The following is a 72,089-nucleotide window of genomic DNA, read 5'->3' on the forward strand; positions in this document are numbered from 1 at the left end:
GGCCAACCTGATCACCATCAGAAAGACTCAAACCAAATTATCATATTATGAATGATAATTTCATTAGTCAATAAGCACCAGGCCTTTGGGCCTCCAATGATTATTAAACTAATGGACTCATTATCACTCACTTAATGGGAGGCTATGACTTAGTTATCAATATAACTTAATCATTTTTAGGGACCTAATAATTTTTGAGATTTTATTAAAGGATAGATGAGAAGAAAATATCCAGCCAATTTCAATCCTCCCACTGACTTCACCAAGTCAGATTAAAAAAGATTTAATTAAAGCTAGCATTAGGAGCATCTAAATCAGTCAAACTGATTTACCTAATGACATGGGTGAGCCCTAATCACCAAGTGATCTAATCAAAATCTAATTCACCAGGTTGGCCAGGTAAGTGAGATCAGTGGTGGGGATAAGCCATTAACTCGTCAGAGATCGAATCACTGCGAGTAGCTCCCGCTTAAAAACCACTGGTCAAACTGCCAAACTTACCTTAGACGCCAACCGGTTCATTAGTTTTAATTTGATCAACTTAGTAAATAGGGTCCACCGCATAGCCATGAATTAAGTCCATCTTGGTTTAGTTAAAGACATGGACCCATTCAACTACAACTATTGAAGTTGAGTCTAGAGTATCCTTGACCTAATCTAATTCAACTTTTGATTAGATTTGATCAATTACTCTAATTTAATCTATTTCTTTAAGCTAACCTTAGGTCTAATCCAATTATGGACCTAATCCATCTAACCCATTGACCCACAAGTTTATGCAATTGTCTTAGGTCTTAATTCACAATTCTAGACCTACTAGACAATACTTAATTCTTTTAATTAAGTATTTGGGCTGATGGGTCAGGTTTGGCATTTTGAAAATAATTTTCAAATTTAAAAGATTTTATTTTTTATTCACCAAATATGTTGACTCATTTCACAAATAGATCAGCACATTTCATAAATAGCAATCCTATTGCTAATTATATAACAGAAAATAACTTAATCAAAATAAATCATAAATATTCCTTTAGATCTAATCTAACACATTCATGATAAATTTCATAATTGAACCTTTACATCTTAATTCTTTTCGCTGCTTCATCTGCATAGGATATAATTACAGTGGCACCCCTACCACCATAAGAGACCCCATCGAATGGGAGGAGAGGGCCTTTAAACCCTACTTTTCTCTTATGATCGGACGACCATGGCAACCAACCCAATTTGATTACTTGCTATTTGGATCAAGTATATCTAAATATATCAATTTCAAAATTTAAATTTTAAATTTTAAATTTTAAATTTCAAACAAATTTCAAATTTCAAATTTTTGAATTTTAAATTTTGAATTTTAAATTTTGAATTTCAAATTTGAAATTTCACCTAAATTTTAAATTTTAAATTTTGAATTTCAAATTTTTGAATTTTGAATTTTGAATTACAAATTTCAAAATTCAAAATTTAAAATTTGAATTTCAAATTTTTTGAATTTTAAATTTTGAACAACTTTCAAAATACAAATTTCAAATTTTAAATTTTAAATTTTTGAATTTTGAATTTCGAACAACTTTCAAAATTCAAATTTTAAATTTTAAATTTCAAATTTTAAATTTAAACTTTTAGATTACAACTTAATCTATGCATGCATATATATATATATATCATATCTAAGAACCCGTTCTGATACCATTTTGTGGGAAATTCAGTGCAGGGGTAAAATGGTAATTTTAAAATTTTTCAAAATCACTATTTTACAGTAAAAATTATTAATTAATCTAATTAATTAACATAAATTTACTCTACATTAGGATCTAAATATGATATATAGCTTGCATTCTTTTAAATTTGAAATTCAAATTTGAACAGTAAACACTTTACTGTAATGTGTTCAGAATACCATACCTTTGTGCGGGTAGTAGATCGCCGCAATCTGATCACCGTCGGGAGAGTCTGATCATCGCAACACAGTCACACAGCGTGTCTGGCCTCTGTGGATCATCCACACGAAGCTCCCAGTCTGATCGACTCTCACGAGTGCTAGCTCATTGTAGAGCCCTTTTGACGGCCGATGCTGATCGAACTCCTTCGATCGATGTCTGTCGATTCTTTGGATACTCTGGATCATCAACAGATATGCTTGAGAGGATGTTGAAGATCTCTCTAATATTTTGTGGGCTCACGACACTCGTACCTCACTTTCTCACTTCTCGAACCCCAGGCTAAAACTTTAGGGAACTCACCAGAAACCTTGCACCCACTTTTCTTTCTTTTTCTCTTGGAAGGATATGGACTTCCTTCTCACGCATAAGACTTCTCATGCCCCAGAATTTTTCTTCAAAAATCTTCTTCTTACACACCCCACTCTTCTCTTCCTTTTATAACAACGTCAAACGTCTTATCCAAAAGAAAGGATAAAGATGAGTAATTGCACATTTGAATTCAAATCAAATTTTGAATTCAAATGGACACCAACTCATCCCTTATCCACTAAAGGTGTGAGGCATGGCTTAAATTGTGCATGGAGTGATTTCATGAGAAACTTTTTCTCATGTAATAAATGGGGCATAAAAAAAGAGATAAGGTGCAAAGATTGATTGCCCATTCAAATTCAAACTTTATTTTGAATTTGAATAGCCAACCAATCATCCTTATCCATTCATTTGGCACATTAAAGTGGGGCATGGAGAGGGCTTGGCGTGAGAAAAAAATTCATGAGAAGTTCCTTCTCATGAATTCAAATGGGTGCAATGGAAGTGAGGTGGCACATGGAGATTGGGTCAAGGTGGTTTAATTATTTAAACCAACCTAATTGAACCAAATAAGTTAGGTCCAATTAGACTAATTTAAATCAAACTTAATTAGGCTTAATTAGGCTCAATAAAATCTTAATCAAATTAAGAATTGACTAAGCCCAACCCCTGATCAAATCAGGGACCAAACCATCTCGACGATTAGGTTAACTCTTAACCTAATCAGGTCAAACCCAACTGAATCCAATTCAATTGGACTTGATCCAAAAATAATTACTCAATCAAATTGAGTTAATTAGTGATCAAATCATAAATTAAACCTCTCATAAATACTGAATCCAAATTTGATGGGCAATCAGGCATCAGAATTCATCGATATGTAACCCTGATCGAAAAATCCCAACCAGTGGGACTCTTGACCCCGGTACCCATAATGTGTGAAACTCATGATCAGAGAATCCTGATTCTTATTCACTGAGTCCCAAATATGTAGGATTCTACATCAGCCATCAGATCAGATAGGAACCTCTAATGTGTGTGACCCCACAAGTTCGAACCTAAGCCAGTAGCACAGGAACCAATTCCTATACTAATCGAAGTGACCATCTAGCAATGGTATGCGACGTTCGGATAGGTCGAAGAGTCACAATCGCAACACTCAGAACCTACATGAATATGGTTACTGTATAATTCATCCTTTTGACCCCTGTGTTTAGGATGACTCAGGGTTAAACTGTCAACCCTGATCAGATCATCCAAATCGTGCTCAACTCAAACAGTCCTGTGACTCCTCACAAGAACTATCCTGGCCTAGGTTTTGCTAAATTGAAACATGACTGTACACAGCTCCTAAACTGGAGTGGTCAATCCCATCTTGACACACGCACTGACAAGTCAAGTACTTGACTACACCCAGCAGCCTTCCGTCACTGAATTAAAAATTCAGGTAGTCCAGTGCCTAAGTGCAGTGAGTTGCTTACAAGTCACCGTGGCGGTCTCAGGTCGAAAGGATATTTATACCCATATTCCATCAGAGCAAATCTTGACAGCAGAAATAGCTCCGGAGTCGGTCACGTTCAGTGCAGATGTACCCTTACATCTCACCTGTATGCCATACCAGTGTCTCCACACTTATTGGTTAAGAGGACAACCAATCTATATGGCACACGATGACCTATGCTTGATAAACGTTGTCGTCTTTGGTAACAACATATCATTTGGTCGCGAACAGATTTAAGGACTAAACGATAAATCCTCCTTTATCGAGTCTAAATAGTCCTAAAGACTTCACCACAACATAGGAGTTCATTAGAAGATGAAACATTTTGTGATGAAAAATATCAAAATAATTTTTATTAATTCATAATTCATGTACAAATATAAAAAATAAGCACAACCATCAACAGGCTGACGATTGGCTTTGGGACACTATTCCCAACAGTTCAGCCTTAGGCGTTCTTCGAGTCGATCACCATCTCCACATCTCTGCACTTCTCGGACCAACCTAGGTTAGTTCCAGAACTTCCCTCTTCGCTTTTTCTCTTATTATTCTTCTTCCATTTTTCTTCTGTTACATTCTGCCTGTTCAGTTTTTTGCGAGCGCCCCTTCTCTTATTTTTCCCAATTTTTTCAAAATTTTTAGGGTTTTTGCTTAATTCATAATATCCTCCAGCACTTCCTCCTCTAGCAGTTCTAGGAGTTCGTCCGTCCCATCTCCCCAAAACCTCAGTTTTGTAGATGAATCTCATCCGGTCTTTGTACCAGACACCATCCCCAGCTCTCTGACTCCGGAGAAAATTTTACTGATTAAGATTTAGTACGGAGTTCCTCCAGAGTACGAGCTGGAGCTTCCCGGGCCAACTGGCCGGGCCAGCGCTCCTCCCCCTGGCTGCTTTTGCTTATACCAAGAAGCTTTCCACGTCGAGCTTCGACTTCCGCTCCCATCTTTTGTCATCGCTCTCTTCCGCTTTTTAAATATTTCTTTAGTTTCTGTAGCGTCGAACTCTTTTAGATTTTTGATAGGATTTCTTTCTCTCTGTTGCCTAGCCGAAGTCCAGCCAATCCTTTCTCTGTTCAGGAATTTTTATACTTTCAAGCATCACCCTTCAGCAAAGGACTGGTGGTACTTTTCTCCCCAGTTCGATAGAAAGGGGTTGTTGAAAGGTGCCCCCTCTTCTATCCACAACTGGAAGGAGAGGTTCTTCTACGTCTGATGCCCGACCTTGGAGCTGGGATTACCCCCCTGGGGCTCTCTGAGGGATTCTGTCTGCCAGGCTTCTAGCCTGAAAGGGACGACCTCGAAGCCTCCAATAAGCTCGAGGCCTATCCAGCCCCCCTCCTCTCTGAACTTCTGAAGGAACAACTCTTGTTTAACGTCGGCCTGAGCCCTCTTGACCCTGCCGGTACTATCATTATTATATATATATATATATATATATTGCTTCCCCTTTCTCTTATTCTATTTCTGAGCCGTGTCGATCTTCTTTTATTGCAGACATGGACACAGGCGTGGCTCGAAGGTTAGCCCAGGATCTCAAGACCCACAAGAGAAAAGACGCCGTGACTTCGGGGTCAGCTAAGAGAGCCAGGACAGAAGAGATGAGCTCGATCGCGCCTGCTCAGGTGGCCGTTGCCATCGATGCCCCCTCTGACATCGAGCCCGAAGTCCCCCGAGCCTTTTCACGGAGCCCCGCGATCGAGGTTTCCACTCCAGAGGCTCATCTCGAGGGGGCACCAGGGGCCAAAAGAAGGAGGAGGAAGAAGACCCTGGCCCGCAAGAGCCACAGCCACAAGGTTGCCATCGAGGGGGCCGGCGGCTCTGAGGAAGATCTGGGGGAAAATCCCTTCAACAATAGGGATTTAATAAAGAGGCTAGTCGAAGGGTGCATTCTGCCCGAGATCATCCACAAGATCATCCTTGCTGATCCTGAGCTGCGGGTCTGGGACTCTTTGGGATCTTTTCTCGAGGTAGGTCAATTCACTTTTTCCTTCTTCTTGCTTCTTTACTTAGTTTACTCCTTAGCCTTTATATTGACTCCTCGGCCTCTCTTGCAGATTGGACACCAGCTCATCACCAATGTCGAGGTGATGAAGATCGCCAAGAGGGAGGCAGCCCGAGTGGAGGAAGGTCGCCTGGCTGAGGCCGTCCGCCTCAAGGAGAAGATCACCGAGGTCACAAGTCTCCAGGAGGCACTGAAGAAGGAGGGACAAACCTCATCCGATCTGAGGGCCGCCTTGGAGGAGGAAAGAAAGAAGGCAGAGGCCGAGGTCTCCGAACTGAAGGCGCAGGTCTCCGAGCTGAAGGTGCAGATCCCATTCTTAGTCTCGGAGGCAGGGGCCCGAGAAGTGGAGGAGTTCAAGACCTCCTCCGAGATGGAAGATCTGCAGGTCCAGTTCGGCCAGGATGCCTTCATCAAGGGTTTCGAGCTCTGTCAAGAGAAGGTGGCCGGAAAGTTTTTTGAACTGGACCTCGACTTCCTGGATGAGGTGTCCGATGATGAAGCCGGACCTTCTGAAGCCGCTTCCGGTCCTCCTCCAGTCAGGACCTCTTCGATCGCTGCGGCTGTCGCTACCGACCTTTTGGGGGTGCCGAGCTCCTCCACTTTTGTCCCAAAGGTCCGAAACCTCTAATTTTGTATTTTTTCTTTGTGGTGATTTTTCTTTATTCTCTTGTACTTAAAACTATTTAATCAATAAAATCGGATTCTTCTTTACAGAGAGCTCCTTTTTCTTCTTCTACATTCTTTTCCTTCTCTTTTGTCTTCTTGCACTAATTTGAGTTGTGGTACTCTTGTCTCCCAATAATAGTGCCCTACCGAAGCTCTTCCCCTACCACAGGGGATTCCTCTGAAGTCGATGATCCGGGATCTCAAAAGAAAAGTTCGTCACTTGATGAAGAAATCTCAGAAGCTGGATGACGAACTTCACCGGCTGAGGAAGAGCCATTCGAAAGTCACTGCAGAGGCTACTCGATTTTGGGACCTTCACAAAAAGGGTTTCATGGAATACACCCGGAGGAAGGCCGACTTCATGACGGAGCTTGAGGAACTCCGAAAATGTGCCAGCGATCGATCTTGGACTCAGACTTCCAAGATCAGCTCCCTTGAAGTCGAGCTGGCAGCTACACGGGAGAAGATCGATCAGTTGAAAGGAAGCTCGTCCTGGCTCGCAACTCAGGCCGATCGCGACCGAGACTGATTGAAAAAATTCTCCAACCTTCAGAAGCAGCTGTAGGATGCCGAGGTGAACTACAACACCTATCGAGTCGACTGGTGTGGGCAAGTGGAGGACTACCGAAGGAAGCTTAAAATGGTGACCGACGAAGTTGCCCGCCTTCAGAGGCAGTTGTCTGAGAGAGTCCAGCCTACCTCTGCACAAGGCTCCGACGAGCTCCGCTCCTTGAGGGGGACCATGGCAGAACTGTTTGTGGCCTTTGGGAGGGAGAAGGCCGAACTGCAGTGGCTGAAGATTCAGCTGGCCCACGAGCAGCAGGCGGTCAAGGATGTCGAGGTGGAGTTTGAGGTCCTGAGGAAGAGGCTTCGGGAGTCAGAGGGCGAAAGCCGGCAGTTCCATCAGATGTATCGGGAGATGCTGCTAAGAAAGATGGAACTGGAAGAAGAAGTCGAAAACTTCAAGCAATCCTCGATGATGGCTGGAACCGGGAGTTCGAAGTCTGAAGAAGCCGAGCTTCCTTAGGGCTTCTTTACCTTTTATTCTATGTATTTTTTTCTTTTCTTGTCTCTTTTCTTTTTTGACCTTCAAAGGCTTTGTAATGTACACTTCACTAATGAAATGAAAAAGAAATTCTTCATTACCTTGTCCATTCTTGCATTAGTTATCATTGACCGAACTTCTTTTATCTTTTATCTTATTCGATGTCGATGTTGTTTGAAGGTTTCAGATCATCGTCGTGTTGATTTACCCTTTTTGTTCATGACAGCAGGTATTTTCGAGGCCATTTGAGTTTAACGCTTCCTCCCGGTGCTCAAGCTTGAGGGCTCGAACTTCTCGTTCCCTTAAGGAAGTCAATTTTTCCTCGGCTTGTGTTGAGCTCCCTCTTAGAGACTGAGGGTTTTTGATAAGAGTCTCCTTCCTCGTTGAGACGAGGTCCCTCGTGTCTTTGATTTAGTTTGTTTTGCCCTTATCACTGGTGTAGTTCGTCGCTTTTTCTTTTTATCTTCCCTCTTCTTTTTATTTGGGCGAGGGTTTTCCTCTGCTCTTAGCGGGGTTGTGGGGATGTAAAGGAGCCATTGAGGAGGCTTTTCTCCTCATCCGGTCTTGAACGACCAGGTCTTTATTTGTGTCAGGGCGAGGTTCTCCTCCTATCCCCGATACAGTCAATTTCAGCTCATGTTAGGATGAGGTTCTCCTCCTGTTCCTAATAGGGCTGTGGGGGCATGTAAGGGCCGTTGCAAGGGCCTCTCCCCTCATCCGATCTCTGGATAATTGGACCTTCGACTTTGCTCATGTTAGGATGAGGTTCTCCTTCTGTTCCTAATATGGTTGTGGGGGCACATAAGGGTCGTTGTAAGGGCCTCTCCCTCCATCCAGTCTCTGGATAACTGGGCCTTCGACTTTGCTCATGTTAGGATGAGGTTCTCCTCCTGTTCCTAACATGACTGTGGAGGCACATAAGGGTCATTGTAAGGGCCTCTTTCCCCATCCAGTCTTTAAATAATCGAGCCTTCAACTTTGCTCATGTTAGGACGAGGTTCTCCTCCTGTTCCTAAAATGGCTGTGGGGTCACATAAGGGCCGTTGTAAGGACCTCTCCCCCCATCCGATCTTTAAATAATCGGGCCTTCGACTTTGCTCATGTTAGGATGAGGTTCTCCTCCTGTTCCTAGCATGGCTGTGGGGGCACATAAGGGCCGTTGTAAGAGCCTCTCCCCCCATCCGGTCTTTAAATAATCGGGCCTTTGACTTTGCTCGTATTAAGACGAGGTCCTCCTCCTGTTCCTAACACACTTAATTTCGATTGTCGGAAGGAGCTACTCCTTGTCATTATGAGCTCATGCCAAAATAAAAGATATGCAAATATGAAAAAAACTTTTATTTAAGGCAAAGTTATTGGTAATACATTCGTAGATTTTTTGAATCCTAGCCATGGAAGGTCTGCTCCCCGTCGGGGTCCTCCTGAGATGGAGTTGATAATCTCAATTGGAGGCCGATCTTCAGGCTGCTCCTCCCTCCTTGGCGGCTCCGGTTGCGGCAGGGCCCTCGGTCGATCTTCCCTACCTTCAAGTCGACGTCGAATGAATCTGTCAAGCCGACCTCATCTGATGATCTCCTCGATCTTGTCTCGGAGCTGAATGCACTCCTCCGTGTTGTGGCCGTGGTCATGATGATAGAGGCAAAACTTGTTAGGGTTGCACTTTTCGGGGTGTCTGCGCATCCTTTCCGACCTCGGCAGCTGCTCCCTGACCTCAATCAGCACTTGGATTTTCGATGCGTTGAGAGGGGTGTAGCTGTGGAATCTTCCTGGGGGAGAGCCCCTCCGAACTCTGCGGTCCGGGCTTCTCTGCCTACGAGCCCGGGGAGGAGTCTGGACATGCTTGTATCCAGAGGGAGTTTGAGAACGTGACCGAGCTTCACTCGACCCTTTTTCAACTGCGGGCTTGCTGGGTCTCCTGCCTGCCGCTCTTTCATGGCCTCCTCGTCCTTCATCTTGAAGGCTTCTTCTGCTCGGGCATATCCTTTGGCCCGAGCCAGGAAATCAGCAAAGTTCCTGGGATACTTCTTTTTCAGGGAAAATAGAAGATCGTTCTTTTGAAGACCGCCCTTCAGGGTGACCATCACGACCGATTGGTCCAAGTTTCGGACCTCCAATGCGGCGACGTTAAAATGGTTGACGTAAGCTCGGATGGATTCTCCCTCCTTCTGCTTGATGTTGATGAGGGACTCCGAACCTCTCCGAGGACGCTGGCTGCTGACGAAATGAGCAATGAATTGGTAGCTCATCTGATCAAAGGAGAAGATAGTATCCGACTTCAGTGTCGAGTACCAATTTCTTGCTGCTCTCTTCAAGGTAGACGGGAAAGCTCGACACCGAATGGCGTCTGGCGTTCCATGGAGCAGCATCATTATCCAGAAGGCCTCTAGGTAGTCAATCGGATCCGAGGTCCCGTCGTAGCTCTCAAATTGGGGGAGCTTGAAGTTCGGCAGGATTGGCTCCTGCATGATCATTTGAGAGAAAGGAGGGTCAGTGCAGATGTCCTCACCGTAAGCAGTAGGGGCATGGCAGAGCTCTTTGATCCGTCGATTCATCTCCCAGAATCTTTGATCCAGGAGGTCCTCTCGACTGCAAGTCTCGAGGGTCTTCTGGTGGAACGGAGGTAGAGACTCTCCAGGGGTGGAATCGTGATCGGATGGTGGGCTCTCCACCTTCTGCTTCCCCTTTCCGGGGAAGACGGGGTGACTTGCCCAAGTGGCCCATCCGATCATCAGATTCTGAAACTCCGACGATGCTCTTTTCAGCCGCACTGATGCCTGTGGCTGCTGTGGCTGCTGCTGCATGACCTGCACTGCTTCAGTGAGGTCCCTGACCTATTGAACCAGCAAGTCAAACTGCTCCATGCCGATTGTCGTTGCCGGAGGAGGAGGAGCCTGAAAAACTGGAGACGAGGTCGGAGCTTGCATAGCCCACTGAGATCTGGCCGGGAAGGCCGTGGATCGCCTGGTGGATGCCTTTCAGGGAGGCATCAGGTGAAGATCTAACAGGAGAAGGAGAAGAAGATGTCGGAGAGGATGACCAGAGACAGTCCCGTTGAGCACTTCTTTAAGAACAAGGGTACTACGAAGACACACCCCCTTCCTCTAGCACCAATTCTGTTAGTGCAGAATTCCACCGACGCTGGAGAAGCTGGAGTTGAGATGACCGCAGTCATCGTCGGGACTTGCAAGAGAAGTCTAAATCAGAGTTGGGGGTGTTCCGACGAGACCCTCTGATGCTCAAGTCAGTACTCTGCTTCAACAGAAATAGAGTGCTCAAATGAAATTTTGATAGAGTTTCGAGATAGAGTTTAGAGCTTAGAGAAGAACGTATCTGGGGGTCCCTTTTTATAGACGGAGAGCGTAACTGATTGACAGCGATGTTTGTAACTGTCTGGTAGTGAGCCGTTCAAGGCCACATGGAGTTTGTTACGGAGAGTAGTGGCATCAGGGGGCCGTTCAGGGCCACGTGGAGTTTGTTACGAGGAGTGGAGTGGTGTCCGTTATCGTGACTTGCCAGAGAGTTTGGATCTGTCGGCTGAAGCTCGGTTGAGATGTCTGACGGAGTGGAATGGCTCTCTGTCTCGTCGATCCAAGAGAAGCTCGGATGTTTCTGAGGTTGCTGACGGGTCTACTGTTGTTGGGTGCCTAGAGCGCCGACGCTATAGGTGGGAGTCATCTGTTGTAGAAGCTCGGATGGGGACATTCTGTTGGAGAAGTTTGATTTCATGAGGAATCCGACAGAGGATCGGTCGGCAGTGGACTTCGGATGGCATTGGAGAGGTTCGTTCGCTGGAGGGGTTTGGAGGATCTTGTGGAAGTCCGATTGGCGTTGTTGAAGTCCGACTGACGCTATTGAAGGTTGATGGCTGGGGAGGTACGGCAGATACCGGAGGCAGTCGGTCATTGTAGAAATCCAGCTGCTGGAGCCCGTCTGTTGTAGAAGTTCGTCCGGAATCCATCCGCTATGAAAGTTCAGACGGAGTCTGATTCTTGTAGAAGGCTGAAAGGAGGTCGCTTATTGTAGAAGCTCGATCGAAGATCGATTGTCGAGAAGCTCGAAGTAGTGACCTGACCAGTGGAGCCTGTCCTGTTGTAGAAGCTCGTCTGGGATCCGTCCACTATAGGAGCTCGGCTGAAGTCTGTCTGTAATAGAAGTTCAGAAGAAATTTATTTACAATAGAGGCTCGGATGGAATTTACTTACAGTAGAGATCTGGAGTACACCGCCTGCAATAGGAGTTCGGAGTAGACTGCTTGCGGTAGAAGTTCGGAGTAGAGATCCGACTGGTAGAGTCCTTCCGTTGTCAAAATTCGTTTGGGATCCATCCACTGTAGGAGTTCGGCTGAAATCCGGTTCTCCTAGGAGCTCGGATGGAATCCGAAAGGTGGTCGACCGCTGTAGAAACTTGGATAGAGTCTGGTTACTATAGAAGTCTCGTTGTCAGAGAAGCTCGGATATTGACGAAGTCCGGAAGAAGTTCGGAGTAGAGTCGTCTGTGGCCGGAAGAAGTCTGGAAGGGATTCGAGGAATAGTTGATCACTGTAGAAAATCGGCTGATAGTGAAGCTCAGAGAGCATTTGGAGCAGTCCGGTAGATGAATGGAGAAGCTCATTGGCGGAGAAGTCCGGATGGTATTATGGAAGCTCGGACGGTCGAGGGAGTTCAGAAAGACGCCACACAAGGTCGGAAGTCGGAAAGGCCCTGGAAGGGTCGGCCTTTTACAAACTTCGGTTGGGGGTATTTTATACCCAACTGGTTGATTTGAGATGAATATGCACAACCAATTTCAAACAAAGAGTTCTATGCAACTAAATTATATACATTAAATTAATTAAACTTGAAAGCTTACCTTGTCTCCAGCGATCACTAAAAATAAATATAAGATGATGAATGCTTCTAAATAATTAAGTTTCTATTCTTGTCATGCGCTTTTTATTAGGTTTATATGGATGAATTTTAGGTTAATTTGAAAAAAAATAGTAATTAATACTAAAACAATAGTTAGGGTTCGGGTTAGGATTGATCTCACCAAATTGAAGCATTTTATCCTTCTTTTTTTTTTTGTAAAAGGATAAAAAAAATCAAAAAAGTTAGTAAGCTATATTTATAAGAAAATCAAAAAAATTAAATATTAAAACTGATGCCATCCCCGGCAACAGCGCCAAAAATTGATAAGATCACGATGTTATCGCTAGGACATCGTGCTTATCAAATTAATTCTGACTTCAACAAAAATTAAAAATATGTAGAGAGTAGTGAGTTGGATCGAATCCATGGAGAAGATAAGATTTTGATTTGAAATCTTTGATTTTATAAAAAAATAAAATTTTGAAGAAAGCAAGTTATGTTGGAAAATAAAAATTAAAAGTACAAAAAATAAATTCGATACTAAGATCTACTATTTAGATCCTAGCTTCTACATATAATAAAAATAAATACTAGAAATTTAAAGTGCATAAAATAAATTGGTACTAAGATCTACTAACTAGATCCTAGTATCTATTTGCAATAAAAATAAAAGATAAAAATTTAAAAATATAAGAAAATAAATTTTGCATTAATTGAAAGTTGAAATTCAATTATAAAAAATTTTAAAAAAATAATAAATTAAAAGAAAGCTGTAACAAAGACTCTGAAGTCGATTGGCGCAACTTCTTTGGGAAAATGGTTGACGGCCTCTCCTTCTTCTTTCATACTCCATAAAGCGAACTGGTTTCTCTTTTTCTTTTTTTTTGGATCTAATTTTCGAGATGGTGTAGACATGGAGATAGCATAGAAACAAAACTCAGCTTCTAAGTACCTTCTTCTAAGAAGCCTTTTCTGTAATCCAAAGCTATGCTTGCTGCTCCTTCTCTAAGCCTCTTTCATCTTTGAATATCTTTCTCTTATAGTTTAAACCCTTTTTTTATAACCCTCATAGTTCTCATAATCTCAAACGTATTCAATCTTTTAAATTCTTACGGACTCCTTTCTCATCAAGATCTCTATTTCGTGCATCAGGCGACGTCTCGCGTTATTTCCATGTCTGCGTATCAGACCTTCTTGGTTCTATTGCACCGCGCCACAGGTCCGTTTATGCTCATTTAAACCGCACCGCGTTGTGAAGACCCAGGTGTCTGCTCGCTTGTCCTTGCTCGAATCGCGCATCAATTTAAACAGCTGTGAGCTCCCGCATCTAAATCACTCGGATCCATATTTCCACATGAAACCAGTGCGTTTAAATTTTGTGCACCCACCTGCTGTGAAGACCCAGACTATTTTCAAATTGTGTCTGTTCCTTCCTTTGCTGAGTACCCAGCCATGCACAAAGCCCACGCCAAGCTAGTCTCACTCATTTAATTAAAAGCTATCGGTCCATCCACATTAAATCTCTTCCTTAAAGCTCGTGGATCCCCCCAGCCACACCCTTATTGTCTTGCTTTTCTTTCTTTTTTTTTTTAATTTTTTATTCATTGAATCACTATCAGATGCTAATGAATTATTATATGTCGTGCACCTAAGAGACTTAAATTTGGATATAAGCTTCATCTGTATGTGTTGAAGGACCATTGCTTGTTGATTTATAATTAATTCTTCATAATTAATTATTTTTAAAAAAATATAAAAAATATCAAATTTAAAATAATAAAAATTAAATATAAAAAATTTTAATATTTTTTATGACATATTTGATGTACTGATCAAGAAACCTTGATTAATCTAATTTAATATTTAATTAAACTTAATTAATTTCTCTATATGATCAATCAATTTTTTGATTCTAACTTTAGGTATAACCCAATTAAAGAGAAGGATCTGATTTGAGCTAACCTATGCCCCATATTTTATGCAATATTATTAGATCTCAAATCACAATTCTAGATCCATTTAATCCAACACTTAATTCTTAATTAAGTTTTGCATCAACATGGTTAAGATTTTAAAAATAATTTTTGTGTAAATATTTTACATTAAATCATAAAATTTTTTAAATCAAATCTAAATTTTATGATTTTAAATCAAAATAATTTTGATTAAACAAGATTAGATGTAACTAGTTTCTTTGCAACTTACATTACATACAACAACACCTAGGGTTTCAAGATCTAAGATTTTGTAAGAAAGTAAGTTTTTCCTTTCGCTTTCTTCTTCATTAGATTTCATAGTGGCACCCCTACACGCCATGAAGAGCACTCCATTGAATGGGAGAAGAGAGTCATGAAATCCTACTTGCTCCTATGATCGGACGGCCTAGTGATTACCCAATCCAAGTACTTTGCTACTCAGAATATCTAATATAAACAGATGATAATTAGATCTGAAAATAAACTTATTTAGATCTAATCTAAATCATAAATAATTAGATCTAACATCAAAAATTTAGATCTAAAGTTATATTAATTCATATCAAAACAACCATGCTCTGATACCAATTGAAGAAAATATGCGGTAGTGTAGTACATGCGATTTTAAAATTTTATGCAGTAGAAACGTAAGATCAAATAGTTTAATCCTAATCACATACATAAGATCTAATCTTAGACTACCACATCATGTTCTATGATATGAAAAATATGCACTTTAGATCTGAAAAATAAAAATACACATCGATCTCATCGATGCTGAAATTCTAGATCTAACTATTAGATCTATCAGTATGATCAAAATAAGTTAGAGATTAATACCAAACCAATTTGATGTCAATCTCCTTTGGTCCAACGGTTGGAGAAGGTGCTCTTCAAGTCGCTCACAGCCACATGAAGTCATCTGGCCTCTGCAGAAAAATTCACGTGAAGACTGATGCAGATCAGGGACTTGGAGGTGCTAGCCTACAAGCAACTTCGATAGCTGATCTCTTCCTTCTTCTTCAAGCATCTTGGATACTTCAAAGCAATAGGAGATCTGGAGAAGGAAGAGAGGAGGAGGAAAAGAGCTCTAGAAAACCACAAAACAGCAAGGGAACCAATGATGGGATGTCTGAAAGAGGAGCCCCCATTTTATAGACTAGGAACTAGGATTTCACCAAGAGAAGGGCACCAAGAGTCCATGCCGAAACCACCTTTTGGCATCTCAAAAATTTCCAAAAAAATCACTAAAGAATGGAGAAGGATTCTTGAGTCTCACATGCCAAAGGACTCTCCAAGAAAAATAGAGAATAAATCATTATGGTGCCAACAAATTTCTATGTATAAAAAGATCCTTTTCCTAGTTTACATCTTATTTCTAATCTGGATCGTATTCGAATTAGGCAAGAGATAAGATTATGACTCATCAATCATTGCCATCCATCCTTATTAGGTTTACTACTTTGATGCCAAAAAGGTCAAGCCAAATCCTATTTGGCATAGAGATATGGGCAAGAGTCCAGGTGTGGCGCAAAGAGATAAGGATAGAGTCCAAGTTGACAAGGACTCTTCATTCCTAATCTGATTCAAATCCAAATCAAATTTGGATTGAACCCACTGATAGAAATGAACCTAATCCAATTAAAAATTCAAATATCTCATCAAATTTTTAGTCCAATTAGAAATTAGCCGAGTCTAAATCCTGATCGAATCAGGATCAAATTTTCTTATAATCAGGATTGATCATATCAAACCCAATCTGAGTTGAAGTGAATCTAATTCAATTAGACTTGTTCCAAAGCTCTTTATCCAATCAAATTGAGTTAATTAATAATTTAATTATTAATTAATTTTTCATAAATAATAGAGTCCTAGTCCCAGTGGAACTTTCTCCAAGAGTTCTAGTCCTAGTAGGACTCGTCACCAAAGTCACAACCCAATTGGACTCTTCAGCCATCAGATCTGACTAAATCTTCTAATGCATGTGACCCTATAGGTTCGAATCTAAGCCAGTAGTATAGGAATAACTTTCTATACCAATCGATGTAACCATCTAGCAATAGCAACCCGACGATCGGATAGGTCGAAGTGTTGCAAAGCAACCATCTAGAACCTACTGGCGTATGGTTATTGTATAATTCATTCTTTTGACCCAAATGCTCAAGGTGACCTAGGGTTGCACTGTCACCCTAATTTAGTCGATCACATTATATTTCAACCTTTCAAATCCATCTCATGGATTATCCTGACTAAAATTTTGCTAAATTAAAATACACTGATGCATATCTCCTACTAATTCAGAGGGGTCAATTCCATCTTGACTCACACACTGACTTGATAAGTACTTGACTACACTCAGTATCTTTCTATCACTGAGTTAAAAACTCAGATGATCGGATACTAAAGTACAGTGAGTTGCTTATAAGTCATCGTGGTGGTCTCAGATCTGAGGAATACTTATATCCATACCCTTCACAAGCTACTCTTGACCCACTCACACACACACAACACTACTGCTTCCACACGTACGCACATTGGCCCAGATCAATCTGGTATCAGAGTCATTTTTTATGCTGAGGAGAGGATCTATCGATTTTTTGCCGTATAAAGCGTGATCGAACAGGTAGCGTGGTAAATCCCGTGTTAGCTGTGAGAAAAGGTGTTTAGGGTGGTAAGTCGTAAATTAACTGTTGGTATCGTCTTTATGGCTGGTATCCTTAGATCTCTCATCGAACCTCTGAAATCTGAAATGGATGAAAAATTTTAACTGATTTTAATCTGATGGTTATCTGCATTATAAATAATCCTGTTGTTAAAATATCTCAAAAAGGCAAAATGAATAGAAAAAATTATAACCATTAAAGAGCTAGAAGATAGATTAGATGATTATAGTATAGAATTTAAAATAAAAATATCATTTGATTCTCTAGGTAATATAAAAATAGATGTAAAACAAATAGCTAGATTAGTAGTTAAAGATATATTTGATACATATTTAGATGATAAATACTTAAGAATAGCTAATTTTCAGATAGATAGGGAACTACTCAGTGCAGACTTTAATTCTATTAAAAATCAAAAGAGAAAAATATGATTTTATGGAATGTAAAATAAAAAAAAATGAATTTTCATAAGAGAAGTACGGTCTGCCCAAATGAGGACTGAAGAAAGAAATATTCTTTTTTGTGACTGGTTTATAAAGTATTATCTTAAAAGTTTGAAAAATGTAAACCCTAAATATCAAGAGTTTGAAATTAAGGTTCTTTTCTAAAACTGGGTGATATCTCCATCTAGAAAAGATAGGATACATATTCAGCTAATGAGATGCCAAAAGCTTGCTCAAATTCCTACTGAAGATCTAAAAGATACCCCAAACCCCAGTAAGTCAGTGACTGCTTCAAAGAAAATAAGCAATAATCTGCTGAAAGAAATCACTAAGGATCATAAAGAAACTCATTCTGATAAAATCTTTGAGTATTTAGATCAGGATAAAGAACGACAGAATTGTATGAATCATTCTCTCAACCTTGAAGAAATTGAAAAGAAATCTGAACTTGATTGGAATTATTCAGACCATTCATTAGTAAAGGTTGGTGACTTTTCTATAAAGATCAATACTATACCCAATCTGATTGGTGACTCTTCCATAAAGATTGATACTAAACCCAATCTCTTAGAAGTCAAAACTGAATCATATGAAGAATTTGACAAAACATTGATTAAAGAGAACTTTTCTGATGAAATTACTAAAACTATTTATGATCCTGATACTGAAGCTAATCTGAACTCTATATATTTATCTAATGAGTCAAGTCTAGGCATCAATCAATTAAAGGTACCTATTGAAAATAAAATTGTTGGGTATAAAACACCCTCGGCCGAAGTTCTTGGCGGGATTGACCCTCGCAAGTCTCTTCCGACTTTCGACTGCTATTGGTGAACTCCCATTGCTCCGCCCGGACTCCTACGAGAGCCGGGCTCCGTCCTCGACTCCAACGGCTGCAGACAGACTTCGTCCGGACTCCTACGGGAGTCAGACTCCAACCGCAAGTAGACTTCGTTCGGACTCCTACGGGAGCCGGGCTCCGTCCTCAACTTCAACTGCTGGTAAGCCTTGTCTGGACTCCTACAGGAGCCGGACTTCGCCTTCGATTTTAGTTGTAGGAAGACTCTACCCAGATTCCTACAGGAGCCGGGCTCCGTCCTTGACTCCAACGGCTGCAGACAGACTTCGTCCGGACTCCTACAAGAGCCGGACTCCGCCCACGACTTCAACCGCAAGTAGACTCCGCCCAGACTCCTACGGGAGCCGGGCTCCATCCTCAACTTCAACTGCTGGTAAGCCTTGTCCGGACTCCTACGGGAGCCGGACTTCACCTTTGACTTTAATTGCAGGAAGACTCCACCCGGACTCCTACGGGAGCCGGACCTCATCCTCGACTCCAACGGCTGCAGACAGACTTCGTCCGGACTCCTACGGGAGCCGGACTCCACCCACGACTTCAACCGCAAGTAGACTTCGCCCGGACTCCTATAGGAGTCGGGCTCCGTCCTCAACTTCAACTGCTGGTAAGCCTTGTTCGGACTCCTACGGGAGCCAGATTTTGCCTTTGACTTTAATTACAGGAAGACTCCACCCGGACTCCTACGGGAGCCGGACCTTGTCCTTGACTCCAACGACTGCAGACAGACTTTGTCCGGACTCTTACGGGAGCCGGACTCCACCCATGACTTCAACTGCAAGTAGACTTCGCATGGACTCCTACAAGAGCCGGGCTCCATCCTCAACTTCAACTGCTGGTAAGCCTTGTTCGGACTCCTACGGGAGCCGAATTTCGCCTTTGACTTTAATTGCAGGGAGACTCCACTAGGACTCCTACGGGAGCCGGACCTCGTCCTCGACTCCAACGGCTGCAGACAGACTTCATCCGGACTCCTACGGGAGCCGGACTCCGCCCATGACTTCAACCGCAAGTAGACTTCGCCCGGACTCCTACGGGAGCCGGGCTCCATCCTCAACTTCAACTGCTGGTAAGCCTTGTCCGGACTCCTACGGGAGCCGGACTTCGCCTTTGACTTTAATTGCAGGAAGACTCCACCCGGACTCCTACGGAAGTCGGGCCTCGTCCTCGACTCCAACGGCTGCAGACAGACTTCGTCCGGACTCCTACGGGAGCCGGACTCTGCCCACGACTTCAACTGCAAGTAGACTTCACCCGGACTCTTACGGGAGCTGGGCTCTGTCCTCAACTTCAACTGCTGGTAAGCCTTGTCCGGACTCCTACGAGAGCTGGATTTCGTCTTTGACTTTAATTGTAGGGAGACTCCACCCGGACTCCTACGGGAGTCGGGCCTCATCCTCGACTCCAATGGCTGTAGACAGACTTCGTCCGGACTCCTACGGGAGCCGGACTCCGCCCATGACTTCAACCGTAAGTAAACTTTGCCCGGACTCCTACGGGAGCCGGGCTCCGTCCTCAACTTCAACTGCTGGTAAGCCTTGTCCGGACTCCTACGGGAGCCGGACTTCGCCTTTGACTTTAATTGCAGGAAGACTCCACCCGGACTCCTACGGGAGCCGGGCCTCGTCCTCAACTCCAACGGCTGCCGACAGACTTCATCCGGACTCCTACAGGAGCCGGACTCTGCCCACGACTTCAACCGCAAGTAGACTTCGCCCGGACTCCTACGGGAGCCGGGCTCCATCCTCAACTTCAACTACTGGTAAGCCTTGTCTGGACTCCTATGGGAGCCGGACCTCGCTACCGACTCCTACCAAATTTTGGCCGACAAGTCTGGACCCCCTGGCAGGCCACAGTAACAGACAACACTGCTCCACTCCCTGCGGCGGACCCTACGCAGCCCCATTACTCCCTGGCAGGCCATATTAATGGCCACGATTCTGCTCCACTCCCTGCGGCGGATCCTGTGCGATTCCACCACTCCCTGACGAGTCACGATAGCGGACGCCGCTCCACTCCCCGTAACTGATTCCACGTGGCGAGCCATGACGATAGCCACGATCCCACTCCACTACCCTCCGCAATAAATTCCTCCTGACTCTGGGCGGCCCACTACCAGACGGTTACAGGCGTCACTATCAATTTGTTGCCCCCTCCGTCTATAAAAGGAGAACCCCAGATACGTTATTCTATAAGCTCTCATTTTTACCTAGAAACTCTGCTAAAATTTTCGTTCGAGCACTCCATTCTTGTTGAGGCAGAGAACTGACTTGAGCGTCAGAGGATCTTGCCGGAGCAACCCCACATCCAGTTTAGACTTCTTTTGCAGGTCCCGACGGTGACCGCGACTCCAGCTTCTCCGGCGTAAATAGATTTTTGCACCAACAAAAATCATTGAGGAGATCACTGAGAAAAAACATTTGGATCTAACTAAGGAACCTTCAACATCCGACCTTTCAGAAGCATAATTAGAAAAGAAGTTTCTAAAAGAATTAAATGAAATCATATTGAACCCAGCTGATAAAACTCCTTCTGATGAAACACTTGAAGAAAATGCTTCTATATTGGATTTGTGTACTTCTACATGTGATCTGTTCGATTCAAAGATCAAGCTAGACTCTCTATCTGATTTCAAATCTTTGAATCAGTTTATCCTAAATCAGTCACTCTCTTCCAGTAGATCTATTTTAATCCCTACAGAAATTCATAAAATTTCATGTTTCCTTAAGGATATAGGAACTAGTAGTTGCTTAAGATTTAGTACTCCTATAGGAATTAATAATCTCTTAGTCTTAGAAAACACCAAAGATTCTAACTATAAACTAATAGTTCAGATATCTAGGTTAATAAATCATTATATTAGATCGATCTTAGTGGATTTACATTTGACAGAAATTTTTGACAACTTATCCACTATCTATTCCATAAGAAGAACTCTTGATTGGAATTCTGATGGACAGAGATAATGATAAATTACATATTAAAGCAATTGAAATATTGATGGAAAACCTTTTCCACTAACTTAGATGTTGTTCAAAAGAAGTCTAAAGGTAACAATTCTTTAGATTATCCTTTGAACATTAATCTACATGTAGGTACTCATAATAAATTAAGTAGTCTTAGGTGTAATAATTTAATTGAGTTTAGATGGTATAGAGATATTTATTTTGCTATATTATATTTAAATTTTTTTTTTTAGAACTATCTCTTATAGGTTTAAAAGTTAATTTAGGAGATATAGGTACTATCAGTAAGACAGATAGAGTAATTCTTTTTAGTAAACCCAAATTGAATAGAGATCAATTTATAAAGTCACACAAAAGAAAAGGAAAAAATGATCTCTATAACTTAAAAAAAATTTGCTATGAATCTGTATCTCAAACAGATAGATTATATGAAAAGAAATATAAAAGATCCAAAAGGAAATTTGATAAGAAAACTCAAAAGATTTCTAAGAAACTGAATGAAAAATGAAACTGTGATTCTCTATTTAAACTAAAAGATAGATATCACTTTAGATATAAAGCTTTGTTAGATTCTGGAGCTGATATAAACTATATTAGACAAGACTTAATTCCTTCAAAATACTTTAAAAGAATTAATCAAAACCTCCAAACTACCGAAGGAAAAAATCTGAAAGTAAACTATAAGATCTCTGAACTTCATGTATGCATAGGAAAACTCTGTATTAAAATGTCATTCTTATTAGTTAGAACTTTAAAACAAAGAGTCGTATTAGGAAATCCTTTCTTAGCCTATCTTGAATCTTTTATTGTTACAAAGAAAGAAATAATTACACAAGACAACCAGAGAATATCATTTAAGCCTTGCTATAATTCTGAAGAGTTTCCAAAATACGTACAAGAGTTATCCTACAAGAACAATACAAAACCAAAATTCAAAAATCAGAAAAGGATCGAGTTTATCATGAAGAAATTTTGACTCAAACTAAGAGTGTACATATTCATCACAACTATTAGCAGAATGGTGAGATTGCTTTCTCTAAACTTCTTATATTAAAAGTCTTCTCTTTGAAAGATTAGGATCTAGAGCAAAACCCTAATTCTACAAAGACCCTGAGGATAAGAAATTATAGAGATAAAGAATTCAATTATTGGGACTATCAAAAAGTCTGGATCAATCTTCTTTATATTCAAAATCCAGAATATAGGCATTCATGGTTCATAAAATTTAAATATCGAGAAATCATGCCTATCTGGTTCTACTATTATTGGTGGCTCAAATTTGGAATTATCCCAGACATACTTTTTAAAGATATGAAATCTAAAATCCTCAAAAAATATCACAACATCAACGACATCAATTTGATGAGATTCTTCACTGAGACAGGTTATCCTTGGATATTAAAGAGGGAGTTCAACATAAAAACTGATCAATTTTTAATATTCTTGAGTAGAAAAATATATATCAAAAGATGGATTTTATTCGATGAAGACCCAATAATCCAAGGATTTACATTAGAATGAGCTTCAAATGAAATTTCAAATTTTTATCCAATTCAACTATTAATGGACTCATCTAGAGTACATACAGAAACTGCTGAAGAAGTCTTTAAAAGTGCTCCATCTCCCTACAAGAAGATCTATAGAAAATATTTTGAAAAAAATTATGAACTACAAAGATTAGAAGCCTCTACTTTTGGAGCATCATCCAGAAATCAAAGTATAAAAGAAAAAATAGATGAAGTATACATGATTGACGATGACTTTGCCACCTATTATCCAGAAACAAGAACTAGAATGTTCTTTTGATAAAAAAAATATTTTCTTACTAATCCTTCTATCAAAATTTTGGTAGAAAAATTTTTCTGCAGGTACAATCCAATGGCTCTTCTATTAGCCACTTTTACAACCAGATAACTACCACCATCTTCTGAAGATAACATAAACTATTGCTACTATTCTTGAAGCCAGTTTAATTCTCAAAGACGGTTCATCTTCAAAAGTCAATCTACACCAGGATCTAAAAAAGATAAGTAAGTTACAGAAAGATTTCTAACATCATCACTATTCATCTACAGAAAGATTCTTGACACTGTACGAAGATGACAAGATGCTATAGAAAATCGGACTTAAAATCAATTAAGTTCCAACTTTGCTTCCGACTTCTACAAGCTTCTGGATTCCAAACCAAATGAAGTCTGTCAGATTTCAAATTGATTGAAGTCTGCATAGTTCCTTCCCTCGCCTATAAATAAAGGAGAAGGCATTCACTTAAGAGAAGGTCGAGCATAGAGAGGTAGGCCGAGAGGAATTGCGGTCCGAGTGACAAAGTTTCTCTTCCTCATCTCCATCTTTCCTTCTCCTTTCCTCCTCTTCCTTCATCTTTTTTCTCTAATCTTCTTCATCTCCTACCACAAAATTTCTTTAATCCTCCTTAGTCTGCCTTCATCATAGCAGACATCTTCTTCGAGGGCTTTGTTCTCTTTTGTATAAACAAAGCATCTCTATTTCATCATTTTCTTCTCTACTTCATATCTGTAGAAACATCTCCATTATCATCTCCATTATTCTCCATATTTTATTCATTTCCTTTTATTTTCTTCCACCATATCACTACCTATACTCCATTCCTCCATTTTTCCCATTATAATACTCCTTACACTCCACTATTCCTCCATTAAATAAATCATTCCTTCCATCTTCCTTTCCAATTCCACATTAAAATATTCCATCTCTCTTTCCTCCACAGTTCCATTCTCAGAAAGCTTTGTCATTCAACCATTAATCCAGGTGAGTTTTGTACATAAATGTGCTTATTGATGTGTTTACTCATGTATTAGCATATATTAGTGCTTGTGGTTTATATTTAAATTTATTTAAGCTTGATTAGTATACATGAAGCTTGTACGGTATGTATTTCGATTTCATCATACTCTATGTAAGTGTATTTTTGTAAATAAAGTCCATTTTCTTTTCATTTTACTATTGTTAATTATGTTTTAAGCTTTCTTTATGTTTTACGCTTGTTTATATTACTGTTCATAGTAGTACTGTAGCTAATTATTGTAACATATGTACTGTGCAGTACTATAGTAGAAACACTGTGTAATACTGTTGCACACTGTAGCATGTTACTGTAGCACGACGGTAAATAACCAAAATTCTACCGAGACTGTGAAGTAAATAATGGATCAATCTCTTAAGGGTAAATAACCCTAAGGTTGGTAAAGATTATGAAGTAAACAACGGATCAATCAGAGTAAACAACTCAAATACTACTTGCAATATGTTACAAGATTATACTAAAAATATAGTGCAATCTATCGTGCAATCATGAAGTAAACAACAGAGCGATTATATGCTATCGGATTAGTTAAAGTACTCTATTTTATTTTAAACTTTTGTTTATTTCTTTTACTTTATATTAAGTTTTGTTTCGTTGTTTAAGTACTATACTTTATTTTGTTCTGTTAGTCTTATTTATCTTTTACTTTATATTAAGTAGTTTTATTTTGTTTAAATTTATCTGCTCGTAGTTAAACTTAGTTCTGTTATGTCTATTCCACTTTGTTCACTGCACTTATGTTTATTTGTCAAGTTTTATTTCTTTCTGTTAGTAGTCATTTTCAATTTGGTTCTTTTGCTCTTACTTATTTTATCTTTTTAAGTTTGTTAATTTGCCATAGTTATAGCTTAGTAATCTACTCGGTAGTTTATTTAGTAGTTTTATAGTTTATTCAATAGTTTAGTTATTATATTTATGTTTATTTACTTTGTTAGTTTTTTTATAGTCTTAATCCTTCATAGCCTTCAGCTTAGCCTATTTACTTTATGCTGGATAGCTTTAGTTTTAATTATTTTAATCATTCAAAATTTAGTTATAGTTATAGTTTTAATTATTAGAAGTTTAGTTTATCTTAAGCAACTAAAATTTTATGTTTTCTAGTTTACATCTTAGCTTGTGTTCTTTATTTTAGCTAGTATTCCTTTATTAACTTTCTGTTAGTTTATATTTCAGTTTATATTTTCTTATATCAACTTAGTTTGCGTTCGTCTTAGCCCTCAATTCTCCCTAGCCTTCTATTAGTTTATGCCTTAGTTTAAGTTATTTATATCTTATGCACTTAGTTTATCTTTAGATTTTCATTAGTTTGTTCATCGTATGTCTGAGTCCTGTTAGTCCTTTACCTTATTACCTATGTCTATTTACTATATATTTAGGTATCAATATACTTGACCTCCTTTACACCTCAATCATAATCATTTTGCTTTTACTTTTGGGTTTCGGGCTGTTTGTTATACGGTGTATGCGGGCAGTATTATATACCTTATAGTTCGTCTATCCATTAGCTGCTTCTATGTGTACGTATGTAGCCTACCTATTTGTTACTCTTACGTGTACACACGTAGCTTTTACTGCTGTGTCACACTACTATAACAATTTACTGCTGGATACTGTGATATTGTTATCAGGGTTCCTGATCTGCATCGAGAGTGTCCGTTAGGACTTACGAAATATCATACATCTGTGGCTCTGACCCACTCACACACATGCAATGCTGCTGCTTCCACGCACACGTGTGTTGGCCCAGGTCAATTTGATATCAGAGCCATTTTTTTATGTTGGAGAGGGGATCTATTGATTTTTATCCATACAGAGCGTGATCGGATAGGTAGCATGGTAAATTTTATGTTAGCCGTGAGGAAGAGCATTTAAGATGGTAAGTCGCAATTGATTGTTGGTGTCATCCCTATGGCTGGTATTCTTAGATCTTTTGCCGAATCTCTAAAATCTGAAATGGGTGTGAAATCTAACTGATTTTGATCTGATGGTTATTCACATTGAAAATATCTCTTTTAACTCAAAACCATCTCTAAAAGGCAAAATAAATAGATAAACTATAAGCATTGAGGAGTTAGAAGATAGGTTAGATGATTATAGTATAGAACTTAAAATAAAAACTTCATTTGATTCTCTAGGTAATGTAAAAGTAGATGTAAAATGAATAGCTAGATTAGTAGTTAAAAATATATTTGACACATATTTAGATGATAAATACTTAACAGTAGCTGATTTTCAGATAGATAGGGAACTACTAAGTGTAGACTTTAATTCTATTTAAAATCAAAAAAAATATTTTTATAAAATCTATAATAAAAGATAACAAAGTTTTATAAGAGAAGTATGGTCTGTCCAAATGAGAACTGAAGAGAGAAATATTTTTTTCTTGAACTGGTTTATAAAGTATTATTCTAAAGGTCTTGAAAATATAAATCCTAAATATCAAGAGTTTGGAATTAAAGTTCTTTCTCAAAACTGGGTGATATCTCCATTTAGAAAAGATAAGGTACATACTCAGCCCATGAGATGCCAAAAGTCTGTTAAAATTTTAACTGAAAATCTAAAAGTTGCCTCAAAATCTTATAAGCCAATGACTGCTCAAAAGAAGATAATAACTAAGGATCATAAAGAAACTCATTATGATAAAATCTTTGAGTATTTAGACCAAGATAAAGAACAACAGAATGGTATGGATCATTCTCTTAAAGAGACACAGATTGATGGCCTTATAGAGGGAAAGAAAGAATCTGAACTTGATTGGGATCATTCTGAGCATGCATTAGTAAAAATTGGTGACTTTTCTATAAAAATAGATACTATACCCAATCTTCTAGAAGTTGAAACTAAAAATGATTCATCTGAAGAATCTATTAAAAGGATCTTTCTAATGAAATCATTAAGATTGTTTATGATCCTGATACTAAAGCTGATCTGAACTCTATATCAGTTGAGTTAAGACCAGACATTAGCCAATTAAAGGTACCAGTTGAAAATGAAATCATTGAAGAGATCACTAAGGAAGAACATTTGGATCTGATTAAGAAATCTCTAACACCTAACCTTTCAGAAGCACAATTAGGAAAAGAGTTTCTAGAAGAATTAAATAAAATCATATTGAACCAAGCTGATAAAACTCTTTCTGATAAAATATTTGAAGAAAATACTTTTATATTTGATCTGTGTGCTTCTACATGTGATCTATTCAATTTAAAGATCAAGCCAGACTCTTTATCTGATCTAAAATCTTTGAATCAGACTATCTTAAATCAGTCATTCTCATCCAGTAGATCTATTTCATGTTTCTTTAAGGATGTAGGAGTCAGTAGTCGCTTAGAAATTAGTACTTTTGTAGAAATTAATAATCTCTTAGTCTTAGACAATCTTGAGGACAAAAAATAGTTCGTAAAAAAAATATAGTTAGCAAATCATTTATCTTGAAAAGTATCAAAGATAAACCAATTCCTAACTATAAATTTGTGGTTCTGATCTCTAAGATAATAAATTATTATCTTAGATCAACCTTAGTAGATTCACAGTTGATAGAAATATCAAACCACTTATCCACTATCCATTCTAAGAGAAGAACTCTTGGTTGGAACTCTGATGGACTTACAGATTACCAACTAATAATGATACCCTTGAAAGCCTGTAAGATCCATATTTATTCACAAATTTCAGTCACCGAGATAATGATAAATTACTTGTTAAAGCAATTGAAAGGTTGGTGGAAATCCTCTTCTATTAACTTAGATGCTGTGAATATTGTTTGGAAGAAGCCTAAAGACAACAATCCTTTAGATTATCTTTTGAACATTATAAATAATCTTTATATAGGTATTAATAATAAATTAAGTAGTCTTAGGAGTAGCAATTTAATTGAGTTTAGATGGTATAGAGATATTTACTTCGCTATATTAGGTTTGAAAAACTTCTCTTTAGAACTATCTCTTTTAGGTTTAAAAGTTAATTTAGAAAATTCAGATACTATCAGTAAGATAGATAGAGTAATTCTTTTTAATAGATCTGAATTGATTATAGATTAATTCATAAAGTTATACAAAAGAGAAGGAAGAAATGATCTCTATAACTTAAAAGATTTTAGCAATCAATTTGGATCTCGAATAAATAAATCGTATGAAAAGAAATATAAAAAATTCAAAAGAAAGTTGAATAGAAGAATTCGAAAGACTCCTAAGAAGCTGAGAACTTGAAAGAAACTAAATAAAAAATAGATCTATGATATTTTATTTAAACTAAAAGATGGATATCACTTTAGACATGAAGCTTTGCTAGATTCTAGAGCTGATGTAAACTGTATTAGATAAGATTTAATTCCTTCAAGATACTTTGAAAGATTCAATCAAAACCTTCAAACTACAGAAGGAAGAAATCTGAGAGTGAACCATAAGATCTCTGAACTTTATGTATGCATAGGAAAATGTTGCACTAAAATGCCATTTCTACTAGTTAAAATGCTAAAACAAGGAGTCATATTAGGGAACCCTTTCTTAGCCTATCTCAAACCTTTTACTATTACAGAAAAAAAAATTATTACACAAGACAACCAGAGAATATTATTTAAAATATGCTATAATTCTGAAAAGTTTCCAAAATATGTATAAGAATTATCCTATAAAAAGAATACAAAATCAAAATCCTAATATCAGAAAAAGATAAAGAGAAGATTAAAATTAATGAATGATCATAAATCTTTATATAAAATATTACAATGGATAAAATATAACACTCCAATCTCAAAAAATATATTGAAAAGAATTCAAGGAGCCAAGAGTTACTTTAAATTTGATATAATATTAGAAATCTTTCAGATACAAATTCTTCTTTCTTTTGCTCATTTCATAATTATATAAATCAATGATAAACAAGAATAGAAGCACCTATAAATATTCTTTAGGACTATAATAAGAAATGGACTTGTACTATCAGAAAAGATAATAGAACCTTTCCAAATTCAAATTCAGCTAGATTGGAACATCATACTACCATTAGATCAAGTCCTAGAATTAGCTGATATATTTTTAAATAAAGAACAATTAAAATTTTTCTAGGCATACTTCAGCTTTGCTGCTGATTTCTATATGGCACTTACCAAAACTCATCATCCTTACTTAACTATTATGTTTAAAAATGAAAAAGAGTTTTTCCTGAATGATGATAAAATCCTAAAAACAAAGTGATTAAATAGATTAATAAAAAGAAAAATATTGGTATATGAATCCTCAATTCAACTAAAACACTCGTACCCATATTTCTTTAACAAAAATATAAAATTTAATAAGAATTAAGGTAAGGAACAAAAATATCCCTCCTGCTTTATTCCATAACTCTCTTTGGAAAATTACTTACTATTTAATGAAATATGAAAAACTCATATATTTAATCAAAAGAGAGACTTTGAAAAGGCTATAAAGTCCCTAATTAATCATCTATATCTACAAGAGAATACTCTCCTGATTGCAGTAGAATATTATGAACAGATTTTGACATGTTTTTATAGGGAAGCATATTTTGGCATCCAATCTCTAAAAGGTCAATTCTCTAAAGAGAAGGATCAGGTAAGCTAATCCTGAAACTATAGAACACCCAATACTTCGACCACCTCTACCAAAGAACCATATTGCCCTAATCCCTATATCTTCAAATCAGAAGAAAACCTTTTCCCCTTAGAAGCTCATGTTCTAAACTTCAATATCCTAGACCTAATAAAACTTTTTCAAAAGAAAACTTTCATATTTCCAAAATAGGAGAAAAGGATCGAGTTTATCATAAAGAAATTCTGACTCAAACTAAGAGTGTACATGTTCATCACAACTATTAGCAGAATGGTGAGATTGCTTTTTCTAAACTTCTCATACTAAAAGTTTTCTCTCTGAAAGCTTGGGATCCAGAGCAAAACCCTAATTCTACAAAGACCTTGAGGATAAGAAATTATGGAGATAAAAAATTCAGTTATTGGAACTATCAGAAAGCTTGGATTAATCTTCTTTATATCCAAAACCCAGAATACAGGCATTCATGGTTCATAAAATTTAAATATCAAAAAATTTTGCCTATCTGATTCTACTATCATTGGTGGCTCAAATTTGGAATAATTTTAGACTTACTTTTTGAAGATATAAAATCTGAAGTTCTTAAAAGATATCACAACATTGATGACATTAATTTGATGAGATTCTACACTAAGATAGGTCTTCCTTGGATATTAAAGTGGGAGTTCAACATAAAAGCTGATCAGTTTCTAATATTCTAGAGTAGAAAAATATATATCAAAAGATGAATTTTATTTGATGAAGACCTAATAATTCAAAGATTTATATTAGAAAAAGCTTCAAGTAGAACTTCAAATTTTTATCCAATTCAATTATTAATAGACTCATCTAGACTACATACAGAAACTGCTAAGGAAGCCTTTGAAAGAGCTCCATCTCCATATAAGAAGATCTATGAAAAATATTTTGAAAAAAATTATGAACTACAAAGATCAGAAGCCTCTACTTCCAAAGCATCATTCAGAAATCAAAGTATAAAAGAAGAAGCGGAGGAAGTATATATGATCGATGATGACTTTGCACCTATCATCTGAAAACAAGAACTAGAATGTTCTTTTGAAAAAAAAAGAAAAAAAAGAGAAAAATATTTTTACTAATCATTCTACCAATCTCTTGATAGAAAAATTTTCTTTGCAAATACAATCCAGTGGCTCTTCTATTAGCCTCTTCTGCAACCAGATGATGACTATCACCATCTTCTGAAGACAACATGAACCACTACTACTATTCTTGAAGTCGGTTTAATTCTTAAAAATAATTCATCTTCAAAACTTGGTCTACACCAAGATTCAATGACGACAAGCAAGCTACAGGAAGATTCCGGACTGAAGGGAAGGGAAATAGTTTCTCTTTGGAAGGCCCAAGTTGCATCTAAAAATTTTTTAATTCATCTACATGATTAAGAATCAAATTTTTACCTGAATAGCAGCAGAACCAGAGATCAAATCTCAAATAATCTAATATAAACCTTCATAGAGGCTTGGATGTGTAGACCCTTTACTTCACATGCACGCCAGACGCTGCAGGAAAGCAGGATGAACTTCGATCTAATCGCCTTCACAACCCAATCAAATGAGAAAAGAGATGTGTTGGTGTGACACCTCACATCAACAGGTGGGATGTCCAAAAAGGATCCATGCCCAAGGGAAGAGGGGCGGCACCAAAAAGGAAGAGACCAAGGGAAGAAGATAGGCTCTTCTCTTCTCACTCTTCTCTCTCTCTTTCTCTCTTCTCTCAATCTGATTTGTTTGCTATGCATCCATAGATAGAGACTCTCTCTATTTATAGATAAATCTCATGACCCAATAAGTATAGAAGTTCTAACTCAAATCTGATTTGAATTAGTCCAATACTCATGAAAGAAGGATTCCTACATGAGATAGAATTGCCATCACATATGACAACCAATTTGCACCCACTCCCTCACCCACATGGGTGCCCCAAACCATAACCATTCCAGGTGTTGGTCAGCCCACATGAGAGGAGAATCTCAGTGTAAGTGAGAATTCTCATATCTTATCAAAATAGATCCGATTCGAATCCAATTCGAAGCTGGTTTGAAATAATTTCAAAAAACTGTCAATCCTAAATTTTTTAGGAATTTTATACTAAGTCTAACTTAGATTTTGGATCCAATTAAGTCCAATTAATTTAGATCTAATCTAAAATTAATTAGTACTTAAATTTAATCTTTTATATGCTCCATGGATCATAGATCAAAAACTGTTCATCCCTAGAATTGAACCTGAACCTCATATGTAGTGCTAACTAGACATAGTCAACTCTTCAATCTCGTTTGACCCATAACTTAATTCTCTATCAAGTTAACTTATATGTTCAATTAAGTCAAGTACTTTCAAATTAAACATATAAATATAGGCCAATTTCTTTTTACTTTGTTTGACTCGTGTGCGTGACTTCATAGATTCAAACACTAAGCCGGTAGCATAAAAACTAATTCCTGTACTAATCGAGATACCATCTAACAATGATTCCCAATGTCCAGATAGGTCAAATTATCGCAAAAAAATATTTCAAAATCTATACACATGGTTACCGCATAATTCATCCTTTTGATCCTGAATGCTCTAGGATGGTCTCAGGTTAACTGTCAACCGATATTGCTTCATCCGTATTGTATTTCAACCTTTCAAATCCATCTCATAGATTATCCTGACCAAAATTTTGCTAAATTAAGATACAGTGATACATCAACTCTAATAATCTGGATGGATCAATCCCATCTTGATCTGCACACAGACTTTGCAAGTATTTGACTATACCCAGTAGCCTTCCGTCACTATATTAAAAATTCAGATGGTCCGACATCAAAGCACAGTGAGTTACTTGCATGCCACTATGATGATTTCAGATCTGAAGGACACTTATACTTATGTGTTTTACGAGCAGCTCTAGATCGTAGAATGCTCAACAGGTGAGTCACTCGTTTCGTGATGATGTACTATTACATCTCACTTGTATGCAATATCAGTGTCACCATACTCCTTGGTTAAGAGGACAACCAACCCATATAGCACACAATGACCTCCACTCAATAAACATCATCATCCTGTAATGACGTATCATATGATCACGAACATATTTAAGAACTATACGATAAATTCTCTCTTTATCATACATTAGCATAGTTCTAAAGACTTCATCACAATACAAGAGTTCAAGGAAGATATAACTTTGTGATAAAAAATATTCGAATAACTTTTATTCAATAATCAATTACTCATATATAAAGAGAAACTCAATCGTCACATGATTGATTTTAGGATATAATTTTCAACAACTCTTACTTGGACTAAAGTCAATCGGGGCAGTATCTTATATCTATCTTTCATTTGAAGTCATCGAACTCTTTGATCTCGGGAGCTTTAGTGAAGGGGTCGGCTAAGTTCTTCTTTCTGTCGATCTTCTGAAGTTCGACGTCACCTCGATTCATGATCTCTCGTACCAGATGAAGTGGTACAGAATATATTGCAGCATCCGATGAGCATTATATTCTGCTTCGCATACAGAATCGGTCATAGTATATTGCTTGAAATTTTTTCAGCAAACATCTCCTCCATTCAGAGTAAATACGTAGCCCGACACACTTCTGCTGTCATCACTATCTGATTGAAAACTAAAATTAGTATATCCCATAAGTTTCAAATTAGTATCTCCATAGATAAGTCATTGGTCTTTAGTATTTTATAAATACTTAAGAATTATTTTCGCAATCTTTCAACACTTCTCACCCAAATCAGACTAGTACCTACTCACTATCTTTAGTGAATAGGCTACATCTGGCCTCGTACATGTCATAGCGTACATGATAGATCTCATTATCGAAGTATATGGTATTCTACTCATGCACTCTCTCTCCTCAAGAGTTATCAGACAATCCTTCTTGGAAAGAGTAATTCCATGGCCTATCGAAAGATAGCCTTTTTTGGAATTATCCATGCTGAACTGCTTCAACAAGGTATCAATGTATGTGGATTGGGACAATCCAAGCAACCTTCTAGATCTATCTCTATAGATCTTCATCTCAAAGATGTAGGATGCTTCTCCCAAGTCCTTCATGGAGAACTGTGATGATAGCTACAATTTCATACTCTGTAAAATCGGGATGTCATTTTTTAGTAATAGTATATCATCCACATACAGCATAAGGAAGATGACTACAGAATCAAAAGTCCACTTATAGATGTAAGGCTCTTCTCCATTCCTAACAAAGCCATATATTTGGATCACCTTATCAAAATACATGTTTCAACTCCTAGACGCCTGCTTAAGTCCATAAATAGATCTTTTTAGCTTGCACACTTTTGACTCATCTGTGGATGTGAACCCTTTAAATTGTATCATGTACACCTCTTCTTCCAGCTCCCTGTTAAGAAAAATAATTTTGACATCCATCTGTCAGATCTCATAATCTAAGTGTGCAGCGATAGCAAGCATAATTCAGATGGACTTGAGCATTACCACAGGAGAGAACGTCTTGTCATAGTCAATATCATAATGTTGACGGTATCCCTTGGCAACTAAACAGGCTTTATAGGTCTCTACCTTCCTGTTTGCTCCTCTTTTTCTCTTAAAAATCCATTTACATCCTATGGGTTTTATCTTTTCGGGTAGATCAACTAGTGTCCATACACCATTGATCTCCATAGACTCCATCTCAGACTTTATGGCCTTAAGCCATTTTTGAAAGTCGAGCCTTTGCATGGCCTCCATATAGGCGATCATATCCTCATCGTTCTCATCAAATTCGATGGGGTCATCATCTCAGATCAGAAAACTATAGTATCTGTCTGGTTGATGCGATACTCTATCGGATCTTCTCAATGGCGTCTCTACTGGCTCCATATTTGATTCACCAATCAAATCCAACTCTCTGTGTGTCTATTTTTTCATCTTATAAACTTTATCAAGTTTAATTTTATAGGCATTATCACCTTCTTCAAGAAACTCTTTTTTCAAAAAGACTACCCGGTTGCTGACAAACACCTTTTGTTCTGTAGCGAGGTAGAAGTAGTACCCTTTAGTTTTCTTTGGATATCTTATGAACAAGTATTTATCGAATTTCGATCCAAACTTATTTATCTTTAAATACTTGACATAAGTTGGACACCCCCAGACCTTAAGGTGTGAGAGCACTGGCTTACACTCAGTCCATATCTCATATGGAGTTTTATTGACAGACTTGCGGGCACCTTATTCAAAATATAGCAGGCAGTTTCTAGAGCATATCTCCAGAAGAAGATTGGCAGACTCACAAAGTCCATCATGAATCGGACCATGTCTAATAAAGTTTGATTCCTCCTCTCCGATACCCCGTTATGTTGTAGTGTTCCTGGAAGGGTCCACTGTGAGAGAATCCCATTCTCTTTCAAATATGTCAGAAACTCACTAGTAAGATATTTACCTCCTCGATCTAATCGAAGAATCTTAATACTCTTCTCAGTTTATTTCTCTACTTTAGCACGAAATCATTTGAACATTTCAAATAATTCTGACTTATGCTTCATAAGATAGACATACCCATACCTCGATAGATCGTCTATAAATGTAATAAGATAGTAGTATCTTTCTCTGACACTTATGTTCATAGACCTGCATACATCAGTATGTATTAGACCTAGGACATCACTGGCTCTTTCATCTTTTTTCTTAAAAGGTGACTTAGTCATCTTACCAAGTAGACAGGACTCACAGGTAGGCAATGATTCACAATCATCTATCTCAAAGATATATTCCTTGATCAATCTGTCAATCCTACTCTTATTCATATGATCAAGCCTATAATGCCAAAAGTAGGATTCACTGACATTATCTAACTTAGGACGTTTACTGGGTGTGTACATTACATTAACAGATCGTGATATTAAGTATATGCCATATTTCAATTGTCATACATAATTGCAGTATCATTCATAATGATATCACAAAAATCATCTTTTATTATAACCTTATAACCAAGTTTGGCCAAAAAGTCTATAGAGATAATATTCATCAAAAAGAAAGAATAATAATGACAATCATTTAATATGACACTACTAGACTTGAAGACAAGCTGCAAAGTTTCTAAGATCAGAACTGGAACAAGACTTCCATCCCTAACGTTAAGGAATCGCTCACCCTCTCGAAACTTTTTACTTACCTGTAGTCTCTGCAATGAATTATATATATTAATAGGACTTTTGGTATCCAATACCAAGATAGTAGTATCACAAACAGAGAAATTACAAGGAGTTATCATAAAAGTACCTTACAAAGCAACCATTTGCTTCTTTCTCCTATTTTTAAGCCTGTTTGGGTCAAGAGTGGCTATATTAGCAAGATAATTTCTTTTTTAGTGATCCAACTTCTTATAAAATAAGCATTCTACGTGGCTCTTATTAACTTTTGATGGTTTGCTCTACTTAAGATCGACGGCATGGGATTTTTGTATCTTTTTTTTTTCTCCTAAAGGATCGACGTCCTACAGATGAACCTCCCACTAAATTCATTGACTCCTTCTGAAGTTGGTGATTCTTCTCAAAAGTCTGCAGTAGCCCTATCAAACTATGGTAGTTTATCGCAGACTTCGTCATTCTATAATGACTGAGAAAGGGTAGGTAGGATTTCGATAGCGAATTGAGGATAGCATCCTTGCCTAACTGTTCATACAACGAAAAGTCAAGTTTGGTAAGGCATTCAATCTACTCAGTCATGTACAATATATGATCGATGATTGAAGCCCTCTCTCACATATAGGCATTCAACACTACACAAGAGGTTTTGTGTCTCTTCGCATCCTCAGGGCTGTCGAAGGACTCATTCAACATTTGAATGATTTCCTCTAGCTGTGCATCCTTAAACTTACAACTAAGTTCATCATTCATAGTTGCTCTCATGACATAACACACAGTCATGCGGTCATTAAGCCACTTCATATAAGTGTCTCTCGCGATACGAGGAGCATTGGATGCAAGTTCTTCAGGTGCCTCATCCATAAGGACATATAAAATTCTCTCGTGCTCCAAGACGATCTTCAATTTTCGATACCAGCTATCGAAGTTTGGTCCGATGAGCTTGTCGCTATCCAACAGCGTACGGAGGGATAGTGTGTTGGCCATAACTGAAAAAAAAGATATTAGCCTATTAGTATATGAATTATTTTTAATCCTGAAGATATTGACTTTAGTCTAAAGGTCTTTCCATTATTTTTACAAATTGATAGCTTCTACCTCCAACTCGAGGAATTACACTAATTCTTTAGTGGGTACTAGAATCCACACAGACTGCATTCAGGCATGTGTGGTTTGGCCAATCCTAGTGCATCCATGAGTAGGTTCATAACTAATTATTTCTCCAAATAACTTCTAGCAATAAGTTTTGCCCCAGGCATCCCTTCAGCAGGCGTGTGGCACCTCCACTGAAAATCTTGGTTAGGTCCAACCATTAATATGGCACACCAAATGCATCCAACAAATAGATGTCCAGGCCCGAGTGTGGCTCTACCAACCTGAGCATTGATTTGAAGGTACATCATGATGGTTATATGATGAATGATAATTTCAATATGTAATAGACACCAGACGTGTGGCACCTCCAATACCTATTTAAAACATTGGACTCATTATCACGCACCTTAATGGGAGGCAATGACCAAGTTATCTCATAATTTTATCACTTTATGGACCTAATAATTTAGAAGATTTGATTTCATTGATATGAGAATAAAAGAAGAAGTCGACCTGCAAGCTGTAAATCCTCCCACTGACTTCACCAAGTCATGTAAAGGATTAGACACAAGTTGGTCTAAAAATACCTAAATCAGTCACACTGATTCACTTTAATAGCATGGGTCTGCACGAATCGACTAGTGATCTAATCAAAATATAATCTACCATATTGGCCAGGTAAGTGAGATCAGTGGGAGGGACATGCCTTTAACTCACCATAGATGCATCTAAGTAAATAGCTCCCAGTTAAAAACTACTTGATCAAATCTGCCAAACTTATCTTAGACACCAACTAGTTAATTAGTTTCGATTTGGTTCATCAGAAGATTGAGACTCAACCACAGAGTCATGATCCTGATCCATTTATTAGGGTCAAACCCATGGACTTGATCAAACTTTAACATTGAGATTGACTTAGAGAAATACTGACCTGATCTAATTCAACACTTGATTAGATTTAATCAATTTTTCTACATGGTCCATATATGTTTCTAACCCTAGGTCTAACCCATTAGAAGGATCTGATTCATACTAACCCTTTGCCCATCATTTTATGTAGTGTCTTAATGATCTTCAATTCTCAAATCTAAATCATTCAAACTTAATCCAAAATTAAGTGTATAAAATGTGTGTTTCAGTTTGTAGAACTATTCTATAAGGATTTCAAGTGAAGCATACCATATGTTTCAATCCATGAAAATAAATTTTTATAGTATGTTTAACAATTAAACATGCATAGGTATGATCTAAACTTCATACATACATCTCATGCATCATGACAACTTTTAGATCAATACTGATTACACTTATGTAACATATAATTTCGATCTAAAATAATTTTATATCTAAATTTTATCCTATTATAATGAATCATAAATCACTTTAGATCATATTTATGATCAAAATAATATATAAAAATCTATTCACTTTTTTTTTCATAAAATTGGATCACAATAACACCCCTATACGTCAAAAGAGAACCCATCAAATAGACAAAAGAGAGATTAATCTCTTCAATCTCCTATGATCGGATGGTCTGATGATCTCATCAATCTGAATACTAGGCTACTAAGATTTAACATCTAAGTTCATACATAATTACATCAACATGCAATTATCGATAAAACTATTTTATGTCATGAACATATCTTTGATCTTATCAATTATATTCTTTATCTAATCTAATTAGATTTGATATATCATATACATTATATCAGATCTAAAATATATCTTATACTGATTATAAAATATTAATTTCAGATTTGATATCATATAAAAAATTAATTAGATATAAATATAAATACATAAAGAATAAATTTTTGATAAAATCTGTTTTCATACAGTACTGAATTTTGATAGGATTCAGATCTAAATATCTATCAAAATAGATCCTATTCAGATCTAAAATAAATCTTACTTCATAATAAAAATAAAAATATTAAAATTATATTAATATAAATTTAAAATATATTTTGATTCACATTGTTTTTCCATCAAAAATTTAGCAACAGTAGAATTCTGTTATAATAAACTTATAACAACCTCAATCAACTATAGATTAGGTACCTCTAATTCAATCAAAATCAGATAAAAAATTTTATATAAATAGATTTAAATCAGATTTAATATCTCACAAAAAATTTTAATTATATATTATATAATTAATTCTAAAAAATTTAGTTATGTATGTATGTATTTTAGACCTGCTCTGATATCAGTTAATGGGAAGGGAAACAATTTCTCTTCGGAAGGCCAAGATTGCATCTAATTTTTTTTTATTTATCTACATAATTAAGGATCAAATATTTACCTAAATAATAGTAGAATTAGAGATCAAATTTTAAATAATCTGATATAAATCTTCATAGAGGCCTAGATGTGTAGATCCTCTACTTCGCATGCACGTTAGATGCCGCAGGAAAGCAGGATGAACTTCGATCCAATCGCCTTCACAACCCAATCAAATGAGAGAAGAGATGTACTGGTGTGACACCTCACACCAATAGGTGGAATGCCCAAGAAGGATCCATGCTCAAGGGAAGAGGGGCAGCACCAAAAGGGAAGAGACCAAGGGAAGAAGATAGGCTCTTCTCTTCTCACGCCTCTCTCTCTTTTTCTCTCTTCTCTCAATCTAATTTGTTTGCTATGCATTCATAGGTAGAGACCCTCTATATTTATAAATGAATCATATAACCCAATAAGTATAAGAGTCCTAAATCAAATTTGATTTGAATTAGTCCAATACTCATGAAAGAAGGATTCCTACATGAGATAGAATTGCCATCACATATGACAACTAATTTGTACCCACTCCCTCACCCACATGGGATGCCTCAAACCAGCATCATTCCAGGTGTTGGTCAGCCCACATGAGAGAAGAATCTCAGTGTAAGTAAAAATTCTCATATCTCATCAAAACGGATCTGATTCTAATCCAATTCGAAGCTGGTTCGAAATAATTTCAAAAGGCTGTCAATCTCAAACTCTTTAGGACTTTTGTACTAAGTCTAACTTAGATTTTGGATCCAATTAAGCTCAATTAATTCAAATCTAATCTAAAATTAATTAGTACTTAAATTAAATTTTTTATATGCTCTATGAATCACAGATCAAAAACTGTTCATCTCCAAAATCGAATCTGAACCTCATGTGTAGTGCTAGCTAGACATAGTCAACTCTTCAATCTCGTTTGATCCATTACTTTATTCTCAATCAAGTTGGCTTATATGTTCAATCAAATCAAGTACTTCCAAATTGGATATATAAACATAGACCAATTTCTTTTTACTTTGTCTGACTTATGTGCGTAACTCCATAAGTTCAAATACTAAGTCGGTAGTACAGGAACCAATTTTTGTACTAATCGAGATACCATCTTGGAATATTTTCTGACATCCAGATAGATCGAATTATTATAATAAAATATTTCAGAACTCATACACATGGTTACTGTATAATTCATCTTTTTGACCCTGAAAGCTCTAGGATGGCCTCAGGTTAACTGTCAACTGAGATTGCTTCATCTGCATTGTATTTCAACCTTTCAAATCCATCTCATGGATTACCTTGGCCAAAGCTTTGCTAAATTGATATCAACTCTAATAATCTAGAGGAGTCAATCCTATCTTGATCCACATATAGATTTTGCAAGTACTTGACTGTACCCGATAGCTTTCTGTTACTGCATTAAAAATTCAGATGGTCCGGCACCAAAGTATAGTAAGTTACTTGCAAGTCACTATAGAGATCTCAGGTCTGAAAGATATTTATACCCATATGTTTCGCGAGCAGCTCCTGACAGCAGAATGCTCAACAGATGAGTCACTTGTTCCGTGATGATGTACTCCTACATCTTACCTGTATGCCATACTAGTGTCATCACCTCCTTGATTAAGAGGACAACCAACACATATGGCACACAATGACCTTCATTCGATAAATGTCAATGTCCTGTAATGACATATCATTTGGTTGTGAATATGCTTAAGAACTATACGATAAATTCTCTCTTTATCATACACTAGCATAGTTCTAAGGACTTCATCATAGCACAAGAGTTCAAGAAAGATGTAACTTTGTGATGAAAAATATCTGAATAATTTTTATTCGATAATCACTAACTCATATACAAAGAAGAACTCAATCATCACATGATTGATTTTAGGACATAATTTTCAATACTGATATCACTACTGTTTATCTACAGAAAGATTCCTGACACTATGACTCTACAAAAAATCAGACTTAAAATCAATTAAGTTCCGACTTCAAGTCTGACTTCTACAAGCTTTTGGATTCCAAGCCTAATGAAGTCCGTCAGACTCCAAATTGATTGAAGTCCTTATAGTTCTTTTCCCCATCTATAAATAACGAAGAAAATACTCATCCAGGAGGAGGCTGAGCCCGGAGAGGCAGGCCGAGAGGGATTTCGAGCTAATGGCAGAGTTCCTTTTCCTCTCTCCATCTTTCTTTCTCTTCCCTTGTCCTCTTCCATGTAAACCTCTTCTAATCCTCTTCTTCCCTCTTCATCCCTTCATCTTCTCCATATAATCTTCCCTAATCTCCTTCAGTTGTTTCCTTTATCAGGGATAACTGCATGTAAACCATCTTCATTTCCTCCACCAAGCAACACTTTCCCTTCCATCACTCTATTAAAATAAGCTTCCCTCTTCACTTCTCCAGGGACAGCCTCCACTATTTCCATTTGTTTATTCCATCTTCTCCACTTATTCCATTTGTTTAATCTACCACAATGTCTCCTTCTCCATTAAAATATTCACCTTCACCCATCTTCATCCCATTTCATCTATTAAAATATTCTCTTCATCTCATCTTCTCCGCCATTTCACATTAAAATATTCTCTTCTCCTCTTCCTCCATAGAAGTTTCATATAACTCTATCATTTAGCCATTAATCCATGTGAGTTTTATACATAAGTGTGCATATTGATGTGTTTAAACTCTGTCATTTAGCTGTTAATCCATGTGAGTTTTGTACATAAGTGTGCTTATTAGTGTGTTTACTCATGTATTAGCATATATTAGCATTTGTGATTTATATTTAAGTTTGTTTAAGCTTAATTAGTGTACATAAAGCTTGTACGGGGTGTACTTTAATTTTATTAGACTCTATGCAAGTGTGCTTTTGTAAATAAAGCTCAATTTCTTTCCTTATTACTGTTTTAATTATATTTTAAGCTTCTTTTATGCTTTAAGCTTGTTTATATTACTATTCATAGTACTGTAGCTGTACTGTAGCTAATTACTATAGCATATGCACTATACAGTACTGTAGTAAAAATACTGTGCAGTACTATTGTGCACTGTAGTATGTTACGATAGTACGATGGTAAACAACCGAAATACTATCGAGGTTGTGAAGTAAACAACGGATCAGTCTTTTAAGGATAAACAACTCTAAAGTTGGTAGAGATTGTGAAGTAAACAACAGATCAATCAGGATAAACCACCCAAATACCATCTGTAACATGTTATAAGGTTGTACTAAAAAAATAGTGCAATCTATCGTGCAATTGCAAAGTAAACAACGGAGTAATTATATGCTATTAAATTAGTTAAAGTACTCTATTTTACTTTAAGCTTTTATTTATTTCCTTTACTTTATATTAAGCAATTTTATTTTACTTTGTTTAAATACTTTGTTTTATTTTGTTAATTTTGCTTAGTTCCTATTTCTTATACTGCACTTATATTAAGCTTTGCTTGAGTACTGTTTTAGTACTTATCTTTGTTTAGTTAAGTTTTATTTCTAATATGTTAATAGATTTTTCCAGTCTGGTTTGTTCTGCTCCTACCTATTCTAGTTTTATTCACTATAGTTAGTGTTGGGTATAAAGTACCCCCCAGCCGAAGTTCGTGACGGAAGTGACCCTCCGGGGATCCAACCGACTTCCGACCTTCGATGACATCTCTCCAAGCCTCTCTGGCGGCCGAGCCTCCACAATGCTCCCAAGTTTTGCCGACGGACAAGCCCCCGCCAGTGTCGACCGAATTTTTTGCGATGTCCGGACTCCTATGGGAGCCGGACCTCATCCCCGACTCCAGCTGCAAGAAGGCCTCGTCCGAACTCCTACGGGAGCCGGACCTCGTCCCCGATTTCGGCTATAGGCAGACTTCGTCCAGACTCCTACGAGAGCCAGACTCCGCCCACGACTTCAATTACAGGTAGACTTCGTCCGGACACCTACAGGAGCCGGACTTCGCCCCCAACTTCAATTACAGGTAGACTTCGCCCGGACTCCTATGGGAGCCGGATCTCATCCCTGACTCCAGCTGCAGGAGGCCTCGTCCGGACTCCTACGGGAGCCGGACCTCATCCCCGACTCCGGCTGCAGGCAGACTTCATCCAGACTCCTACGGGAGCCGGACTCCGCCCATGACTTCAATTACAGGTAGACTTCGTCCAGACTCCTACGGGAGCCAAACTTCGCCCCCAAATTCAGCTGCAGGAAGGCCTCGTTCAGACTCCGACGGGAGTCGGACCTCGTCCCTGACTCCAGCTGCAGGCAGACTGCGTTCGAACTCCTACGGGAGCCGGACTCCACCCACGACTTCAATTACAGGTAGACTTCATCCGGACTCTTACGGGAGCCGAACTTCGCCCCCAACTTCAGCTGCAGGAAGGCCTCGTCCGGACTCCTATAGGAGTCGGACCTCGTCCCCGACTCCGGCTGCAGGTAGACTTTGTCTGGACTCCTACGGGAGCCGGACTCCGCCCACGACTTCAATTACAGGTAGACTTCATCTGGACTCCTACGGAAGCCGAACTTCACCCCTAACTTCAATTACAGGTAGACTTTGTCCGGACACCTACGGGAGCCGGACCTCGCCCCCAACTTCAATTACAGGTAGACCTAGTTCGGACTCCTATGGGAGCCAGACTTCGCCCCCAACTCCAATTGCAGGTAGACTTCATCCGAACTCCTACGAGGGCCGGACCTCGTCCCCGACTCCGACTGCAGGAAGGCTCCGTCTGGACTCCTACGGGAGCCGGACTCCGCCCACGACTTCACCTGCAGACTTCGTTCGGACTCCTACGGGAGCCGGACTCCGCCCATGACTTCAATTACAGGTAGATTCTGTCCGGACTCCTACGGGAGCCGGACCTCGTCCCCGACTCCGGCTGCAGGAAGGCTCCGCCCGGTCTCCTACGGGAGTCAGACTCCGCCCATGACTTCACCTGCAGACTTCGTTCGGACTCCTACGGGAGTCGGACTCCGCCCGCAACTCCAATTGCAGGTAGACTTCATCCAGACTCCTACGGGAGTCGGATCTCGTCCCCGACTCCGACTGCAGGAAGGCTCCATCCGGACTCCTACAGGAGCCGGACTCCGCCCACGACTTCACCTGCAGACTTCGTTCGGACTCCTACGGGAGCCAGACTCTGCCCACGACTTCAATTACAGGTAGATTCCATCCGGACTCCTACGGGAGCCGGACTCCGCCCATAACTCCAATTGCAGGTAGACTTTGTCCGGACTCCTACGGGAGCCAGACCTCGTCCCTGACTCCGACTGCAGGAAGGCTCCACCCGGACTCCTACGGGAGTCGGACTCCACCCACGACTTCACCTGCAGACTTCGTCCGGACTCCTACGGGAGCCGGACTCCGCCCACTTCAATTATAGGTAGATTCCGTCCAGACTCCTATGGGAGCCGGACTCCGCCCACAACTCCAATTACAGGTAGACTTCGTCCGGACTCCTACGGGAGCCGGACCTCATCCCCGACTCCGGCTGCAGGAAGACTCCGCCCGGACTCCTACGGGAGCCGGACTCCGAGCTCCTTTTGCAAGCGACCCACTCCAAGTTACCGCTGCAAACGAACTACTTCAAGTTCCTACCACGAGCGGCCTTGGCCGAGACTCCTCAACAAATGATCCCCGTCCGGGCTTCTACGGAGATCGGACTCCAACCGAACTTCATTCGATAGGCCTGGACCCCCTGGCAGGCCATAGTAATGGCCACGACTCTGTCCCACTTCCTGCGATGGATTCCACGTGGCTCCATCACTCCCTGACAGACCACAATAATGCCATGACTCTGCTCCACTTCCTACGACGGATTTCGCATGGCTCCATCACTCCCTGGCAGGCCGCAGCAACGGCCACGACTCTGCTCCACTTCCTGTGATAGATTCCATGCGGCTCCATCATTCCCTGGCAGACCACAATAATGGTCACGATCTTGCTCCACTTTCTGCGATGGATACCACACGGTTCCTCCACCCTCTGGCAAGTCACGACAACGGACGTCGCTCCACTCCCCGCAACAGACTCCACGTGGTATGTTTCGGTGATAGCCACGATTCCACTCCACTACTCTTCGCAACAAACTCTTCCTGACCCTAGGCAGCCCACTGCCAGACGATGGCAAACATCGCTATCAGTCTGTTGCCCCCTCTACCTATAAAAGGGGGACCCCAGATACGTTATTCTCTAAGCTCTCATTTCTTACCTAAAAACTCTGCTAAAATTTTCGTTCGAGCACTCCATTCTTGTTGAGGCAGAGAACTGACTTGAGTATCGGAGGGTCTTGCCGGAGCAACCCCACCTCCGGTTTAGACTTTTTTTGCAGGTCCCGGTGGTGACCGCGACTCCTCTGACTCTAGCTTCTCCGGCGCAGGCAGATTTTTGCACCAATAGGATTGGCGCTAGAGGAAGGGTCCTGAACCTTCGCAGTATCCTTGTTCTTAAAGGAGCACTCAAAGGGACCGCCTCCGGTCATCTTTTCCGACGTCCTCTCCTCCTTCCTCCACTAGGTCCTCGCCCGATGCCTCCCCGCAGAGCATCCATATGACGATCCACGGCCTCCGTGGCTAGATCTCAGGCTCCGGCGTCACCTCCAGTTTCCCAGCCTCCTCCTCCTCCGGCAATGACGGTTGGTGCAGAGCAATTCGACCTGCTGGTGCAGCAGGTCAGAGGCCTCACTGAAACTGTGCAGGCCATGCAACAGCAGCAGCAGCCGCGGCATCAGTGCGACTGGAAAGAGCATCACCGGAACCCCAAAATCCGGAGGTGGGACTGGCCACTTGGGCCAGCTGCCCCGTCTTTCCCGAAAAGATGAATTCGAGGGTGGAGAGCCCTCAGTCGGATCACGATTCCACCCCTGGAAGATCTCTACCTCCATTCTGCCAGAAGACCCTCGAGACCCGTAGTCGAGAGGATTTTCTGGATCGGAGGCTCCAGGAGATGAACCGGCGGATCGAAGAACTCCGCCATGCTCTCCCCGCTTATGGTGAGGACATTTGTACTGACCCTCCCTTTTCTCAAATGATCATGTAGGAATCGATCCCGCCAAACTTCAAGCTCCCTCAATTTGAAAGCTACGATGGGACTTCAGACCCGATTGATCATCTGGAGGCCTTTCGGACAATGATGCTGCTCCATGGTGCACCCGATGCCATCCTGTGCCGAGCCTTCCCATCCACCTTGAAGGGCACGGTGAGAAACTGGTACTCGACGCTGAAGTCGGGTACTATTTTTTCCTTTGATTAGATGAGCCACCAGTTTGTGGCTCATTTCGTTAGCAGTCGGCATCCCCGGAAGGGTTCGGAGTCCCTCATCAACATCAAGCAGAGGGAGGGAGAGTCCATTCAGGCCTACATCAACCGTTTCAATGTCACCGCGCTGGAGATCCGAAACTTGGACCAGTCGGTAGCGATGGCCGCTCTGAAGGGCGGCCTTCAGAAGAACGACCTTTTGTTCTTCCTGGAGAAGAAGTACACCAGAGATTTTGTTGACCTGTTGGCTCGGACCGAAGGGTACGCCCGAGCGGAAGAAGCCTTTAAAATGAAGGATGAGGAGATCGCGAGAGAGTGGCAGGTGGGAGACTCGAGTAAGCCCGCAGTCGAAAAAGGACTGAGAGAAGCTCAGCCACATTCTTGAACTCCTCCCAAGCACAAGTGCATCCAGACTCCTCCTCAATCACGCAGGCAGGGAAGCCCGGAGTATCGAGCTCGACGGGGCTCTCCCCCAGGAAGGTTCCGCAACTATGCCCCCCTCAACACATCGAAAACTCAGGTGCTGATGGAGGTCAGAGAGCAGCTCCCAAGGTCAGAGAGGATGCGCATGCACCCCAGGAAGCGCAACCCCAACAAGTTCTGCCTCTACCATCATGACCACGGCCACGATACAGAGGAGTGCATTCAGCTCCGAGATGAGATCGAGAAGCTCATCAGATGAGGTCAGCTCGACAGGTTCATTCGACGCCGACCTGAGGGCAGAGAGGATCGGCCAAGGGCCCTGCCACAACCTGAACCACCGAGGAGGGAAGAGCAGCCCGGAGATCGACCTCCAATCGGGATCATCAACTCCGTCACTGAAGGACCTCAAGGAGGAGCAGACCTTCCACGACCATGGGACTTGAAAAACCTGTAAATGTATTACTAACGACTTTACTTTGAATCAAAATTCTTTTTGACTTTACATGTCTTTCCCTTTTGGCATGGACTTGTTACGACTGGGGATAACCCCTTCAAACAATCAAAACAAGGTCATGTTAGGAACAGGAGGAGAACCTCGTCCTAACATGAACAAAATGAAAGTTCGATTATTTTAAGATCAGATCGGGGGAGAGGCCCATATAACGGCCCTTAGGTACCCCCAAGGTCATGTTAGGAACTGAAGGAGAACATCATCCTAACATGAGCAAAATGAAAGTCCGATTATTTTAAGATCGGATCGGGGGAGAGGCCCATATAACGGCCCTTAGGTGCCCCCATGGCCATGTTAGGAACAGGAGGAGAACCTCGTCCTAACATGAGCAAAATGAAAGTTCGATTCTTTTAGATCGGATGGGGGGAGAGGCCTTACAATGCCCTTATGTGCCCCCACAGTCATGTCGGGAATAGGAGGAGAACCTCGTCCTGACATGAGCAAAGTCAAAGGCCCGATTCTTTTAGATCGGATGGGGGGAAAGGCCTTACAACACCCTTATGTGCCCCCACAGCCATGTTGGGAACAGGAGGAGAACCTCATCCTGATATGAGCAAAGTCAAAGGCCTGGTTCTTTTAGACCGGATGGGGGGAGAGGCCCTTGCAACGGCCCTTATGTGCCCCCACAGTCCCGTTGGGAACAGGGGGAGAACCTCATCCTAACCTGGGCTGAGATCGACTACGTCAAGAACAGAAGGAGAACCTCATCCTGATGATGATAAAAACCTGATCACCCAACAAGATCGGATAAAGAAAAAAATCCCCTCAATGGCACCTCCACACTTCTACGCGACCCCACAAAAAGCAAGGGGAGGACCCTCACTCAAAAAAGAGAAAAAAAAATCAATCAAAAATCGATGATGGGGTGAAAAAGGAAGAAGTGACACACAAAAAAAAAAAAAAGAGAAAGAAGAAAAGAAGAGAAAAAGAAGAAGGACGGGAGAAAAGAAGAGGAAAGAAAAGATGAAATACTCGCAGGATCCTGGGGACTCAAGCCGATGTTGAACAAAAACTACTCCTTCAGAAGGTTGGGAAGGGAAGAAGCGGAATAGCCAAGAAGCTTCCGGGCGGCTTGAAGGTCGTCCTCCCCCAGGCTGGGAGTCCGACGGACATAGTCCCTCAGAGAGCCCCAAGGGGGCAAGCCCAGCCTCAAAGTCGGGCAGTGGACGAAGAGGTACTTCCCCTTTCAGTTGTGGATTGAAGAGGGATCACCTTTCAGCAACCCCTTCTTGCCAAACTGGGGGGAGAAATACCACCAGTCCTTTGCCGAGGGATGACGCTTGAAGGTGTAGAAATGCCTAAACAAAGAGAGGGATGGCTGAACTTCGACTACGTGGCAAAGGAAGAGAAACCCTATCAAAAACCTAAAGGAATTCGACGCAACTGAAGCTAAAGAAATATCTAAGAAGCGGAAGAGGGCGACGACGAAGGGTGGAAGCGGCAGCCGGAGCCCGGCACGGAAGACCTCCTGATACAGGCAGAAACGACTGGGTGGGGGAGTGCTAGCCCGATCGGAGGGACCAGAAAGCTTCAGATCATACTCCGGAGGAACTCCATACTGAACCCTTATCAGTAGGAGTTCATTTGGAGTCAGAGAGCAGGGAATGGCACCCGACGCAAAAATCAGGCGAAGCCCAGCCCCAGATGTGGGTTCATCTACAGTGTGGGGGTTCTGGGGGGCTAAGGCGGACGAACTCCCGGAACCACTAGAGGCGGAGGTGCCGGAAGATATTTCAAATGAGGACCCTAAAAATCTTGAAGAAATCAGGCGGAACAAGAGGCGAAAGGTTTGCGGAGAACCAAATCAAAGGAGGGCGACAGGAGAAAGATGGAGGAAAAGGGGCACCCGAATGGCAAGAAGGGGAACAAAGTTCCAGGACTAACCTAGGTTGCTCCGAAGGATGCAGAAGGTGCGAGGACAGGGATGACTCGAAGGATGCCTAGGGCCAAGGTAGACGCCAAGGAGGGTCAGAGCTCTCGAAGAAAAGGCGGACACCGATAGAATTTTCAGGCGGAATGAGGCTCCTAAAGGCGGAAAGGCGGGTTTAAATAGACCCTGGGATCCGACACCATAATTATCGCGAATCCCCCCAGGCCGACCCGCGCTCACCACATGTCCCACTCACCGCGACAGGTGGCTAAAAGTGGCTGACAGCTGACGGAGCCATTACTGCACCGTACCTGGGCCAGCGCTCCAGCGAAAATTCTGAAAGGTCCCTTCGAATTGATCCGATTTGAAAAGACTCCAGCACGCACGCATTAAATGCCAGGATATCTGAGGACGATCATGCATGGGATTCAAGGGGACAACTTTGGCTATGGAAATTTCTCTGTACTTCATTCAAAATTCGAACTCAAAAGTAGGGGGACTGGTGTTGGGTATAAAGTACCCCCCAACCGAAGTTCGTGATGGGAGTGACCCTCTGGGGATCCAACTGACTTTCGACCTCCGACGACATCTCTCTGAGCCTCTCTGGCAGCCGAGCCTCCACAATGCTCCCAAGTTTTGCCGACGGACAAGCCCCCGCCAGTGTCGACCAAATTTTTCACGACGTCCGGACTCCTACGGGAGCCGGACCTCGTCCCCGACTCCAGCTGCAGGAAGGCCTCGTCCGGACTCCTACGGGAGCCGGACCTCGTCCCCGACTCCGGCTGCAGGCAGACTTCGTCCGGACTCCTATGGGAGTCGGACTCCACCCACGACTTCAATTACAGGTAGACTTCGTCCGGACTCCAACGGGAGCCGGACTTCGCCCCCAACTTTAATTGTAGGTAGACTTCGCCCGGACTCCTATGGGAGCCGGACCTCATCCTCAACTCCAGCTGCAGGAAGGCCTCGTCCGGACTCCTATGGGAGCCGGACCTCATCCTCGACTCCGGCTGCAGGCAGACTTCGTCCGGACTCCTACGGGAGCCGGACTTCGCCCACAACTTCAATTACAGGTAGACTTCGTTTGGACTCCTACGGGAGACGGACTTTGCCCCCAACTTCAGCTATAGGAAGGCCTCGTCTGGACTCCTACAGGAGCCGGACCTCATCCCCGACTCCGACTGCAGGCAGACTTCATCCGGACTCCTACGGGAGCTGGACTCCGCCCATGACTTCAATTACAGGTAGACTTCGTCCGGACTCCTACGGGAGCCGGACTTCACCCCAAACTTCAGCTGCAGGAAGGCCTCATCCGGACTCTTATGGGAGCCGGACCTCATCCCCGACTCCAGCTGCAGGCAAACTTCATCCGGACTCCTACGGGAGCCGAACTCCACCCACGACTTCAATTACAGGTAGACTTCGTCCGGACTCCTACGGGAGCCGGACTTCGCCCCCAACTTCAATTACAGGTAGACTTCATCCAGACTCCTACGGGAGCCGGACCTCGCCCCCAACTTCAATTATAGGTAGACCTCATCCGGACTCCTACGGGAGCCATACTTCGCCCCCTACTCCAATTGCAGGTAGACTTCGTCCGGACTCCTACGGGAGTCGGACCTCGTCTCTGACTCCGGCAGCAGGAAGGCTTCGCCCGGACTCCTACGGGAGCCAAACTCCACCCATGACTTCACCTGCAGACTTCGTCCGGACTCCTACGGGAGCCGAACTCCGCCCATGACCTCAATTACAGGTAGATTTCGTCCGGACTCCTATGGGAGCCAGACTCCGCCCGCAACTCCAATTGCAGGTAGACTTCATCCGGACTCCTACGGGAGCCGGACCTCGTCCCCGACTCCGGCTGCAGGAAGGCTCCACCCGGACTCCTACGGGAGTCGGACTCTGCCCACGACTTCACCTGCAGACTTCGTCCGGACTCCTATGGAAGCCGGACTCCGCCCACGACTTCAATTACAGGTAGATTCCGTCTGGACTCCTACGGGAGTCGGACTCCGCCCGCAACTCCAATTGCAGGTAGACTTCGTCCGGACTCCTACGGGAGCCGGACCTCATCCCCGACTCCAACTGCAGGAAGGCTCCACCCGGACTCCTACGGGAGCCGGACTCTGCCCATGACTTCACCTGCAGACTTCGTCCGGACTCCTACGGGAGCCGGACTCCGCCCACGACTTCAATTACAGATAGATTCCGTCCGGACTCCTACGGGAGCCAGACTCCGCCCACAACTCCAATTGCAGGTAGACTTCGTCAAGACTCCTACGGGAGCTAGACCTCGTCCCCGACTCTGGCTGCAGGAAGACTCTGCTTGGACTCCTACGAGAGCCGGACTCCGAGCTCCTTTTGCAAGCGACCCACTCCAAGTTACCGCTGCAAACGAACTACTTCAAGTTCCTACCACGAGCGGCCTTGGCCGAGACTCCTCAACAAATGATCTCCATCCGGGCTTCTGTGGAGATCGGACTCCAACCGAACTTCGGTCGATAGGCCTGGACCCCCTAGCAGGCCGTAGTAATGGCCATGACTCTGCCCCACTTCCTGCGATGGATTCCACGCGGCTCCATCACTCTCTGGCAGACCACAATAACGGCCATGACTCTACTCCACTTCCTGCGACAGATTCCGCGTGGCTTCATCACTCCCTGGCAGGCCGCAGCAACGGCCACGACTCTGCTCCACTTCCTGTGATGGATTCCACGCAGCTCCATCACTCCCTGACAGACCACAATAATGGCCACGATCCTGCTCCACTTCCTGCGACGGATACCGCGTGGTTTTTCCACCCTCTGGCAAGTCGCGACAACGGACGCCACTCCACTCCCCGCAACAGACTCCACGTGGCATGTCCCAGTGATAGCCACGATTCCACTCCACTACTCTTCGCAACAAACTCTTCTTGACCCTGGGCAGCCCACTGCCAGACGGTGGCAAGCATCGCTATCAGTCTGTTGCCCCCTCCACCTATAAAAGGGGAACCCCAGATACGTTATTCTCTAAGCTCTCATTTCTTACCTAAAAACTCTGCTAAAATTTCCGTTCGAGCACTCCATTCTTGTTGAGGCAGAGAACTGACTTGAGTATCGAAGGGTCTTGCCGGAGCAACCCCACCTCCGGTTTAGACTTTTTTTGCAGGTCCCGGTGGTGACCGCGACTCCTCTGACTCTAGCTTCTCCGGCGCAGGCAGATTTTTGCACCAATAGGATTGGCGCTAGAGGAAGGGTCCTGAACCTTCGCAGTATCCTTGTTCTTAAAGGAGCACTCAAAGGGACCACCTCCGGTCATCTTTTCCGACGTCCTCTCCTCCTTCCTCCACTAGGTCCTCGCCCGATGCCTCCCCGCAGAGCATCCACACGACGATCCACGGCCTCCGTGGCTAGATCTCAGGCTCCGGCGTCACCTCCAGTTTCCCAGCCTCCTCCTCCTCCTCCGGCAATGACGGTTGGTGCAGAGCAATTCGACCTGCTGGTGCAGCAGGTCAGAGGCCTCACTGAAACTGTGCAGGCCATGCAACAGCAGCAGCAGCCGCAGGCATCAGTGCGACTGGAAAGAGCATCACCGGAACCCCAAAATCCGGAGGTGGGACTGGCCACTTGGGCCAGCTGCCCCGTCTTTCCCGAAAAGATGAATTCGAGGGTGGAGAGCCCTCAGTCGGATCACGATTCCACCCCTGGAAGATCTCTACCTCCATTCTGCCAGAAGACCCTCGAGACCCGTAGTCGAGAGGATTTTCTGGATCGGAGGCTCCAGGAGATGAACCGGCGGATCGAAGAACTCCGCCATGCTCTCCCCGCTTATGGTGAGGACATTTGTACTGACCCTCCCTTTTCTCAAATGATCATGTAGGAATCGATCCCGCCAAACTTCAAGCTCCCTCAATTTGAAAGCTACGATGGGACTTCAGACCTGATTGATCATCTGGAGGCCTTTCGGACAATGATGCTGCTCCATGGTGCACCCGATGCCATCCTGTGCCGAGCCTTCCCATCCACCTTGAAGGGCACGGTGAGAAACTGGTACTCGACGCTGAAGTCGGGTACTATTTTTTCCTTTGATCAGATGAGCCACCAGTTTGTGGCTCATTTCGTTAGCAGTCGGCATCCCCGGAAGGGTTCGGAGTCCCTCATCAACATCAAGCAGAGGGAGGGAGAGTCCATTCAGGCCTACATCAACCATTTCAATGTCACCGCGCTGGAGATCCGAAACTTGGACCAGTCGGTAGCGATGGCCGCTCTGAAGGGCGGCCTTTAGAAGAACGACCTTTTGTTCTTCCTGAAGAAGAAGTACCCCAGAGATTTTGTTGACCTGTTGGCTCGGACCGAAGGGTACGCCCGAGCGGAAGAAGCCTTTAAAATGAAGGATGAGGAGACCGCGAGAGAGTGGCAGGCGGGAGACTCGAGTAAGCCCGCAGTCAAAAAAGGACTGAGAGAAGCTCAGCCACATTCTTGAACTCCTCCCAAGCACAAGTGCATCCAGACTCCTCCTCAATCACGCAGGCAGGGAAGCCCGAAGTATCGAGCTCGACGGGGCTCTCCCCCAGGAAGGTTCCGCAACTATGCCCCCCTCAACACATCGAAAACTCAGGTGCTTATGGAGGTCAGAGAGCAGCTCCCAAGGTCAGAGAGGATGCGCATGCACCCCAGGAAGTGCAACCCCAACAAGTTCTGCCTCTACCATCATGACCACGGCCACGATACAGAGGAGTGCATTCAGCTCCGAGATGAGATCGAGAAGCTCATCAGATGAGGTCAGCTCGACAGGTTCATTCAACGCCGACCTGAGGGCAGAGAGGATCGGCCAAGGGCCCTGCCACAACCTGAACCACCGAGGAGGGAAGAGCAGCCTGGAGATTGACCTCCAATCGGGATCATCAACTCCGTCACTGAAGGACCTCAAGGAGGAGCAGACCTTCCACGACCATGGGACTTGAAAAACCTGTAAATGTATTACTAACGACTTTACTTTGAATCAAAATTCTTTTCGACTTTACATGTCTTTCTCTTTTGACATGGACTTGTTACGACTGGGGATAACCCCTTCAAACAATCAAAACAAGGTCATGTTAGGAACAGGAGGAGAACCTCATCCTAACATGAGCAAAATAAAAGTTCGATTATTTTAAGATCAGATCGGGGGAGAGGCCCATATAACGGCCCTTAGGTACCCCCAAGGTCATGTTAGGAACTGAAGGAGAACATCATCCTAACATGAGCAAAATGAAAGTCTGATTATTTTAAGATCGGATCGGGGGAGAGGCCCATATAACGGCCCTTAGGTGCCCCCATGGCCATGTTAGGAACAGGAGGAGAACCTCGTCCTAACATGAGCAAAATGAAAGTTCGATTCTTTTAGACCGGATGGGGGGAGAGGCCTTACAATGCCCTTATGTGCCCCCACAGTCATGTCGGAAATAGGAGGAGAACCTCATCCTGACATGAGCAAAGTCAAAGGCCCGATTCTTTTAGACCGGATGGGGGGAAAGGCCTTACAACACCCTTATGTGCCCCCACAGCCATGTTGGGAACAGGAGGAGAACCTCGTCCTGACATGAGCAAAGTCAAAGGCCTAGTTCTTTTAGATCGGATGGGGGGAGAGGCCCTTGCAACGGCCCTTATGTGCCCCCACAGCCCCGTTGGGAACAGGGGGAGAACCTCATCCTAACCTGGGCTGAGATCGACTACGTCAAGAACAGAAGGAGAACCTCATCCTGATGATGATAAAAACCTGATCACCCAACAAGATCGGATAAAGAAAAAAGTCCCCTCAATGGCACCTCCACACTTCTACACGACCCCACAAAAAGCAAGAGGAGGACCCTCACTCAAAAAAGAGAAAAAAAAATCAATCAAAAATCGATGATGGGGTGAAAAAGGAAGAAGTGACACACAAAAAAAAAAAAAAGAGAAAGAAGAAAAGAAGAGAAAAAGAAGAAGGACGGGAGAAAAGAAGAGGAAAGAAAAGATGAAATACTCGCAGGATCCTGGGGACTCAAGCCGATGTTGAACAAAAACTACTCCTTCAGAAGGTTGGGAAGGGAAGAAGCGGAATAGCCAAGAAGCTTTCGGGCGGCTTGAAGGTCGTCCTCCCCCAGGCTGGGAGTCCGACGGACATAGTCCCTCAGAGAGCCCCAAGGGGGCAAGCCCAGCCTCAAAGTCGGGCAGTGGACGAAGAGGTACTTCCCCTTTCAGTTGTGGATTGAAGAGGGATCACCTTTTAGCAACCCCTTCTTGCCAAACTGGGGGGAGAAATACCATCAGTCCTTTGTCGAGGGATGACGCTTGAAGGTGTAGAAATGCCTAAACAAAGAGAGGGATGGCTGAACTTCGACTACGTGGCAAAGGAAGAGAAACCCTATCAAAAACCTAAAGGAATTCGACGCAACTGAAGCTAAAGAAATATCTAAGAAGCGGAAGAGGGCGACGACGAAGGGTGGAAGCGGCAGCCGGAGCCCGGCACGGAAGGCCTCCTGATACAGGCAGAAACGACTGGGTGGGGGAGTGCTAGCCCGATCGGAGGGACCAGAAAGCTTCAGATCGTACTCCGAAGGAACTCCATACTGAACCCTTATCAGTAGGAGTTCATTTGGAGTCAGAGAGCAGGGAATGGCACCCGACGCAAAAATCAGGCGAAGCCCAGCCCAAGATGTGGGTTCATCTACAGTGTGGGGGTTCTGGGGGGCTAAGGCGGACGAACTCCTGGAACCACTAGAGGCGGAGGTGCCGGAAGATATTTCAAATGAGGACCCTAAAAATCTTGAAGAAATCGGGCGGAACAAGAGGCGAAAGGTTTGCGGAGAACCAAATCAAAGGAGGGCGACAAGAGAAAGATGGAGGAAAAGGGGCACCCGAATGGCAAGAAGGGGAACAAAGTTCCAGGACTAACCTAGGTTGCTCCGAAGGATGCAGAAGGTGCGAGGACAGGGATGACTCGAAGGATGCCTAGGGCCAAGGTAGACGCCAAGGAGGGTCAGAGCTCTCGAAGAAAAGGCGGACACCGATAGAATTTTCAGGCGGAATGAGGCTCCTAAAGGCGGAAAGTCGGGTTTAAATAGACCCTGGGATCCGACACCATAATGATCGCGAATCCCCCCAGGCCGACCCGCGCTCACCACATGTCCCACTCGCCGCGACAGGTGGCTAAAAGTGGCTGACAGCTGATGGAGCCATTACTGCACCGTACCTGGGCCAGCGCTCCAGCGAAAATTCTGAAAGGTCCCTTCGAATCGATCCGATTTGAAAAGACTCCAGCACGCACGCATTAAATGCCAGGATATCTGAGGACGATCATGCACGGGATTCAAGGGGACAACTTTGGCTATGGAAATTTCTCTGTACTTCTTTCATTCGAAATTCAAACTCGAAAGTAGGGGGACTGGTGTTGGGTATAAAGTACCCCCCAACCGAAGTTCGTGATGGGAGTGACCCTCTGGGGATCCAACCGACTTTCGACCTCCGACGACATCTCTCTGAGCCTTTCTGGCAGCCGAGCCTCCGCAATGCTCCCAAGTTTTGCCGACGAACAAGCCCCCGCCAGTGTCGACCAAATTTTTCGCGACGTCCGGACTCCTACGGGAGCCGGACCTCATCCCCGACTCCAGCTGCAGGAAGGCCTCATCCGGACTCCTACGGGAGCCTGACCTCGTCCCCGACTCCGACTGCAGGCAGACTTCGTCCGGACTCCTATGGGAGTCGGACTCCACCCACGACTTCAATTACAGGTAGACTTCGTCCGGACTCCAACGGGAGCCGGACTTCGCCCCCAACTTCAATTGTAGGTAGACTTCGCCCGGACTCCTATGGGAGCCGGACCTCATCCTCGACTCCAGCTGCAGGAAGGCCTCGTCCGGACTCCTATGGGAGCCGGACCTCATCCCCGACTCCGGCTGCAGGCAGACTTCGTCCGGACTCCTACGGGAGCCGGACTTCGCCCACAACTTCAATTACAGGTAGACTTCGTTTGGACTCCTACGGGAGATAGACTTTGCCCCCAACTTCAGCTATAGGAAGGCCTCGTCTGGACTCCTACAGGAGCCGGACCTCATCCCCGACTCCGACTGCAGGCAGACTTCATCCGGACTCCTACGGGAGCTGGACTCCGCCCATGACTTCAATTACAGGTAGACTTCGTCCGAACTCCTACGGGAGCCGGACTTCACCCCCAACTTCAGCTGCAGGAAGGCCTCATCCGAACTCCTATGGGAGCCGGACCTCATCCCCGACTCCGGCTGCAGGCAAACTTCATCCGGACTCCTACGGGAGCCGAACTCCGCCCACGACTTCAATTACAGGTAGACTTCGTCCGGACTCCTACGGGAGCCGGACTTCGCCCCCAACTTCAATTACAGGTAGACTTCATCCAGACTCCTACGGGAGCCGGACCTCGCCCCCAACTTCAATTATAGGTAGACCTCATCCGGACTCCTACGGGAGCCAGACTTCGCCCCCAACTCCAATTGCAGGTAGACTTCGTCCGGACTCCTACGGGAGTCGGACCTCGTCTCTGACTCCGGCAGCAGGAAGGCTTCTTCCAGACTCCTACGGGAGCCAAACTCCGCCCATGACTTCACCTGCAGACTTCGTCCGGACTCCTACGGGAGCCGAACTCCGCCCATGACTTCAATTACAGGTAGATTCCGTCCGGACTCCTATGGGAGCCAGACTCCGCCCGCAACTCCAATTGCAGGTAGACTTCATCCGGACTCTTACGGGAGCCGGACCTCGTCCCCGACTCCGGCTGCAGGAAGGCTCCACCCGGACTCCTACGGGAGTCGGACTCTGCCCACGACTTCACCTGCAGACTTCGTCCGGACTCCTATGGAAGCCGGACTCCGCCCACGACTTCAATTACAGGTAGATTCTGTCTGGACTCCTACGGGAGTCGGACTCCGCCCGCAACTCCAATTGCAGGTAGACTTCGTCCAGACTCCTACGGGAGCCGGACCTCATCCCCGACTCCAACTGCAGGAAGGCTCCACCCGGACTCCTACGGGAGCCGGACTCTGCCCATGACTTCACCTGCAGACTTCGTCCGGACTCCTACGAGAGCCAGACTCCGCCCACGACTTCAATTACAGATAGATTCTGTCCGGACTCCTACGGGAGCCGGACTCCGCCCACAACTCCAATTGCAGGTAGACTTCGTCAAGACTCCTACGGGAGCCAGACCTCGTCCCCGACTCTGGCTGCAGGAAGACTCCGCCTGGACTCCTACGAGAGCCGGACTCCGAGCTCCTTTTGCAAGCGACCCACTCCAAGTTACCGCTGCAAACGAACTACTTCAAGTTCCTACCACGAGTGGCCTTGGCCGAGACTCCTCAACAAATGATCTCCGTCCGGGCTTCTGTGGAGATCGGACTCCAACCGAACTTCGATCGATAGGCCTGGACCCCCTAGCAGGCCGTAGTAATGGCCATGACTCTGCCCCACTTCCTGCGATGGATTCCACGTGGCTCCATCACTCTCTGGCAGACCACAATAACGGCCATGACTCTACTCCACTTCCTGCGACAGATTCCGCGTGGCTTCATCACTCCCTGGCAGGCCGCAGCAACGGCCACGACTCTGCTCCACTTCCTGTGATGGATTCCACGCAGCTCCATCACTCCCTGGCAGACCACAATAATGGCCACGATCCTGCTCCACTTCCTACGACGGATACCGCGTGGTTTTTCCACCCTTTGGCAAGTCGCGACAACGGACGCCGCTCCACTCCCCGCAACAGACTCCACGTGGCATGTCCCAGTGATAGCCATGATTCCACTCCACTACTCTTCGCAACAAACTCTTCTTGACCCTGGGCAGCCCACTGCCAGACGGTGGCAAGCATCGCTATCAGTCTGTTGCCCCCTCCACCTATAAAAGGGGAACCCCAGATACGTTATTCTCTAAGCTCTCATTTCTTACCTAAAAACTCTGCTAAAATTTTCGTTCGAGCACTCCATTCTTGTTGAGGCAGAGAACTGACTTGAGCATCGGAGGGGCTTGCCGGAGCAACCCCACCTCCGGTTTAGACTTCTTTTGCAGGTCCCGACGGCGACCGCGACTCCTCTGACTCCAGCTTCTCCGGCGCAGGCGAAATTTTGCACCAACAGTTAGTTTGCAGTTAATTCATCTAGTTCATCTTATTTATTTTAGTTTTATTTACTGTAGTAATTAGTTTGATAGTTCTGTTAGCCTTATTTACTACAGTTAGTTTATCTTTTTGAGTTTGTTAATCATAGCTTAGTAGTTTACTCAGTAGTTTATAGTTTATATTTTACTCTTAGTAATAGCCTAGAAGTTTACTTAGTAGTTTATATTTTTTACTCTTATATTAGTTTGTTTACTTGTAACCTGGATAGTTTTAGTTATTAGAAGTTTAATTTATCTTAATCAATTAAATTTTATAGTTTATTAACTTATTTTTTCTAGTTATTAGTTGATATTTTAGTTTGTGCTTTCCTTATTAGTTTTCTATTAACCTATTTATATTTTCCTATATCAACTTAGATTGCGCTTTAGTTCACCTAAGTCTTCCATTAGCCTATGCCTTAGCTACATTTGTATCTTATTAGCCTGTTCATCTAGTATCTGAGTGTTTGTAGATCTGATCTAGTCTGTTCTTCATTCCCATTCTATAGGTATATTTGTTAGTCCTTTACCTTAGTCTGTCTACTATCTATTTAGGTATTGTCTGTAAGTTTGATCTCCTTTACTCCTCAATCTTAAATCATTTTGCTTTCACTCCTGGATTTTGAGCTGTTGATATATGGTGCATGTGGACATTATCATATATCTTATAGTTCGTCTGTCCATCTACTGCTTCTATGTGTACGCACGTGGCTTGTTCATTTGCTGCTTCTACGTGTATGCATGTAGCCTACCCATTTACTGCTTCTATGTGTACGCACGTAGCTTTTACTGCTGTGACAATATACTGCTAGGCACTATGATACTTGTGCCTTGTGGTTATCAGAGTTCTTGATCTACATCAAGAGAGTCCGTTAAGCCTTGCGAATTATCATATATCTATGGCTTCGACCCACTCACACACACACAACACTGTTGCTTCCACACGTTCGTGCATTAGCCCAGGTCAATCTAGTATCAGAGCCATTTTTCATGTCAGAGAGGAGATCTATCGATTTTAGCCGTATAGAGCGGACTGGATAGGTAGCACGATAAATTTCATGTTAGCCGTGAGGAAAGATATTTAGGGTGGTAAGTCATAAATTTACTGTTGGTGTTGTCTCTATGGCTGGTATCCTTAGATCTCTTGCCGTACTTTCTAAATCTGAAATGGGTGAGAAACCTATCTGTATTAGAACCATGTCAATAAAAAATAAATCTTCTGTATGTTTTGAGAAGTTAGAGGATAGTTTAGATAATTGAAATATGCCTAAGATAAATTTTTGTGAAATATATCATAAGTCATATTTTCTCTCTAGAAATAAATACTTTATTAAAATCATAGAAAAAACTTTCTGTATTAGTTCCAACCAAAAAATGGTATGTCTTTTAAAAAGAGAAGACTTAGACCAAATACCTTCTGGATATAAATATTTGCATATAGGATTTGTCCAGATTTCTATCAAGCCATTAACTCGAATTGGTCTTAACACTTCAGTACTCGGCTGTTTAAGAGACTATCAAAATCTAGATTTTAAAGATTCCCTATTAAGACTCATAAAAGCTAATATGAGTAATGGATCGGTATTCTTTAATGTTGGCCTTAATGATCACTGTCGTAGGCGGTCAAGAATAAAAACCAACTTAAACTATATAGATAGGGTGAGTAGGGATCATTTCCATGGGGATCTAAGGCGATTATCTTTTTCTTTTTCTTAAAGAAGAAATAAAAGAGAATTATTTGTAGAAGGATTAAATAGAAATAAAATAGCAAGAATTCAATTGTAAATGTAAATTAATTTGTGAAAGAAAATAAGTGAGAGAAATAATCCAGAAATTTTGAATCCATCATGCAAATTAGATTTATTATTTTTTTTTATATTGTAATATTAATTCTTGTGATTAAGGTATTAGTATAGCTTATCTCTAAGGGGTATGGACTATATCAGTAGATTACAGCTCATCCTATTGGAGTATAAACTATCTAAATTCAATTACAAAATCTAAGGTTTAATCTCATATACTACGATCTATCTCTCTAAAGTATGTACTGTATCCAGGGATCATGGTACGTCAATAGAGGATATAGGTCGTGTAGGTTGAATCAATATCTCAAAAAAAAATAAAAAGATATAAAATAAAAATATAATTTTATTACATAAAAATTAAATATAATAAAAAAAATAAAAATTCATTTACAAGCTTCATCGTATTCCTGGATTGAAGGGATTTAGCCACGCATCAAGATCTCTGGCTCCATAATCTCCCAATATTTGATCCTTAAAGCTCTTTGATTTTTTTTCTATTTTTTTCTCACTTTTTCTCTAATTTTTTCTCCTCTCCAAAGCTTATTCCCGGACCCCCTATTTATAGATAAATTTTTTATATTTTTTTGATAGGAAAAGGAGTCCTAACACCCTTAGAAAATGTATAAAATCTTTAAAAATTTTTTTGGCCGTTGGATGAAGCTTGGACCATCCAGATTTGATCAAAAATCAATGTTTTAATCTTTATCAAAGTTAGATTCAATAATAGCCATCTGATCGTGTGATAGATCACTTTTGAGCCGTCGGATCATGTAGAAGAGTCCTATTCAAAATCGATAATGCGTCTGGACAATTGGATCTGATGATGGATGAGTTTTTGACCGTCAGATCGCGCAAAACCTCCTCTTATAAATCGACAGCAAACATGGACCGTCGGATCTGGGTCGGGATGAATGTCAGCCAATGGATTGCACCCAAAATCCTTCGCCTGCTATGAACCACACCTATAGACCGCGTGACTATTCCTGTGGACCACGCCCTGATTTCGTGGACTGACTAGCCAGTCCACCGTGCACCAGAGGTAATAAAAATTATTTTTTTAGGATTTTTGGCTTGATTTTTGCTCCAATGTTTGCCTGAAAAATAAGAAAAAATATGCATTAAATTTTTCAAAATTTTTTTATTATTTTGGTGCTTAAATTACTCAATTAAATCAACATCTATTTTTCATAAATACATTCTAATTTTATATTTTTTTAATATTATTTATTTTTATAAAAAAATCTAATTTATTCATGAAATTAGGTTTTTAAGAAGATATTAGCATCATAAATTATCAAAAATACCTCCAATAAATATAAAAATATATCACTTATCACACCCTCCAACTTGAATTTTACTCATCCTCTAGTAAAGAAAGAATTTAGAATTAAGTACTATTTAATGTAAAATTTTGAATTTTACCAAATAATTTTTAAAAAGAATCACTGATGTCCAATAGAGTGTGAGTGAGGTATGTCATTGGAGTATTAATACTAATCAATATAAGAGTTAAATTAAGAACACTAAATATTTTCTGAACTTTTCTAAATTATTCCTACCTTTATCTCTCAATCGTTAATCTTCATATGGATAAGTATATTGTTACTTTGGTCCTTCATTTATTGAATATTTTTTTTTAACGTTATACTGCTATTGAGTATCTTAACCCCTTAAGCTTTCTGTTTGACCCATGTAGTGAGTTTTCAGCCAATGACTCCCAAATCAGATGGGTTTAGGATACTAGGTATACAATACCCCTCAGACCTACTTGCTCAAATCAAATAGGCTACGAGTTAAAACTAACTTTATAACAAAGCTTCTTTGCCCTTCATACCTTTTGATGTGAAACTCAATACTTGCTTAGGGAAAGAGGCCCGATTACTCAGCATGAAGTACTTGAAAACTTTTTTCTTTTTTTTTTTTTAAAGAAATGTATAGTTATCCTACACAAGCTCATAAAAGGTTAACTCTTCTTTAATACTGGTAGAAAAATTTAGAAATACTCAAAGAAATTATTTAAGTTCTAAACTTAACTCTTTATTGAGTTTTCTTAATACTTAATCCCTCGATATCTCACAAACTCTCTGGTTTGTACATCAATTTTCTTTTAAAAATGCTTGGTTTAACTCAATTATTAAATATAATCAGATGCTTAAATACTAAATACTAACTTACTTGAGAACTTTAGAAAATTTTTTTATTCTTCACCCCTAACTTAATCGACATTGTCCTCAATGGAGTAGGAAAAATGAAGGATGCATAGATGGAGAAAAAAAAAAGAGAGATGTCACCAGATCTAGAAGCTTTTTTCAAAATTGGTGCTTCCCTCATCTTAGCCAATATTGTCTTCAAATCCCTACAAAAGATACGAAGCAAGCCTTAATTAACCTAAACATAATCTAAAAGAAAGTAAAAGCAAAAACTGGAACTAAGTTGCCTCCCATAAAGTACTAAATTTTAAATCTTCAACCAGATCAGATTATTGATAGGCTCTTCCATACAGAGTGATCCTTTATTCCTAAAAAAAATAAAGATCATTTAGAAAAAAAAAAAAAATTGGGTTGCCTCCTAAAAAGTGCTAAGTTTAATTTCTTCAGTCAGATGCTAAAAGAGTGTCTATCCTATTCTTGCCCGAATCTTAACATGAGTCTATAATTCTCTATGTGATTCAGACTCTTCCTCAAGGTATTTTCTACTTGAGACCATTATATGACTCATTCTCCTGATAACTAACAATTCTTCCTTTTTAATTAGATCTAGGTATAACTTAAGTCTAGTCAAGATTTTAAGAGATCTAGATCTATATACTCAATATGCTGAGGAAGTATTTCTGGATCTCCTATTGTTGCCTCTTTTTTTTTAAACAGAGGTTCAATCAGTGTCATGAGGGGTTCAATAATTAATTTTGGATTTAGCTGAGTGTAATGGTCACTAGGTGTGGATACCTCATTATTATCAACTTCAGATATCTCCTCTAGTTCCTCAGACCTGAATGTTCTCAACTGATTGAACTGGTCTTTAAGTTCTAGACCATTCTGAGCTCTAGGGTCATCCTCTAGTTGGGTTGATAATTTATCCTCTTCTAGTTTACTAACCGCTATAGTTGATTGGCCCAATTGTTTAATTAATTGGTCAGTAGTTTGCATGAAATTATTGAGGGTATTTTTAATGTTTAAGGTTGATTGCACTAAGATATCTAGACTGTTTTCTAATGTGTTGACTCCTTCCTCAGGATCTAAACCTGGTGGATCATTCAATGTTTAGTTGGGCCATAGATAGGGTTGATAAAAATTATGGGCTCCTAATGTTGTATTTTGTGACCATATAAAATTGGGATAACTTTCGGACCCTGGATTATAGATTGATGCATAAGGTTCATTTATGTAGCTTTCATTGAATGCACTCTCCTGTATGAGCTTAGTTTGGGTTGGGTTTATCAAATAAGGATACTCTTCCACAATATGATCTGGTATATCACATCCAATGCACATGGGTGCTAGCACTTGATTAAATTGGATATGTCTTTTGAATTCTAAGGCTTTAATTCTATTGGTCAAAGTTGCAACTCTAGTATCTTCAAACTTCCTTGAATAAATATATGCATTTTCAATTTTAGTGAGTGTAGGATGCATGTTAATCATTTGAGAATCAATTATAAAATTGTTAGTTGAGGATCTAATTGTAGATGGTTGGACAGAGCTAATCGAATAACACAGATCCAGCAGAGTTTTAGGTTGTCTATTGGAATCCATTTCTTTCTTAGTAACCTTATAGGCTTGTAGGATTTAGATTGTGTCTGGCAATTTTCATTTTATCCCAGTAAATTTTTTTTTATTTTTAAAATTTTTAAAATTTTTTTAAATTTTAATATATGAGAGAAAAAGAGGAGATGAAGAAGAGTTCTAGAGATGAGAGTCCTAAGGAGTCCTAAATCTAAAGATGTTAAAGAAGAGTATTTTAATTAGGGTTAAAGTTTGTAGGTTAGTAATCACATTATGCAATCAATCCTAGCTAAGGATAACCCTAGATCTAGACAGCTCCTAACTATCAAGGTTGTCTTTGAGCACTCCAGGTAAAAAAACTAGTCACTCAACTGGTCAGGTAAGTGTAAGGTTGGTGGGGGTCCCCCTGTTACTTTCCTTAGATACTAATTAAGTTGATCAGGTAAACATATGGAATCAATTAAATAACCACCTTCTTTCAGGACGTAGTCTCTGAACCACTTTTTTAGACACCAGTCAAATTGACTAACCCTAAACTAGTCTTACTCTTAGGATCCCTTGTCCTATTGAGCTCGAAAGTCCTTAAGGGCCAACGTCTAATTGATTTTAAGTTAAAATTTAGGTCAATACAATATACAGGATAGTAGTTTATGGGCCAAGAAAGGATGATGAAATCTCCACCTTATCTTGTTTAGGGTTTGTGCCCTTAAGATGTTTTATGGACTTATGAATGCAAGAAGAAAAGGTAATCATATTTGGTAGTTAGTTAAGAGTAAATTGATTTATTTTATTTTTTAGGTTTTGTGATTAAGTATCTAATTTTCTAAGTAGATTATGAGGTGTCAATGTAGAAATTTTTTTTTTATTTTTTTTAGAAGAAAGTAAATTTGACAAATTAACTAAGCAAGTTAGAAAGCAAATAAAAAGAAACTAAAAATAAGACTAATTTTTTTAAAAAAAAATAATTATATCTAGATCCTCGATAATGGCACTAAAATTTGATCTCTATCATAGGCGATCAAAAATAAAAACCAATTCAAACTATATAGATAGGGTGAGTAGGGATCGTTTCCATGGAGATCTAGGGTGATTATCTTTTTTTTTAAAAAAAAAATAAAAGAAAATTATTTATAGAAAGATTAAATAGAAATAAAATAGTAAGAATTTAATTATAAATATAAATTAATTTATGAAAAAAAATAAGTCAAAGAAATAATCTAAAAATTTTGAATCCACCATGCAAATTAGATTTATTTATTTTTTTTCTTATGTTGCAATATTAATTCTTGTGATTATGGTATTAGTATAGCTTATCTCTAATGGGTACAGACTGTATCAATAGATTACAGCTCGTCCTGTTGGAGTATAAACTATCTAAATTCAATTATAAGATCTAAGATTTAATCTCATATTCTATGATCTATCTCTCCATAGCACGTATCGTATCCAGAGATCACAGTACGTCAATAGAAGGTATAAGTCATGTAGGCTGGATCAATACTTCAAAAAAAAATAAAAAAATATGAAATAAAAGTATAATTTTATTATATAAAAATTAAATATAAAAAAAAAATAAAAACTTATTTACAAACTTTATCATATTCCTAGATTGAAGGGATTTAGCAATGCATCAAGATCTTCAACTCCATAATCTCCTAATATTTGATCCCTAAAGCTCTTTGATTTTTTTCACTATTTTTTCTTACTTTTTTTTTATTTTTTCTCCTCCCCAAAGCTTATTCTTGAACCCCCTATTTATAGGTAATTTTTTCATATTTTTTTGGTAGGAAAAGGAGTCCTAAAACCTTTAGAAAATGTATAAAATCCTTAGAAATTTTTCTGGCCATCGGATGAAGCTTGGACTGTCCAGATTTGATCAAAAATCAATATTTTAATCCTTATCAAAGTCAGATTCAATAATAGCCATCCGATCGCATGATAGATTGCTTCTAAGCCATCAGATCATGCAGAAGAGTCCTATTCAAAGTCGGCAATGCGTCTGGACCATTGGATCTGATGATGGATGAGTTTTCGACCATCAGATCGTGCAAAACCTCCTCTTATAAACTGACAGCAAATGTGGACCGTCAGATCTGGATCGGGATGAATGTCAACCATTGGATTGCGCCCAGAATCCTTCGCCCGCTGTGAACCACACCTATAGACCGCGTGACTGTTCCTGTAGACCACGCCCTGATTTCATGGACCGACTAGCTGGTCCACTATGCACCGGAGGTAATAAAAATTATTTTTTTAGAATATTTTGGCTTGATTTTTGCTCTAATTTTTCTTTAAAAAATAAATATATACATATATTAAATTTTTCAAAAATTTTTTATTATTTTGATACTTAAATTACTCAATTAAATCAACATCTATTTTTCATAAATATGCTCTAATTTTATATTTTTTTTAAAATTATTTATTTTCATAAAAAAATCTAATTTATTTATGAAATTAGATTTTTAAGAAGATGTTAGCACCATAAATTATCAAAAATATCTCTAATAAATATAAAAATATACCACTTATCACATACCACTTATCACTTAATTTTTCTGTTTCATTAATAGATCCAAATATCCTTGATTGCCTCACCCTCAATCTGATTACTTCAGGATATGAGATGAAATCAGGAATAGAGAATCTATCTGTTACTTATAGAATCTACTATAAAGCTATGACCACTATTAGTCTTAGGGTAAAATTAGCAACTTCAAAAGGATTAACTATTTTATTTATGGCCAATCCTAAAAATAACTATGTAACCCCTAAAAGATAAAAATGGGATGAAATAGTTATTCCAGAAAAATTGACTCTAGATCAAGTTATAGAACCTAAGGAAGTTCAAAACTTTGAAGCTAATAGAATCATAGAAACTCCTGACGGGAATGTGGAAGTATACTTCTCTACTAGTTGAAGAATTACAATAGATAGAAGAATTTCTACATCTGATATACCTACTTCTAAAAAAAAAAGGCTCAAATAAGATCCTCAGATATTGCATATGCTATGTATGAGCTAGTAAGATCTAAATCTGAAATCAATATAATTGATTTTGATGAATTTTAAATAAATAAAGAACTACTTATTGGGAAATGTGTCCCAAAAAGCCAATCGTCAAGCTGTTGACGGTTGAGCAACCAAGTATTGTAATTGATTTGTTAATAAATAAAATATATTTGGTATTTTCATCATAAGCTTTCATCTTCTAATGAACTCCGTTGTTATGATGAAGTTCTTAGGACTATTTAGATTTGATAAAGAGAGGATTTATCGATTAGTCCTTAAAATAGTTCACGACCAAATGATAGGCTGTTAATAAGGATGACAGCTTCTATCGAGCATAGGTCGCTGTAGGCCATATGGGTTGGTTGTCCTCTTAACAAAAGAGTATGGAGACACTGGTATGGCATACAGGTGAGATGTACTGGTACATCATCATTGAACGTGACCAACTCTAGAGTATTCTGCTGTCGAGAATGTCTCTGATGGGATATAGGTATAAGTGTCCCTTAGACTTGAGATCGCCTCAGTGACTTGCAAGCAACTCACTGTGCTTTGGTACTGGACTAACTGAATTTCTAATTCAGAGATGGAAGGCTTCTGGGCACAGTCAAGTACTTGTGAAGTCAGAGTGTGATCGAGATGGGATTGACCACTCCAAGTGTTGGAGAAGAATGAGAACTGTATTTCAATTTAGCAAAACCTTGGCCAGGATAATCTATCAGATGGATTTGATATTTTGAAATACAATGTGGACAATCTGATTAGAGTTGACAGTTGAACTCTGGGGTGTCCTATGATCATTTTGGTCAAGGGGATGAATTATATGAAAACTATATCCGCATGGGTTCTAAGGATGTTGTTCTACACATTTGACCTATCCGATCGTCGGGTACCATTGCTAGATGGTCACTTCGATTGGTACAAGAATTTATTTCCATGCTACTGGCTTAGGTTCGGACCTATGAGGTCACACACATTAGAGTTCATGATCAGATCGGATGGTTGATCAACGATTAAGAATCGTTCTAGGGTTAAATGATCAATACGATTGACATTTAACCCAGTGCAAGTGTTGCAGAAGGATCAATTAGCAATTTGATTGCTAATTGGCTTAATTTGATTAAGCCAATGGGCTGAGATTAATTCTAATTAAATATGATTTAATTAGATTTAGTTTGGGCTTGATTGGATCAAGTCCAATTGGTTTATTCGATAAGCCAAGTGCAAGGAAAAACTAGTCCTAGTTCAACTAGGACTTGGGTCAATCTAATTTCTAATTTGATTAGAAAATTAAATCAGATTTAAATCTAATTTAATATGATTAAATTAGATTTTTAATTGGGTTAAGACTTATTTTAATTGGGTTGATCTAATTTTAGTTTGATTTGATTTGAGAAACCAAATTAAAACAAGTCATAAGATAGAATCCTAGTAAGACTAGGATTCCACCTTGCACCACATAAGCCTTCCCCATGCCCTCTCTCTCATTCAACGCCAATCTCCTCTTATTTTGTGTGACAAAAGCCCTCTCCTAGGTCTTTCCCACATTCACAAAATGTCTCCTCTCTTCTTTCTTACATGGAAGGTGGTTTGGATCAAATCAAAAAGGAATAAGTTTGGATTTCAAATTCTATGAGATAGAGTTTTAGAAATCCAAAACTCTTTCAATTTTGCACCGAATCTATCCAAATTTTTTTTGAAATTTTTATGTCTTTTAGCGTACACATTATTCACCCTTTGCTAGTGATCCATATATGAAAATAAGGAGGAGGTGCTCAAGAGTTGGGCGCCCCTTAACTTGCCATGTTTGGATAAGCCTTGACTAGGTATTTGACCTAGACAAGGACTCTATCATATCTCTCTATATAAAATGAGTTTCTTCATGAAATTTTTAGAAAAGATAAAGATTTGAGAGATCTTTGGGACATACAAAAATTAGAGAGAAAAACCTTTGGGTCATGGAGATATAAAAGATACAAGTTAGGGTGTCTAGAGAGAGAAATGAGAAGAAGAAGAGGGTCTTCTTCTAGGGTTGTTTGTTTTCATATCTTTCCTCCCTCCATCTTGAGTTTCCTGAGAGTGTCTCAGATCTGAAACTCCTCCTTCTACTTTTCATCTTTGGAAGAGTCCAAATCAAGAAGAAGGAGGCACCTGATCAACCATCAAAGAAGGATCAGTGCAGTACTAGCATACTGTGTTGATTTCCTGAAGCAGGACTTCTGATCGAGATTTGTGGGCTCGTGTGGATGACTCCTGGAGGCCGGACATGTGTGCGGCTTGCAACATCATCCTCAAGCCCGGATCAGTGAGGTTAGAACGTCTAACTTGCAAGGTAATAGATCTGATCTATTGTTTAATACATACATTAGATGTAGTATAGAAACATGTTGATATGATCAACATGTAGTTCATGCTATATTTATATATTTTAATTTTTGATTTAATGCTATGTAATAATCATGTAATAGAATCTTAGATCTAGAGATTTTTAATTTTAAAAAATAATTTTGATTTATTTTAGTCTTCCGCTGTATGATCTTGAAAAAATTTCAAGATCTAACCCTGAAACCCTAGATCTGGTTCCTACAATTGGTATCAGAGCCAGGTTCTTTATTACATGATTATTTATACATGCTTAGATTATTTTTTAGATTATATATAATTTATAATCTGATTATTAAATCTAAAATTAAAATTCTAGATTAATCACGAACTGCAAGGTTGTCCTGCTGTAAGGTTTACCCCTTACAGTGCAAAGGTTGTCCTAGTTTGTGTAGATCTATCTTTAATCATAAATTTGTTAGATATGATCTAGATTAAATTTATGATTTATTAGATTTAAAAGATGTTTAAATCTGAAATAAAATCTCTTTGTTAATAATTTTTGTGCAAAAATATTGTTTAAAGTTGAAACTGTTTCAATTACATGAACCTGTTTAGATTAGATCTAAAGTAGTTTCATATTTATTTCACTTGTATCTTGATTATGAATCAAACATGCAATATGGTTGGTAGAATCATATTGTAAAATTATTTTATAAATATAAAAATTATTTTTTGAAAAACCGAACCCAACCCTCAGCTCAAAACTTAATTAAGAATTAAGAAGTTGTTTGATTAGGTTCTAGGATTGTGAATTGAAGAACCTAAGACACAAACCATAACACATTGGGTTAATGGGTTAGTGGGAATTAGATCCATTAATTGGGTTAGACCTATGGTTAGATTGAAGATGGACTTAATTAAAGAATTGACTAAATCTAATCAATTGTTATCTTAGATTAGGTCAAGGATTCTCTAGATCAATTACAATAGTTGTAGTTGGTCAAGTTCATGTCTTTAACGAGAACCAAATGGACTTGATTCTTGGCTAAGCGGTCTAGCATGAACTGTTAGGTTGATCTAATCGAAACTAATTAAACTAGTTGGTGTCTAAGGTAAACCAGACCGATGGTTTTTAATTGGGAGCCTGCTTACCTGGCCATTTCTGATGGTGTCTAAGGCAAGCTTTGGCAGACCCTCCCACTGATCGAATTTACCTGGCCTCTTGGTGAAATTATATTTTGATCGGATCACTTGACTATTCGAGCTGACCCATGTCAGCTAGGTAAATCAGTGTGACTGATTTAGGTGCTCCTAGACCAGCCCTTTTAATGGTCTCCCTTAAGCTGACTTGGTGAAGCTAGTGGGAGGATCATGATAAGCTGGTTCATCTGACCTCATCCTCTATATTATTTAAATCTTCTAAAATTATTAGGTCCTTAAAATAATAAAGTTATGGAGATAACTGAGTCATAGCCTCCCATTAAGGTGTTTGATAATGAGTCCATTAACTCAATAATCATTGCAGACCCAAAGGCCTGGTGCTTGTTGACTAATGAAATTATCACTCATCATATGATGACTTGGAAGTGTCTCTCTAATGGTGGTTAGGTGAGCCAACCAAAGTTGGACTTAATCATTCGTTGGTTAGATACACCAAGTATGATCATGTTAATGGTTGGACCTAACCGGATCCTTACAGTGGAGGCCAAAGCCTACTAATTAGGTTTCTGGGGCAAAATTAAAATTACTAAAAATTGTTTAGAGAAACAATTGGTTATGAACCTACCCTTAGATGTACATGAGTTAGCCAACCAAAGTTGGGCTTGTGTGCAGTCTAAGTGGATTCTAGTACCTACTAAGGAATTAGGGTAATTTTTCGAATTGGAGGTAGAGGCTACCAATTCGAATAAAATAGTGAGAGAAACTT

Source organism: Elaeis guineensis, chromosome 14 (genome assembly GCF_000442705.2).
Source record: "Elaeis guineensis isolate ETL-2024a chromosome 14, EG11, whole genome shotgun sequence".
In the NCBI taxonomy this organism is placed as follows: Eukaryota; Viridiplantae; Streptophyta; class Magnoliopsida; order Arecales; family Arecaceae; genus Elaeis; species Elaeis guineensis.